This window comes from Rattus norvegicus, chromosome 1 (assembly GCF_021556685.1).
Source record: "Rattus norvegicus strain SHRSP/BbbUtx chromosome 1, alternate assembly SHRSP_T2T, whole genome shotgun sequence".
In the NCBI taxonomy this organism is placed as follows: domain Eukaryota; kingdom Metazoa; phylum Chordata; class Mammalia; order Rodentia; family Muridae; genus Rattus; species Rattus norvegicus.
Window position 1 is genome coordinate 72864904 of NC_141534.1, and position 72089 is coordinate 72936992.

General features: G+C 38.5%; 1 protein-coding gene across 2 annotated transcripts; it reads left to right on the forward strand.

The window, feature by feature from the left end:
- The first annotated feature begins 3610 nt into the window (after positions 1-3610).
- On the forward strand, positions 3611-54013 carry Vom2r13 (vomeronasal 2 receptor, 13). Of its 2 annotated transcripts, none has more exon segments than NM_001099489.3 (6): positions 3611-3807; positions 5667-5958; positions 6274-7074; positions 35227-35454; positions 50866-50989; positions 53094-54013. In NM_001099489.3, coding segments are annotated over 6 exon segments (2562 nt in total).
- Positions 54014-72089: the final 18076 nt, after the last annotated feature.

The window sequence follows — 72089 nt, forward strand, 5'->3', positions numbered from 1 at the left end:
AGCAACCAACAGATTGGGAAAAGATCTTCACCAATCCTATATCTGATAGGGGGTAATATCCAAAATATACAAAGAACTCAAGAAATTAGACTTCAGAGGGCCAAATAACCCTATTAAAAATGAAGTACAGAGCTAAAAACACACATTCTCAGATGAGCATTATTGAATGGCCTAGAAGCACCTAAAGAAATGTGTAACATCCTTAGTCATCAGGGAAATGCAAATCAAAACAACCCTGAGATTCCACCTCATACCAGTCAGAATGGCAAAGATAAAAAACTCAAGTGACAACAGATTCTGTCGACGATGTGGAGAAAGAGCAACACTCCTCTACTGTTGGTGGGATTACAAACTGGTACAACCACTCTGGATATCAGTCTGGAGGTTCTTCAGAAAATTGGACATTCCACTAACTTAGGACCCAGCTATACCTCTCTTGGGCATATACCCAAAAGATGCTCCAACATACAACAAAGATACATGCTCCACTATGTTCATAGCAGCCTTATTTATATTAGCCAGAAGCTAGAAAGAACCCAGATGCCTTTTGACAGAGGAATGGATAAAAAATGTTGTACATCTACACAATGGAGTACTACTCAGCTATCAAAAACAACGACTACATGAAATTCATAGGCACATGGAATGAACTAGAAAAGATAATCCTGAGTGAAGTAACTCAATCTCAGAGAAACGCACTTGGAATGCGCTCATTGATAAGTGGATATTAGCTAAAATGTTGGAACGAACCAAGATGCAATCCATAGCCCACAGGAAGCTCAAGAAGGTTGACCAAAATGTGGATGCTCCCACTCCTTCTTAAACGGGGAAAAAACATCCACAGGAGGGGATATGGAATCAAAGTCTACTGCAGCAACTCAAGGATGACTATTCAGAGCCTGCCCCACACGTGGCCCATATATCTACAGCCACCAAAACTAGATAAAATTGATGAAGCTGAAATATGCATGCTGAAAGAGACCGGATATAGATCTCTCCTGAGAGACACCTCCAGAGCATGTCAAATCAGAGGTCAATGCTAGCAGCAAATCACCGAACTGAGAACATGAACCCCTTGATGTGAAGTAGAGGAAGTATTGAAAGAGTTGAAGGAGCTTGCAAACCCATTAAAACAAGAATGCCAACCAACCAGACTTTCCAGGGACTAAACCACTACCGAAAGACAATTAATGGACTGACCCAGGGCTCCAACTGCATATGTAGCAGAGAATAAACTTGTTGGGGCACCAGTGGAAGGGGAAGCCCTTGGTACTGCCAAGGTTGGACCCCCAGTATAGGGGAATATGGGGCCAATAAGGGGGATATATAGGGGAAAGAGCCACATGGGGGGGAGGGGAGGAGAGGGATTGGGGACTTATGGACAGGAAACCTGGAAGGGGAATAACATTTAAAAGGTAGGTAAAGAAATATATCTAATAAAATAAAAATAAATAAAAATGGAAAAAATTTAGATTTGTTACATATTGCTGTGACTTAACATTCTATGTAATAAAGAAAGCAAAACACAAAAAGATACTTATTTAATAGCATACCACAAGTCTGAAATCTGAAGTATATTGATATTGCCCTCAATAATACTTACTGCAATCAAAGAATGTCAGCATACCAATTTACACAGAACTCTAACCAATAGTGAAATAGAACTCAATAAATTCTCCTAACTGCTGACCCTCCCCAGAAATCTGAAACAAATAAATTTATGAAAGAATTATTTGAGACTATCAAAAATGTAATACCATTATTCCTATATTATCCCAAACAATAGAAATAGAAGAAACATTGCCCAGTTCAGATTATGAGGCTACAGTCAACATGATATTTATGCTACATAAAAAACTAACCAAGGTGGAGATTTATATAGATTGATTTCACTTATCAGCCTTGGTACAAATATACTCAATAATATATTTGCAAAGTGAATCCAAGAACAAATAAAAATATCAACTATCTATGTCACATAGGCTTTAACCCAGAGAGGCAAGGAAGATTCCATATAAAATGTTCAATAACTGTATATATGTATGTATATGTGTGTATATACACACATTTTTACATGAAGTAAGTGGGTAACACATTTAGGGATGGGGTGCTATGTGAAGCCAGTTTGGAAAAATACACAAGAAAAAATGACACTTGTCTCATAAACTTAACACAAAGGTAATAAATTAAGAGGAAGTCTGTTTGAACTGAGGAATGGAATGAGTACTAAGATGAGCAAGAGATGTGGGTTTCAAATGGGGAAAAACTGGCAAAGTACATTAAACATACATGTGAATGTGTCATAATAAAATGTATTAATATAAAAAAATAACCATTTCACACACATGAAACTGAATAAAATGCTGAATCTGGACTCACAGCAATTTTATTTGTACTCGTCAAAGGTGAATGTGCTTTTCCTTCCTACGATAAACTCTCCATCATCTCATTTTTCTCTGTCTGTACATTTGCTAGCTAGGACACAGGTTCAGGTTCATGCACACATAAAATGGTGTTATTTAAATGTACAATAAAATCTAGAAGAGAAAACAAACTCTTTTTGACTCATCATAAATGCTAAATACTACATATCACAACACACAAGAAAGAGTTGCCCACATTTGTGATGCTTTCTCTGCAGTCCATGCCTACATTCACGCATCTGACCACAATTAGAAGTAAACTCTCCCACATGGCTATGAAAATTGCATAAGAGTTTATTCATTAAACAAAAGTTCACTTCCCATAAACCACTTGCTTCTAAAATACTAATTATAAGAATAATAATGAGTTATTGATCTGTGAGAATTGAGCGTCAAATTTTGAAATCATGGTTTAGAACTCAAATATTCAGCTTAGCTTCTCATTAGAAATAATGGGGAACAAGAGTGCTAGGCCTTAGTTAGCATTTGAAATGAGGCATAAAGGTTTAACATTCTCTTTTTATTTTCTTAAATATTTTAAAAGCAACATTTACTATTATTCAGGATATTTCTGGATTTGCTATGATTTTTAATTCTCAAGGCAATGTAAGCACATTTTTATGTTTAGATATTCTGTTTGTGTCACTGCTGTACGTTGCCCATACGCTATTCTCAATGGATATCAAATGCTCTAAACATGAGGATACATTTCCCTGACATGGGATTTGTGAGACAATGGTCAGTGACTAACCATGACTTCAGATTCTAAGAGTCTTTCCTGAAGGTGGATCAACTAAAAAAATCCACTGATATTATTTCAAGTATTCACATAAACAGATTTTGAGGCAGTTCTGAGACCAAATTTCACAAAGTGGAATCTTTCCAGGGAGCTTCATTTCCACAAACATGTGTGATGTCATTCATGTAGCTACAACTCCCTCATCTATATATATCAACTAAGTTTATCACATGAACAGTGGACATATGATGAACATTCCCAGGAGATAGTATCAAAGACTGCTCCAGGGTTGAGGAAACAGCTGTAAAAAAGGAAACAGAAATGCAGATGTAGCATCTCCCTTGGCCACAGTGATAATAGTACATGGGGATATATGGGTGTCTGTTTGATTTGCTGATCTGTGTGGCACTTCACAAACCATTCTGCCGAGCCTCAGAGAAGGAAAACTATGTTCACTCTGATTTTGTCTTTCTTGTTCCTCAACATTCCATTTCAGGTGACTGGTTTTATTTATCCCACCTGCTCTTGGAGAATAAAAGAGAATAAAGACAAGAGTGGAAATGAGAGAATTGGCTGTTTCTTCTTGATTCAAGCAGTACAAAAGCCTGTGGAGAAAGAGTATTTCAGTCATTTTTTCAATACACAGTAAGCGCTTTTATATTTTCCATGTAGATGTGATCATGAATATTTCCTGAGCCTCTTGAGTTGTGGAGTAAAGCAATTCTAAGGGTCTTTTATACTGTATTCTTAATCTAGAAAACAAGAAAGAACTCCAAATTATACTAGAGACAATGCTATATTACCACATTAAATTGACAATTATTTTTTCAGCCTGCCTCCCACTTGCTGGGATGGACCTAGGTAATAAAACAACTTCCAGGCTTTGTCAGTCACATGTATCCCTCTCCTAGACAGTTTCCATAGCACAGTAGCACAATGATATATTGTTGAAAGATATAATTTTTATGACTTTATTCTGTGTGTGTTCATGCAAATGCACAGAGTCAGCTGATTATCGTTCCATGAGTGCACAACTTCTAGTGCTTATGCTGGGGCCAGCAATGTTGGAGACACCTCTAGCTGTGCAGAACTTTCATGTAAATAGATACTCAGTTACTTTCTTAAATTTGCTCCATGTGGTCCCCATTTATGTACTGAAGCTGCATCAAGATTTGATGTAAGAGAGCTGTCCTCTGTGAACTTCATATTTTGATCTATATAAATTCACCGGCATTTAGGTCTTATAAAGTCCAGTACTTTCCTCTCTCTTTAGAATAAAGAAGGAATGTAGTGACTATAAAAATATGTTTGGGTTCTTTGAAAAGTGATATTATTACTAATAGTGGTGGCTAGATACTTCCCTTGTTACTATCCTGGGTAATAACTGTGGTATATGATAGTTGGCAATATTAGAGAATAAGGATAGAGGAGTTACGTACTAGCTCATCTTTACCATTATTTAAGGTGCACATGTCTTCCCTTTTTACCTCTCTGTTGTTTAACCTGACACTTTCAATATTTAGCTCTTTATTTCTCTTTTTCAGTAATCTTAGAAAATATAGTTGTATATTTTCCCATGTGGGCACTGGGAACATTTTTTTTTTCCTGTGGGATAATGTTTTTCAGACATAGTACTTTAGATCACAAAGCCACTATAATCATTCAAGTACAGTATGTCTCTTAAGTTTAAATGTTCAGGATTTGTTTGATTTGTACAAGTACTAGTCTCAAAATCTGTCATTTGTTATTGAAATTTTTAAAGACACCTTTTTTGTGTATTCATAAAGAATATTCTAAAGGGGATTGTTTTTAATAAAATGACATGACAGATGTACAATTTCTGGTTGGAATGTAGATTTTACTCTTAGTAAAAATTAATAATATTTGATGTTTATCCATCAGATGTTGATTCTGAAGGTTTATGACACATTATTTTTTTTCTAAACATAAACACAAAGGATAATTATTCCATTGGAATTGAATTTTGGAAAGAACATTTAAGGTTATGTAGGAGTATGATAAACACATTGCCCCCTAATGAAAATGAATTTTAATGACATGAACCAAGAATTGTCATACAAGACTTTTCTGCCTTAGGCAATACAGTCACTTTTGTACAAACATACCATAAATTCAATGGCACAAATACATTCAATGTATTTCACATATTTCTCACTAATTTCAAATGAATATGTGACCATTTTTACTGTTTGATCAAAGCATTTCATGATTTGTTTACATTCTTAGCAAACATTTAAAAGCATGAGAAGGGAAACTCTCTCAGTGAGAACATAATAGTACATCTCATTTACGGGACATGACCTCTCATGAACTTGTCAAGGTTTTATGAACTTCTGGCCTTTTTGTCTTCTCTACCTCATTACACAAGTCATTTCCGCTTTCAGAGGTGTGGGGGGATACAATCCAGTACAGGATTGTCCTTCTATGAACTGAATATGATATTTGTAAATTGCTCTCTTTAAAAACACTGTAACATTTTACAGAAAACACACTGAAATCCACAAGTATTCTCTTGTCTTGGCTTTTTCCATGATTGAAGTCAACAGGAACCCTGATCTTTTGCCAAATATGTCTCTAGTATTTTCATTTCGAGAAATAATTTGTGGTTGGCAACCCGAATTATCAATTTTCATTGAAGTGAATTTAGATGATTATGGAGTTCTCCCTAATTATACCTGTAAAGATGAAAGTCTGTGTGGAGTGGCACTTACAGGAGTAAACTGGGCACCAACTCTGTTACTTTATACAATCCTAAACAACTTCAAATCTCAGCAGGTAAGTGTGTGTGTGTGTGTGTGTGTGTGTGTGTGTGTGTGTGTGTGTGTACTTGTGTGTGTGTGTGTACTTGTGTATTAGGTGCCGGTTGGTAATTCATGAAATCAGGTATCACTTGGAGCCCCCATAATCTTACGAGGCCTGAGCCAATCTATGTTGTTCAAGGGTCCTATTCAGAATCGTGATGGAGCTTTCCAATGTCCTTGTGTGATACAGAGATGAGGGAAGAAATAATAGCTATCTGAGATTTCTAGAAATCTCCAGGAAAAGGTGTTTATAAATTCTCAGGTATACATGCTGCTTTCTGTGTTCTAGTTCCCTCATCTTACTTACGGACACTTTCATCCTGTTCTGAGTGATCATGAAAATTTTCCCTATCTATATCAGATGGCCTCTGATGATACATCTCTAGCCCTTGCCCTGGTCTCCTTCATAATTCATTTTCGTTGGAACTGGATAGGGTTGGCCATCTCAGACGATGATCAAGGGACCCAGTTTCTCTCTTATTTGAAAAGAGGGATGGAAAAAAATGCAATCTGTCTTGCTTTTGTGAGCATGATCCCAGTCAATATGCATTTATACATGTCAAGAGCTGAAGTGTATTACAGTCAAATCATGACATCATCCGCAAATGTTGTTATCATTTATGGCGACACAGGCAGTACTTTAGCTGTGAGTTTTAGAATGTGGGAATCTCTAGGTTTACAGAGATTATGGATCACCACCACACAGTTGGATGTCACTCCTAGCATGAAAGACAATGTATATGGTTTATTTGCTTTTGGACACCACCATGGTGTGATTTCTGGTTTTAAAAATTTTGTCCAGACATTGAATCCTGTCACATACTCAAATGAAAATCTGGCAAAGCTGGAATGGATGCACTTTAACTGTGAAGTCTCAGCATCTAAATGGAAGACACTGAAGAACTTTTCATCTAATCACTCACTGGAATGGCTAATGGAACATACTTTTGAAATGACCTTTAGTGAAGGAAGTTATAACATATACAATGCTGTGTATACTGTTGCGCATGTACTTCATGAGATGACTTTTCAAAAGTTTCATAATCTGCCCAATGCCAAAGGGAAAGTAGAAAATTATGTCTGCAATAAGGTAGTGCTTCTTACATTATTTAACGTTTCCTGTTATCATTGTCTTTTAGAGTCTCTTTGATGCCCAAACCAAGTGTACTAGGAAATATTTAACATAGAGTGATTTATCAATAATTTTCCTGCCGACAGTATAAATCTTTTTTTCAATCTTTATTAACTTGAGTATTTCTTATTTACATTTGGATAGTTATTCTACTGCCCAGTTTCACGGCCAACATCCCCTAAACCCTCCCCTTCCACTTCTGTATAGATGTTCCCCTCCCCATCCTCCCCCCATTACCACCTTCCCCCACAAGAATCACGTTCACTGGGCGTTCAGTCTTGTAAGGACCAAGGGCTTCCCCTTCCACTGGTGCTATTACTAGGCTATTCATTGCTACCTATGAAGTTGGAGTGCAGGGTCAGTCCATGTATAGTCTTTGGGTAGTGGCTTAGTCCCTGGAAGCTCTGGTTGGTTGGCATTGTTGTCCATATGGGGGACTCGAGCCCCATCAAGCTCTTTCAGTCCTTTCTAAGATTCCTTCAACGGGGGTCCCGTTCTCAGTTTAGTGGTTTGCTGATGGCATTCGCCTAGGTATTTGCTGTATTCTGGCTGTGTTTCTCAGGAGAGATCTACATCTGGTTCCTGTTGGCCTGCACTTCTTTGCTTCATCCATCTTATCTAATTAAATGGCTGTATATGTATGGGCCACATGTGGGGCAGGCTCTGAATGGGTGTACCTTCTGCCTATGTTCTAAACTTTGCCTCCCTGTTCCGTACCAAGGGTATTCTTGCTCCCCTTTTAAAGAAGGACTGAAGCGTTCGCAATTTGGTCATCCTTCTTGAGTTTCCTGTGTTCTGTGCATCTAGAGTAATTCAAGAATTTGGCCTAATAGCCACTTATCAATGAGTGCATACCATGTGTGTTTTTCTGTGGTTGGGTTACCTCATTCAGAAAGGTAATTTCCAGTTCCATCTATTTGACTGTGAATTTCATAAAGTCATTGTTTTTAATAGCTGAGTAATATTCCATTGTGTAGATATACCACATTTTCTGTATCCATTCATCTGTTGAAGGGCATCTGGGTTCTTTCCAGCTCTGGCTATTATAAATAAGGCTGCTATGAACATAGTGAAGCATGAGTCTTTGTTTTATATTGGGGCATCTTTTGTGTTTATGAACAAGAGAGGTATACCTCGGTCCGCAGGTAGTTCAATATCCAATTTTCTGAGGAACCTCCAGACTGATTTCCAGAATGGTTGTACCAGTCTGCAATCCCACCAACAATGGAGGAGTGTTCCTCTTTCTCCACATCCTCACCAGCATTTGCTGTCACCTGAGTTTTTGATCTTAGCCATTGTCACTGGTGTGAGGTGAAATCTCAGGGTTGTTTTGATTCTCATTTCCCTTATGATTGAAGATGTTGAACATTTCTTTAGGTGTTTCTCAGGTGTGAATTCTTTGTTTAGCTCTGAACCCCATTTTTAATAAGGTTATTTATCTGCTTGCAGTCTAACTTCTTGAGTTATTTGTATATTTTGGATATAAGGCCTGTATCTGTTGTAGGATTGGTAAAGATCTTTTCCCAATCTGTTGGTTGCCATTTTGTCCTAACAACAGTGTCCTTTCCCTTACCGAAGCTTTGGAGTTTTATGAGATCCCATTTGTCGATTCTTGATCTTAGAGCATAAGCCATTGGTGTTTTGTTCAGGAAATTTTCTCCAATGCCCATGTGTTTGAGAGGCTTCCCCACTTTTTCTTCTATTAGTTTGAGTGTATCTGGTTTGATGTGGAGGTCCTTGATCCACTTGGATTTAAGCTTTGTACAGGGTGATAAGCATGGAACGATCTTTATTCTTTTACATGATGACCTGCAGTTGAACCAGCACCATTGGATGAAAATGCTATCTTTTTTCCATTTGATGGTTTTGGCTCCTTTGTCAAAAATCAAGTGACCATAGGTGTGTGGATTCTTTTCTGGGTCTTCAGTTCTATTCCACTGGTCTATCTCTCTGTCTGTGGACCAATACTATGCAGATTTTATCAGTATTACTCTGTAATACTGCTTGAGTTCACGGATAGTGATCCCCCCAGAAGACCTTTATTGTTGAGGATAGTTTTACCTATCCTGTTTTTTTTTGTTATTCCAAATGAATTTGCAAATTGTTCTGTCTAATCTCTGAAGAATTGGATTGGTATTTTGATGGGGATTGCCTTGAATCTGTAGATCACTTTTGGTAAAATGGCCATTTTTACTATATTAATCCTGTCAATTCATTAGCATGGGAGATCTTTCCATATTCTGAGGTCTTCTTCAAATTCTTTCTTCAGAGGCTTTAAGTTCTTATCATACAGATCTTTCACTTGCTTGGTTAAAGTCACAGCAACGTGTTTTATATTATTTGGGACTATTATGAAGGGTGTCGTTTCCCTAATTTCTTTCTCGGCTTCTTTCTCTTTTGTGTAGAGGAAGGCTACTGATTTATTTGAGTTAATTTTATACCCAGCCACTTTGGTGAAGGTGTTTATCAGGTTTATTAGTTCTCTGTTGAAATTTTTTGGGATCACTTCAATATACTATAATATCATCTGCAAATAGTGCTACTCTGAATTCTTCTTTTCCAATCTGTATCACCTTGATCTCCTTTACTTGTCTGATTGTTCTGACTAGAACTTCAAGAACTATATTGAATAAGTAGGGAGAGAGCGGGCAGCCTTGTCTAGTCCCTGATTTTAGTGGGATTGCTTCAAATTTCTCTCCATTTTTTTTAATGTTAGGTACTTGTTTGCTGTATATGGCTTTTACTATGTTTAGTTATGGGCCTTGAATTCCTATACTTTCCAGGACTTTTATCATGAAGGGTTGTTGAATTTTGTGAAATGCTTTCTCAGCATCTAATGAAATGATCATGTGGTTTTGTTCTTTATGTTTGTTTATATAATGGATTACATTGATGGTTTTCCATATATTAAACCATCCCTGCATGCCTGGGATGAAGCCTATTTGATCAATGATTGTTTTGATGTGCTCTTGGATTTGGTTTGCCAGAATTTTGTTGAGTATTTTTGCGTCGATATTCAAAAGGGAAATTGGTTTGAAGTTTTCTTTCTTTGTTGAGTCTTTGTGTGGTTTAGGTATAAGAGTAATTGTGGCTTCATAGAAGGAATTCGGTAGCACTCCATCTGCTTCAGTTTTGTGGAATAGTTTGGATAGTATTGATATGAGGTCTTCTATGAAGGTCTGATAGAATTATGCACTGAACCCATCGGGACCTGGCCTCTTTTTGGTTGGGAGACCGTTAATGATTGCTTCGATTGCTTTAGGTGTTATGGGATTGTTTAAATGGTTTATCCGTGACTGATTTAACTTCAGTACCTGGTATCTGTCTAGGAAATTGTCCATTTCCTGCAGATTTTCAAGTTTTGTTGAATATAGGCTTTTGTAGTAGGATCTGATGATTTTTTGAATAACCTCTGATTCTGTAGTTATGTCTCCCTTTTCATTTCTGATTTCGTTAATTTGAACACACTGTGTCCTCTCGTTAATCGGGCTAAGTGTTTTTCTATCTTGTTGATTTTCTCAAAGAACCAACTTTTGGTTCTGTTGATTCTTTGTATAGTCCTTTTTCTTTCTAGTTGGGTGATTTCAGCTCTGAGTTTGATTATTTCCTGCCTTTTACTTCTCCTGGGTGTATTTGCTTCTTTTTGTTCTAGAGCTTTTAGGTGTGCTGTCAAGCTGCTGACATATGCTCTCTCCTTTTTCTTTCTGAAGTCACTCCGAGTTATGGATTTTCTGCTTAGCATAGCTTTCATTTTGTCCCATAAGTTTGGGTATGTTGTACCTTCATTTTCATTAAATTCTAAGAAGTCTTTAATTTCTTTCTTTATTTCATCCTTGACAAGGTTGTCATTGAGTAGATCCTTGTTCAACTTCCATGTATATGAGGGCGTTCTTCCCTTATTGTTATTGAAGACCACCTTTAGCCCCTGGTGGTCTGATAGGACACATGGGATTATTTCTATCTTTCTGTATCTGTTGAGGCCTGTTGTATGAGCAATTATATGGTCAATTTTAGAGAACGTACCATAAGGTGGTGAGCAGAAAGAATATCCTTTTGTTTTAGGATAGAATGTTCTATTAAATATCTGTTAAGTCCATTCGGTTCATGACTTCTCTTAGTCTGTCTATGTCTCTGATTAATTTCTGTTTCCATGATCTGTCCATTGATGAGGGTGGGGTGTTTAAATCTCCTACTATTATTGTGTGAGGTGTAATGTGTGCTTTGAGTTTTAGTAAGGTTTTTTTATGTATGTAGGTGCCCTTGTATTTGGAGCATAGATATTTAGGATTGAGAGTTCATCTTGGTGGATTTTTCCTTTGATGAATATGAAGTATCCTTCCTTATCTTGTGTGATGACTTATAGTTGAAAATTGATTTTATTCGATATTAGAATGGCTACTCGAGCTTGCTTCTCCTGACCATTTGCTTGGAAAATTGTTTTCCAGCCTTTCACTCTGAGGTAGTGTCTGTGTTTGTCTCTGAGGTGTGTTTCCTGTAGGCAGCAGGATGCACGGTCCTCATTGCATATCCAGTTTGTTAATTTATGTCTTTTTATTGGGGAGTTGAGATCATTGATGTTGAGAGATATTAAGGAATAGTGATTATTGCTTCCTGTTACATTCATATTTGTATGTGAAGTTATGTTTGTGTGCTTTTCTTCTCTTTCTTTTGTTTTCAAGAAAATTAGTTTCTTGCTTTTTCTAGGGTGTAGCTTGCCTCCTTATGTTGGGCTTTACCATTTATTATCCTTTGTAGTGCTGGATTTGTAGAAACATATTGTTTAAATTTGGTTTCGTCATGGAATATCTTGGTTTCTCCATCTGTTTTAATTGAGAGTTTTGCTGGATATAGTAACCTGGGCTGGCATTTGTGTTCTCTTAGGGTTTGTATGACATCTGTCCAGGATCTTCTGGTTTTCATAGTCTCTGGTAAGAAATCTGGTGTGATTCTGATAGGTCTGCCTTCATATGTTACTTGACCTTTTTCCCTTACTGCTTTTAATATTCTTTGTTTTGTGCATTTGGTGTTTTGCCTATTATTTGACAGGAGGAGTTTCTTTTCTGGTCCAATCTATTTGGAGTTTTGTAGGCTTCTTTTATGTTTATGGGCATCTCTTTCTTTAGCTTAGGGAAGTTTTCTTCTATGATTTTGTTGAAGATATTTACCGGTGTTTTGAACTGGGAGTTTTTCACTCTCTTCTATACCTATTATCCTTAGGTTTGATCTTCTCATTGAGTCCTGGATTTCCTGTATATTTTGAACCAGTAGCTTTTTCTGTTTTACATTATCTTTAACCGTTGTGTTGATGATTTCTATGGAATCTTCTGCTCCTGTGATTCTCTCTTCTATTTCTTGTATTCTGTTGGTGATGCTTGTATCTGCGGCTCCTTGACTCTTCCTTTGGTTTTCTATATCCAGAGTTATTTCTATTTCTGCTTTCTTTATTGCTTCTATTTCCATTTTTAATTCCTTCAACTATTTGATTGTGTTTTCCTGGAATTCTTTCAGGGATTTTTGTGATTCCTCTCTATAGGCTTCTTCTTGTTTATTTATGTTTTCCTGTCTTTCTCTAATGGAGTTCTTCATGGCTTTCTTGAAGTCCTCCAGCATCATGACCAAATGTGATGTTAAATCTAGATCTTGCTTTTCTTGTGTTTTGGATATCCAGTGTTTGCATTGGTGGGAGAATTGTGCTCCCATGATGCCATGTAGTCTTGGTTTCTGTTGCTTGGGACCTGCACTTGCCTCTCGCCATTGGGTTGTCTCTGGTGTTACCTTGTTCTGCTATTTCTGACAGTGGCTAGACCGTCCTATTGGCCTGTGTGTCAGGAGTGCTGTATACTTGTTTTCCTGTCTTCTTTCAGCCAGTTTTGGGAGCTGAGTATTCTGCTTTCAGATGTGTAGTTTTTCCTGTCTACTGGTCTTCAGCTCTTACTATGGGCCTGTGCCCTGAGTCCACCAGGCAGGTTGCTTGGAGCAGAAAAGTTTGTCTTACCTGTGGTCCTGTGGCTCAAGTTGCTTGTAGGGGTCTGCTGTTGACCTCTCCATGAGGGCAGCATCCAGGAGGGACTGTACTGCCTTTTCCCAGGGCCCCCAGTGCACTGAGGTCCCAGATGGCATTAGGTGTTTTCCTCTGTAGTCAGAAATGTGGGCAGAGTGTAGCTCTTCTGGCTTCCAAGGCGTGTCTGCCCCTCTGAAGGTTTAGCTCTTCTTCCCAGGGGATTTGGGTGCAGAGAACTGTTGATCCGGTCCCTTCAGGTCCGGGTGGTGTCTGATTGTATAAATCTTGATGCTGGTATATACCTCTAATATAAAGAGAATGGAGTACAAAGCATAATTTGTCAATGTAGTATTGTGATTTGTTACAGATTACCTGATTATCATCATGCATGTTCTAATATTGATAACAAATCCAGTCCTTCCTAAAGAACCCACTGAATGATGAATCCTTGTTCATTAATTGTTAAGTATGTAGTAACCACTGTAGGGTATTGTTTTAAGTAGAGATCCCAATATATGCTGTTTCCACTGTAGGTCAGGGATATCACTTGGTGCTCTGAGAGTACTTACATAGAGAATAATGCAATGATTAAATACTACATTCGTGTGTGTTCATTTGTGTGGATGTATATTTCTCACTGTATATTTGTATGTTTTTGTTTTTCTGTATATCTGTGTGTTTGTCTGTATATCAATTTCTCTATATTCTGTCTACATCAATATCTATCTATCTATCTATCTATCTATCTATCATCTATGCTTTTTATATGTATCTATATATGTTGATTTAGGGTAATTAACATGAAGTTGACTGTTTTTCAATTGCTTTCTGTATTGTTGATTTTGTATAAATGTATACTCCTATGAATATTTATCAATGCATGTTTCTGCATGTGTCTATATGTTTTGTGTGGTTTTGTGAATGTTCTCTTATTTATGTATAATTCTTTTGCTTTACCTGTGTGTCTTTGTATGGGAGCATGAATTTGTCTGTGTGACAATGTCACTCTGTGTATGTGTCAGTATATATGTATGTCTATTTATGTATATTCTTCTGAGCATGTGTTTCCATGTAGTTCTATGTGTGTGCATCTGAGTAATTCTTTTGTGTGTTTTGGCATCTGTTTGACTATTTTGATGAATATTCTGTCAGTGTGTATCTGTATATTCATGTGTATTTGGGCCTGTATGTGTATGTTTCTGTAAATAACTATGTGCTCCAGATATATGTGCCTCTCTATACAGATGCAAGTCTCTCCCTTTTCATGTATCTATATTTTCATATTGCAAATATATGTTGGTGTCACATGCATGTTTGTGCTCATGTGGTAATTTCCTCTTAGAGAACAAAATAACAGAAACATTATAATTTTGTTTATCTCTTTGCTTTCACTGAGTTTTTCACCACCATACGGTCAATAAAGTTGCCTTTAATATGGAATAAGAATGCATTTTCTAACCTTAAGCAAGAAAATATACTCAATAGTATGCTGCTTGTCTTTCAGCTGGGTGCCCCTCTGAGAAAGATCCACTTCACTAATCCAGTTGGGGACAGAATAAATATGAATCGAGAAGACAAACTGCAGGAAGAATATGACATTTTCTACATTTGGAATTTTCCACAGGGACTTGCATTTAAAGTGAAAATAGGACTATTTAGTCCCTATTTTATAAATGGTCAACAGTTACATTTATCTGGAGATATGATAGAGTGGGCAAGAGGAAGTACACAGGTGGGTTTGGCCTTACTGTACTCATTTAAATTACACTGTCAAGTGTGTACATCCAACCTTCCTTGAAAGTTGTGAAATGAAGTTAATTGCCATGTGAGAGACTACTAAACTATGTTTCTTATTTTCATTTTCTTTCAAATGAGGTTTTACCAGTTCACTGAGGATTTCTAACATGAATGTAATGTATATTTATCAGATCAGAACTTGTTTCTTATTTTTCACATTAATGTAAACTATTTTAGAAAACAGTTTGAAGTTATTTCCAGTAAAGTTAGCAATATTCTATTGGTCCTATTCTTACTACTATAGAGTGATTTCCACTCATATGATGAACCTCTTCAAAAGATGTTTAAAGATCCTTGTTCACTGTAAGGATAGAGTAAATTCAACATAATCAAGTCATTGATTTTTATTGTGTGATATTAAGTCTGTTGACCAACTTTTCCTAAATTTCCAACATCTCTAGCTAATCAAAGCATAACATTTTAATGACAATTTTAGATATTTTGTGAACTACATCTTGTTTTTTTTCAGTTAAAAAACTATAGAAATTATAAAAATATGGGTATGGGTATTTTTCTGCATGTATATCAATGTAGCAGGTGCATGTATGGATATATGGATGAGTGAAGAGTTATTTGAATCTAAGATACTTGCAAAAGCTCCATGCTACTCTGTGGGTACTGGAAATCAATTTGGGTCCTCTTTACTGGTAGCAATTGTGCTTGAGAGCTGAGCTATGTCTGCACCACTGACTCATACCTTGGAAAAGATAATGTTGAATAAGGAAGATTTTGGACCCACTAATTCTTGCATAAATTATTCAACAAAACAAGGATATGCATAGTTCCCTTCTCAAAATGAGGTGAAATTGGTAGTAATAAAAATTTGACTTGAGGAACTTTGAGAATGAAATATTTCACATGCATACTAGATTTTCTATAGCTATGACATCTGATATCTTGGTTTTAATGTGTAATATTCAAACTGCCCCCAAAAAACACTGGGTAAATGTCTTCAGGTTTGATATGAAGTGATTCCCAGGTTACTCAGACAGTGTGAGATTTATAGTTGCTATTTGTCCTCAATAAGTTTAAGAATGTAATTCATACTGAAAAGTATGTAAGAACTAAAAGTGTAATTTTAGAGCTACATATCCATGTTAAAGATAGAATTGCAATCTTATGTGTTTTCTAATCAGGTCCTACTTCAAGCACATCTACTAGAAGTCTATAGATTTTTTTAAAATGCAACCAGAGTTCTATTCACATATATCATAAGCCCAGTAGGGAGACTCATAAATAAAAACATAAAGACCTCAGGGAAATATGATGCCAAACTTTAGAGTCATACAGTTTAGCGAGACTATATTCAATGTTATACTAAACAAAAAAGTAAAGAGGGAATATAAGAACCTTAAAAATATAAAAGAGTGCTGTCAAACCATCTGGGAGAATACAATGAAAGTATGAACACTTTTTACAATATGACATTGATTGGGTATATGACAGAGAACTTCTGGAGGTATAAAATAATGAAATAATTTCAAACTAAAATGTATAACAGAAAAACAAAATAAACCAAAATAATATCTTATTGACAAGACTCACAAAATGAATACTCCAAGTTGTGGAAAGGATGGCAAGGGTTGAAGACAAGGCACCAGAAATAGAAACTTCAAACCAAAACAGATATTAAACAACAAGGAAAAGTGAAAATCAGTGACCAAGTAAGTGTGATTAAGAGATCACTTTTAAAAACCTTGGGGGTTAATATAAGGATGGACATACTCTTTGTGTAAACAGTGAATCAATTATATGGACTAGTAGAGAAATGTAAATAGCAAATAATCAACTTTCAATATGAAAATTCCTTGTCGCATTTGACTAAAAATTTGTTTTGGAAAAAAATGAAAGCTGCAGGAGAGAACCTGGTGTCATAGAAAGTCCCTCTCTGGAAAATAGCAGGTTCCATCAGCATCACTCTTTTTAAAATGAAAGCAGTTAATTCATTTATTCATTGATTAGCTTGACATTGGGACACTAGTTACACTACCTACTCTGTTCCTAGTCCTTCAATCTTTCCCCTCCTTTCCATCCAATAAATCTTCCTCTTTCAGAAAAGGGGAGGCCCCACCACTCATATATCAAAAAGTTTGGCATATCATGTTGTATAATAACTAAGAACAGTTTCATGTTCTCTTATGAGGACACAGGAGGCTACCCACTAGGAATAAATCTTCCCAAAGTCAGACAACAAAGTCAGACACAGAACCTGCTAACATATAATGACCAAGTTTCACAAAGGCTTTATTTATTTAGAAGACCTACGTTAGTCCCATGCATCATTTGCAGTAAGTGGTTCAGTCTGTGAACCCTTAGGACACCAGGTAAGTTGATTATGTATGTTTTCTTGTGTCCTTACTCCCTCTGGTTCCTACAATCCTTCTTTTCCCTCTTATCTAGGATTCCTCAACATTGCCTATAGATTCTCTGAATCTGTTTCCATCAGCTGTTGGATAAATTCTCTCTGAACATGGTTTTGCTAGGTACTTGCCCGCAAATGTAAGAAAATATTATTACCAGCATCAGTTGTGGCCTTTCTCTCATGGCAAGGTTCTCAAGCTGCTCCAGTCACTGGTTAACTATCCTCTGATCTTCTGCTACAGTTTTACTCCCCCCCAACTTTATACAGGGTAAATTGTAGGTTGAAAGTTTTGTGGATGTGGTGGTGTCTCAATCCCAACACTGGAAATCTTGCCTAGTTATCGGACATGGCTATTCCAGGCTCTATCTCCCTCTTTTCGCAGAGACTTAGTCAGGGTATTCCTCATAGATTTGGGAGTTTCCATTGCCGTATAAATCTAGCTTGACTCAGAGATACCACCCTATCTTAGTGCTCTCTCTAAACAATCTGTTTCTTTGTCTTCCCCTTCTGTTCTCATCCCACTGCACTCCCATTTAGTCTCCAAACCAACGATTCACCAACGATGTCTATTCTATCTCCCCGTCTCAGGGTGATACCTGTCTCCCATCTTGTGCTATCCTTGTTACTTAGCTTCTTTAGTTATGTGCATTGTAACTCACCATGGATATTCTTAAGGGAGAATTAATAACAAGAATACCCTTGGGAGGGAAGAGGGAGGAAAAGTTTAGAACATAGGCAGAAGGAACACCCATTTACAACCTGCCCCACATGTGGCCCATACATATACAGCCACCAAACTAGACAAGACAGATGAAGCAAAGAAATGGAGGTTGACAGGAACCGGATGTAGATCTCTCCTGAGAGACACAGCCAGAATTCAGCAAATACATAGGCAAATGCCATCGTTAAACCACTGAACTGAGAACGGGACCCCCATTGAAGGAATCTTAGAAAGGACTGAAAGAGCTTGAAGGGGCTTGAGACCCCATATGAACAACATTGCCAACCAACCAGAGCTTCTAGGGACTAAGCCACTAACCAAAGACTATACATGGACTGACCCTGGACTCCAACCTCATAGGTAGCAATGGATAGCTTAGTAAGAGCACCAGTGGAAGGCGAAGCCCTTGGTCCTGCCAAGACTGAAACCCCAGTGAACTTGATTGTAATGGGGGGAGGATGGGGAGGGGAACACCCATAGGAAGGGGAATAACAATCGAAATGTAAATAAGAAATACCCAAGTTAATGAAGATGAGAAAAAACCATTTAGAGACATACCTGCTAATACAATGTCTCTATTCTTTATGGAAAGAGACAGAAGAAATTTCAAGATGAACACAATTGCAATAAATCATAACTAATAAAGGAGCACTATGAAAGACATTGAAGGAACTCCACCATATTTAAATGTAAGGTGAACACAAGAGGTCAAAAATAACATGTAAATACCACTTGAACTTGTGATAAGAAAAACAAATATTAAAAAATATCAAATATTTAACCAAAAACTAAATCATAATTTATGCATAACTTTTAGGAATAAGTGAGGGTTTGTGGATAAAATTAACCTAGTCCATTGGGATCTGTATTATCCTGCTCCTTCACATTTTTTTTCTTGATTTTCTCCCATTTTTCCTCTTCCTGTCTCATATATAGACTCCCCCCATACCAGTTCCCCTCCCAAGCCTTTCTTGTCATCCAATGAATGGTTTCATGTTATCCTGACCTGCCTTGCTGTAAAATGACAACATTCTACACTCTAAGACCTTACCAGAAAAAAAAACTAGTAGGAAAACATCAAATATTGAAATAACAACTAAAACACAATTTACAAATATGTTTTAGTAATAATTGAATTTCGTGGTCACCTTCTCTAATTAAAAGTCACAGATAATGTGTTTGGTTTATTTTTAACATAATATTTTTATTTACTCTTCAAATTTCCATTTATGCACTTTGATCATATTCAATTCCCAGTCCTTTCATGTTTGTCTCACTATGACAGCACCCCACCAAAATAAAAATTAACGTTAAAAAGTCCAAATTTTCTTATTCATGTACTCACTGGATGAGATGGCTTGTATATGGTTGACCCAGGGAGTGGCACTATTTCAAGGTGTGACCTTGTTGGGTATGTGTGTCACTCTGAGTGTGGGCTTTAAAATCCTCATCCTAGCTGCCTAGAACTCAGTATTCTGCTAGCAGCTTTAAGATGAAGATGTAGATTTCTCAGCTTTGCCTGGATGTTGCTATGTTCCTGCCTTAACATTAATGGACTGAACCTCTGAACCTGTAAGCCAGGCCAAATTAAATGTTGTCCTTAGAAGATTTGTCTTGGTTATGGTGTTTGCTCACAGGAGTAAATTCCTAAATAAGACACTGGAGCACAGTCAAATTCTGCCCCATAAGTAGAACTTAACTGTTCCATCCCAAACTCAAGAAGTCCTCAATTTTGCACAGCTAACTTTATATTTTTTACCATATATTTAAAGAGTTCTTTTTATGGCTTCCTGTTTAAACTAATATTCTTTCTTGGATTGTGGGGGAAGCATAGGGATTGGGATGATAAGACGAGTTGTCACAGAAAACTTTCATGTACCTCCTTCACATCTATGAATCTACAACCATTCATATCACTGCTAAAGTCGTCTCTTAGTATTAATAAAAAAGCAGGGAGCAAAGATAATGGCATTCTACATGGTTTCTGGTAGTTACAGAGAAAAGCACATGGGGCCTAGCTGCAACAGAGCTACAGACCCAGACAAGGCCCTCAAACTGAGCACAGAGCATGAACATCCACATGGTTTCAGGCTGCAGTCAAGAGCATAAAAATTCCATAAATTCCTCAGTCGAAATATGTGCTGTGGAAATCAACATTTTCTCTAAATGCAATAGGACCATGGATCCAGACACAGCCACCAGTAGCAGCAGAGATCTGGATATCTCCGTTACCTCAAGTGGCATTGTGGTTCTCTCAGATTAGTAAGGCTTGCTAAAACAGAACTCATGGACCTCAGCTTGACTTCAGTTATCAACGCAGTCTAAGGGCACACACATTGCATTTGGTGGTAACACTGATCATGGACATCAATACGTATCCCATTGACAGCAGGACCTCTGGCCTAGACATCCACCATTATGGCAGCAGCCACCATATATATTTGCACACATTTTGGTAGGAACACATACCACAGACATCAAAAAAGATTCTGGGTGCTGTAGGATAACAGGTCCAGATATGGCTTTTGTTAGCAATGTGCAGCTGGATATCACCATGGTCAGCCATAACAGAACAGGCCACTCACATAAATATGAAATATGGCCAGTGTAGGTAGACTGGTTATAAAACTAGACATTCTTTTGTAGCCTCCATGGGCAGGAAGGGTCAGGGGAAGCAACAAAATGAAGTAGAACCAAAGAATCATATTTAGAGTACAACGTCATTTATCATTTGTGGACATGCCTGAAATAATCTTGACTAAACATCTTCTGACAGATGGTAATATCACAAATGAAAGATCAGTCACTGTGTGTTTTATTATGTATTAATTAATCCCATGTAGTTGGTTTGCTAACATCCTCAATTGTTTATGTTACCAAATGAAAGAAATACACACATAGTCTTTTTATTTTAATGTGCTTTAAACAGCACAGTAACTGAGCAACTGCCCAATCTCCACGCTGTTAATCCTGAGTGATTATTTACTAATTCTATATTCCATTTCAGTTGTTCTTGACTCTACTTAGAGAGCTGTCTTGGTCACATTTTTTGGCCCAGAACATGGAGCACTCTTCTTGCTTTTCTACCTCATTTGGATATAGTCTCTCCTCTCTTTGCACTCTTGTTCAGCATGACAGACCTCTTTCTTCCTCCTTCTCCTCTGCCGAAGTTCAAGGAACCAAGGAATTCTGTCTCTATCTGTCATACCCAGCTATTGTCTCTTGGTATCTTTAAATGGCAGAACCAACTGGGGGCAGATTCCCCGAAGCTACTTGAAGATACTCTAGTGCAAACAGGTTTTTTTGGAAACACAATTAGCTTCCATAACATTAGCAGCTTCAGCTGTGCAAAAATTACTTTATGCCAAGGTTCAACATATGTGTATCATTTAAGTGTAAAACATCTCAAGATAAACTTAATCATAGCATTATATTATCCAAAAGCATGTAGAAAAGGCTCTTAACAAAGTCTAGGATCCATTCAGAATTTAAAAAGGAGAACAAACAAAAACTGACAAACTAAGAGAACATATATTGCCATAATAAAGTTTTCCACAGGAAACTTATTGATGGCATTGAAGTTTATGGATAGGAGAATCAAAGAAATTCCATTTAACCTAGAAATTAGGTCAAGTTTTTGTAGTAACACATGTCTTTAATCTACATTCTGTGAATCAAAAGTCAGGATAATTTCTCTCCACTCATGGCTAGTCTGCCTTTTCTACTTAATCTACCCAAAACAGGATTGAAATGGATACTCTGCCTTAAATAAAATGAGCAGGATATGGGTAAGGAATGTACTTTCTCAACTCATCATCAAAATAGTCTTTAAAACCTTACTAAGTCTGAAAATAAATAATAAAAACATAAATACAGAAAAAGAAGTAAAACACTCTGCCCTGATCTATAGGAGGTTGAGATCTACTAATACTACACAGTGAGACCCCGTTTGAACAATATCAAAAATAACAACAACAATAACAACAACAATAAAGCAAAAAGGAAAAGTTGTGCTTAATCATATTTCTGGAGAACATGATGTGAGTCTGTGAAGAATAGACGCTGCGATGGAAACATCAAACTCACCTGAAACAAAAGATGCAAGTTCAGCATGCAAAAATCAGCAAAATTCCAGTGCAGCATACGGACATCCATCACAAGATTTAATGCCAAGATTTCCTTAATTTAATAAATGCCTCAATTAATTTTAAGCAACCTCAATTTTCACGCTATTTTCAGGCTCCCCATAGCCTGTTCACTTCAGTAAACACTCAGTTCATTGTACAGAAAGTGAGCAACTCCTCATTGTAAAAACAATGGCCCTCTTCCTATGTAGATCTTATTCTATTTCCATTTAGTTTGTTTTAGTTTTCAGTCCTAATGTAGTTGAGGTTATTTTGGTTATCTGGTATTTGAAGTATTTTTTCCCATTTTTGTATGTTCTTTACTTGTAATTTGCTTCTATGTTGCTGTTATTTAACATTAAGTATAAGAAAAGTGAGGAGGAAAAGGTTGAATTGGCTCGTGGGTTACACTCAAGAAAAGACAAGGCATGGATCTGTATAGTGCAACTGAAACATAGTCACTCAAGGAACTCAGCTTACTGGCTTGTTCTGCATGATTTCTAAGATACCACTGCCTACATGGAACACTGTTCCCAATAACCTGCGTACTCCTACATCAATTACCAATTTAAAATAAGCTTCACAGGTATGATGACAGGCTAGTCTGATGGAGATAATTTCTTTATTAGGTTCTCTTTGCCTTTATCCTATACTGTGTGTTAAGGAGACAAGGATTAAGTAAAATAACCACCTTGCAATCCCGGCACTCTTTGCAAACAGGACACTATCAACTCTTCTTTCTGAATTCCAAGTTGATGGGAAACAATTCAACATTTCCTTAATTTTTTCATACATTGATGTCTGTCATCAGACAATATAGTAAATGAAACTGGTAACTTTGTTGGTGTATATGAATTAAGTGTTTTAATATCACATGCTAATACAATATGATTTTTGAAGGTGTAAGTAAAACTTCTGATAGCAGGATATGTCTGTTTTTTTAGATGCCGACCTCTGTGTGCAGTGCTGATTGTGGTCCAGGATTTAGAAAATTCAGAAAGAAGGAAATGTCAGCCTGTTGTTTTGATTGCAGTCCCTGCCCAGAAAATGAAATTTCTAATGAGACAAGTGTGTATTTCCTGCAGGGCTAGGTTCTTCAATTTGATTATCATCTTACACACATATTGGAATAGTGAATTGATCTAAAAAGAAACGTTAAAAAAAGAATATATATATATATGACTTTCCTAGGTTAATAGTTATATGAATACAATAATTTAAAATGTCATTATTGAAATATAACTTATCATATATATTTCACTCATTGAAAATTTTTAGTAGATAAAATATTCTCAAACAGTTTTGCTTAGAAACCTTCAGTGTTACTGGGTTCTAGGAAAAATCATTCCTAGTGATTTATCCTCTATAAAAACATATGTAGATCATGAATCTCTAAAGGATTTATTTACATTTTCTTGATATACATACCTTTACATAAGTTTATGCACACCTATCAAGTACAGAAGCACATGGAGGACAGAATCAGGAATGTGGCTAGAGGGAACCAAATCCAATTCCACTTTAAGACTCCTGAAAAGGGCAAATAATAATTTGTAATACTATCAAAAACTGTTACGAAGGAGATAGGAGATTTTGCATAATAAAAGATATACGTTTGTCTAATGCTTGGTGATATTTGAAATGTAGAAAATTGAGAATCACTGTTGGCACATGATGTGTAAATATTAGAAGTCCTCCTTTAAATGCTAGTATGAATACTACCTAGTAAATATTTGCATGACAGCATACATTAGAATTGTTCCAACAAGAGCTTCCAGGGACTAAGTCATTACCCAAAGACTATATATGGACTGATCCTGGGCTCCAACCGCATAGACAGCAATGAATAGTCTAGTAAGAGCACCAGTGGAAGGGGAAGCCCTTGGTCCTGCCAAGACTGAATCCCCAGTGAACATGATTGTTGGGGGAAGGGTGTTAATGGGGGTTGGATGGGGAGGGGAACACCTGTAGAGAAGGGGAAGGGGAGGGTAGGGGGATGTTGGCCCAGAGACTGGGAAAAGGAATAACAGTCAAAGTGTAAATAAGAAATAGCCAAGTTAATAAAGATGTAGAAAAAAAAAGACTTGTTTTGTCCGGAAAGGAATTACCACAATTTTCAAATGGTATTGGTCCTTACACAGCCAATATTTGTCAAAAAGCAATCTAGTCAGGAAGAACTGAATATAATTGGCTGTCATGCATTTATTCCCTTTTTTGATGTGTTATCCTATACAATTAAAGTATTTAAAGGTTTTCATGGCCTGTAAGATGACTTAGCAGTTAAATCCTCTCCCATTAAGTATAATGGTCTTAGTTTTTCTCCAGAACACCTATAATGGGAGGTAACCAACTCCTACTTGTTATTTTCTGGAATTTTCTGATAAGTATGAAGCAAAATGTACACATAAGTAGTTCAGAAAGGCTGTTTGGATACACATGGCATTGGTGCTGGGAATCAAAGTTAAGTCCTCTCTAAGACCAACACATTCTCTTCACAACCAAGTTGAATTCCTATTTCCTGAAACAAATTTAATTTAATGATAACAAATGTCAGTAAAAGAATTGCTTCATATAAAAGACTTCAGACTTGGGAAGCATATCCCTTATGGCAATTATGCAATGATTCAGTGTTATGGCAACCAGACTTCATGGTTTTCAGACACAATGGTGGAAATTACAGAGCTTTTTACCTTTAGTGATACGGTTACTGCTTTTTATGAAAAAGCCTTAGGAATGTGGTGTTGCTACGGTCAAAACAGGTCAAATCTACAAACGATCTTTGTTTATTTTTGCAGTTACAAACATTGATATTATACTCATAGAAACTCCTCATTCTCAGAATCATAACTCACCTATATAAACCCAACTACTCTCATATTCATGAAAATATGTATTACTTTTACGAGTAAACACACTTATAAATATACAGACCCATGATAAATGATCACAGCAATATGGTAAAATAGACAAAAATATTTGTGGTTTTTATATACCATAACAACAAGAAGCATTAAAAATGGAAACAGTTATTTGATATTGCTAAGACATTCAATGTATTCTCAGCAACCAGATTCACATGTTAAAATATTTCTTCCAGATTCTTAAACGAAATATCCTGACAATAAAATTGCTGAAGCTACACTAATAATGCCTTAATTTTTCCATTAGACATGGAGATGTGTGTCCTGTGCCCAGAGGACAAATATGCCAACACAGGACAGAATGACTGCATTCCAAAAGCTCTTATCTTTCTCAGTTATGAAGACCACCTGGGGATGGCACTTTCTTTAATGGCCCTGGGCTTCTCTGCATTCACAGCTGTGGTTCTTGGCATCTTTGTGAAGCACCACAGTACTCCCATTGTTAAGGCCAATAACAGAACTCTCACTTACATCTTGCTCCTCTCCCTCATTTTTTGTTTCCTTTGCCCCTTGCTCTTCATTGGGCATCCAGACTCGGTCACATGCATCCTACAGCAAATCACATTTGGAGTTCTATTCACCGTGGCTATTTCCACAGTGTTAGCCAAAACAATTACTGTTATTCTGGCATTCAAAGTCACAGCCCCTCAAAGAATGATGAAGTACTTTCTTCTTTCAGGAGTATCTATGTACATCATTCCCATCTGCACTCTCATCCAAGTTATTGTCTGTGCAGTCTGTTTAGGAGTTTCTCCTCCTTCTGTTGACATTGATGCTCAATCTGAGCATGGTCACATTATCGTTGTTTGCAACAATGGTTCAGTTACTTGTTTTTACAGTGTTCTGGGATACCTGGCCTGCCTGACCTTTGTGAGCTTCACTCTGGCTTTCCTTTCCAGAAACCTGCCTGGTGCCTTCAATGAAGCCAAGTCAATAACATTCAGCATGCTGGTGGTCTGCAGTGTCTGGGTTACTTTCCTCCCCGTTTACCATAGCACAAAAGGCAAGATCATGGTGGCTGTTGAGATCATTTCCATTTTGGCTTCCAGTTCAGGGATGCTGGTATGCATTTTCATTCCCAAATGTTACATAATACTTTTTAGACCAGAAAAAAATTCTCTTAAAATGATCAGGGAGAAATCACCTTCCCATACTCACATTTCATAAATTCTGACCGGCACATATCTAGTTGGTTTATAATCACCAGATATTGGATTACATTACCATACCTATTTATTTTTGGAATGACATACCTGTTTCCTTTATGATTTTATTTAGCAATATCATGTTTACTGAGGTCTAATTGTCTCCTATAATCATCCAGAATGTTTGACAATTGTCCTTTTTGTCAGAAAGAGCTAAGAGAATCCTGATCCATTTTAGGAGTTAGAAGAGTTCTTCTATGAACATAGTGGAGAGAGGAATATTTTTAAAAACATGGTGATAGAATATTTCAGAAGATGAATTGATGTCTCAGCAATTAAAACGATGTCCTGTACTTATGGAGCAACTGATTCAATACTCAACCCCACAAACTTTTATTAACAACCTCCTGTAACAGTAGCTACAAAGGATCAGATGGTCTCTTCTGGGCTCCAAATTTACCTGAATGTTTTTATGCACATAATAACACAACACACACAAAATAAAATTACATAAATTTTTAAAAATATAGAAGAGTATTACAAACTCTTTTCACTGGCATTTTACTCTTCAATGTTCTACTGTGGTGTTACAATTACAGGAACCTACAGAGAAAAGGTGGAATATGAGTAGAGATGACTGGGTTTTTCTTTAGGCATTTTCCATAAGAACCATCAACTTAAGTATATCATAAAAGACACACTTGTTAAATTGACAGGGAAAATAAGGCTTATTGGAGTAACCTTCTCTATGTGTGAAATTTAGATGACTGTGCAAAAATCTACCTTGACACCACAGAGTAATCTGAGGTAGCCAGGTAGTGGGAGTCAGTGCTGAGAGCAGCTGATTAGGATTAGTCCAGAAATCACCTGGGGTTGATGGTTCTGGCAGCCAGCATTTAGTGAAGAGAAAGTGCAGAAAGTAACCATTAACTCACTCACAGAGAGAGAGGGCAGTGTGGGGAATAGAGAGGGGGAGGGAGGTAGAAAGGGAGGGAGGGGTAGAGCAACAGACATACTCACAGACAGACAGATAGGAAGACACATACATATTCACATATTTAGAAGACTGGAGCAGTGCTCTGAAAGTCAGGTTCTAAGCTTTACACATATACACACACATACATATAAACATTTACTGGTGCGTGAATGAAACAAAATTCCAACAAACAGGCTTCAAGCATTTCACACATAATATACATATATATATATATATATATATATATATATATACATAATGTATGTACATATATGCACACAATTGGTGGAACATGCAAGCTTCAACACACACCCAAACAAGCTTTACATATATACATATGTATAGATATATGGGGGGATTGAAGTTCCATCACACTCTCATACACTTTACACATGTACATACATACACATAGTTGGTAAGTGAAAAGAACAATGTTTTGACTACTTCTTTCTTTCTCCGATGGATTATATAGCCATAAAAACTCTTTCAGGCAGTACAAGATAAAGTTTCAGTTTTCTCCTACTCAATGACTATGAAAAAAAAAACAATTTTCTCAGTATGTTTACAGAAATAGTATAAGCCATATTATAGGTAAAAAAACCCAAGAAACTTGTTATAGATTAACAAAGTATAATGAATCAAGGTTTTTATTCTCAGTCAATTCTCTTACTAGTAGACAGCATTCTGCAAAGTTACAAAGAAAGGAGTGATTATTTTATTATTTATCTTTAAAAGTAACCTCGTAAGAATCTTAAATGTATCACAAATCTTAACTTTTCTTTAAAAGTCCGATATACTTATATTAAATCCTGTGAATGCAAATATACTAGTTAACAATTCTTATAAAATCATAATCACAAAGCTAAGGGCAAAATGGGTATAAGAAATCAATCATCAGCTGATCCCAGCCCACAGCTCACTGATACCAAACGCTTTGGGAGAGAGGGCTCACTGCCCGGAGAGGTGGGCACTCCTGAGACTGCAGAGAAGAAGGGACCACCAATACTGCCCACCCTTGGCCACATCCATGGCCCAAGAGGAAACTGTAAAGGGCATTTAGGAACAGGAAGATAGCGGCACTCAAGCAGCAAGTCCCCTGTGTTCCAGACACTGCCAGGACTTGAAGGGACCCAGCCAACAGTTCTCAGCACCCAAATCCCGTGGGGGGGGGAGAGCTAAACCATCAGAGGGGCAGGCACGCCTGGGAAGCCAGAAGAGACTACACTCTGCCCACATTTCTGACTCCAGAAGAAAACACCTAATGCCATATGGGACCCTGGTGCACAGGGGCCCCAGGAAAATGCGGCGCAGGTCCTCCTGGTTGCCGCCCTCACGGAGAGCTCACAAGCAGCCTTGCAAAAGCCACCTGAGCCACTGGACCACAGGTAAGACCAACCTTTCTGGTCAAAGCGACTTGCCTGGTGGATTCAGTACACAGGACCACAGGAACAGCTGAAGACCAGTAGACAGGAAAGATTACACGCTTGAAAGCAGAACACTCTGTTCCCATAACTGGCTGAAAGAAAACAGGAAAACAGGTCTACAGAACTGATGATACACAGGCTTATAGAAAGGTCTGGCCACTGTCAGAAATAGCAGAACAAGTTAACACCAGAGACAACCTGATGGGGAGAGGCAAGCACAGGAACCCAAGCAACAGAAACCAAGACTACATGGCATCATCAGAGCACAATTCTCCCACCAAAGCAAACAGTGAATATCCAAAGACACCAGAAAAGCAAGACCTTGATTTAAAATCACATTTGATCAAGATGGTGGAGGACTTCAAGAAAGACATGAACTTCCTTAGAGAAATGCAGGAAAACATAAATAAACAAGAAGAAACATATAGAGAGGAATCAAAAAGATACTGAAAGAATTCCAGGAAAACACAATCAAATTGGTAAAGGAATTAAAAATGGAAATAGAAGCAATAAAGAAAGCACAAAGGGATACAACCCTGGATGTAGAAAACCAAAGGAAGTGACAAGGAGCCACTGCAAGGATACAAGCATCACCAACAGAATACAAGAGATAGAAGAGAGAATCTCAGGAGAAGAAGATTCCATAGAAATCATCGAAACAACGGTAAAAGATAATGTAAAACGGAAAAAGCTACTGGTCCAAAACATACCGGAAATCCAGGATTCAATGAGAAGATCAAAGCTAAGGATAATAGGTATAGAAGAGACTGAAGACTCCCAGCTCAAAGGACCAGTAATTATCTTCAACAAAATCATAGAAAAATACATTCCTAATCTAAAGAAAAAGATGCCCATAAACATACAAGAAGCCTACAGAACTCCAAATTGATTGCCCAGAAAGGAAACTTCTCCCATCACATAATAGTCAAAACACCAAATGCACAAAATGAAGAAAGAATATTACATGAAGAAAGGGAAAAAGGTCAAATAACACATAAAGGCAGACCTATCAGAATCATACCGGACTTCTCACAAGAGACTGTGAAAGCCAGAAGATTCTGGACAGATGTCATACAGACCCTAAGAAAAGACAAATGCCAGCCCAGGTTACTGTATCCAGCAAAACTCTCAATTAATATAGATGGAGAAACCAAGATATTCAATGACAAAACCAAGTTTATATGATATCTTTCTACAAATCTGGCCCTACAAAAATAATAAATGGTAAAGCCCAACATAAGGAGGCAAGGTACACCCTAGAAAAAGCAAGAAACTAATCATCTTGAAAACAAAACAAAGAGAAGAAAATTATACAAACATAATCCCACATCCAAATATGAATATAACAGGAAGCAACAATCACTATTCCTTAATATCTCTCAACATCAATGATCTCAACTCCCCTATAAAAAGAAATAGATTAAAAACTGGATACATAATGAGTACCTTGCATTCTGCTGCCTACAGGAAACACACCTCAGAGACCAAGACAGACACTACCTCAGAGTGAAAGGCTGGAAAACAACTATCCAAGTAAATGGTCTGAAGAAACATGCTGGAGTAGCCATTCTAATATTGAATAAAATCGATTTTCAAAAAAGACATCGAAAAATATAAGGAAGGACACTTCATATTCATCAAAGGAAAAGTCCACCAAGATGAACTCTCAATCCTAAATATCTATGCCACAAATACAGGGGTATGTACATACATAAAAGAAACCTTAATAAAGCTCATAGCACACATTGCACATCAAACAATAATAGTAGGAAATTTCAACACCCAACTCTCATCAATGGAGAGATCATGGAAACAGAAATTAAACAGAGACATAGACAGACTAAGAGAAGTCATGAACCAAATAGACTTAACAGATATTTATAGAACTATGTATCCTAAAACAAAAGAATATTCTTTCTGCTCACCACCTCATGGTACTTTGTCCAAAATTGACCCTATAATTGGTCATAAAACAGGCCTCGACAGATACAGAAAGATAGAAATAATTCCATGCGTCCTATCAGACCACCACGGGCTAAACTTGGTCTTCAATAACAATAAGGGAAGAACGACCGCATATACATGGAAGTTGAACAAAGCTCTCCTCAATGATAACCTGGTCAAGGAAGAAATAAAGAAAGAAATTAAAGACTTCTTAGAATTTAATGAAAAAGAAGATACAACATACCCAAACTATGAGACACAATGAAAGATGTGCTAAGAGGAAAACTCATAGAACTGTGTGCCTGCAGAAAGAAACAGGAGAAAGCATATATCAGCAGCTTGACAGCACACCTAAAAGCTCTAGAACAAAAAGAAGCAAATACACCCAGGAGGAGTAGAAGGCAGGAAATAATCAAACTTAGACCTGGCTTCTTTTTGGTTGGGAGACCTTAATGATTTCTTTGATTGCTTTAGGTGTTATGGGATTGTTTAAATGGTTTATCCACGCCTGATTTAACTTCAGTACCTGGCATCTGTCTAGGAAATTGACAATTTCCTGCAGATTTTGAAGTTTTGTTGAATATAGGCTTTTGTAGTAGGTTCTGATGATTTTTTGAATATCCTCTGATTTTGTAGTTATGTCTCCCTTTTCATTTCTGATTTCGTTAGTTTGAATACACTGTGTCCTCTCATTAGTCGGGCTAAGTGTTTTTCTATCTTGTTGATTTTCTCAAAGAACCAAATTTTGGTTCTGTTGATTCTTTGTATGGTCCTTTTTCTTTCTAGTTGTTTGATTTCAGCTCTGAGTTTGATTATTTCCTGCCTTTTACTCCTCCTGGGTGTACTTGCTTCTTTTTGTTCTAGAGCTTTTAGGTGTGCTATCAAGCTGCTGACATATGCTCTCTCCTGTTTCTTTCTGAAGTCACTCTGAGCTATGGATTTTCTGCTTAGCATAGCTTTCATTGTGTCCCATAAGTTTCGGTATGTTGTACCTTCATTTTCATTAAGTTTAAGAAGTCTTTATTTTCTTTCTTTATTTCATCCTTGACAAGGTTATCATTGAGTAGAGCATTGTTCAACTTCCATGTATATGAGGGCGTTCTTCCCTTATTGTTGTTGAAGACCAGCTTTAGCACCTGGTGGTCTGATAGGACACATGGGATTATTTCTATCTTTCTGTATCTGTTAAGGCCTGTTTTATGACCAATTATATGGTCAATTTTGGAGAAAGTACCATAAGGCGGTGAGCAGAAAGAATATCCTTTTGTTTTAGGATAGAATGTTCTATTAAATATCTGTTAAGTCCATTTGGTTCATGACTTCTCTTAGTCTGTCTATGTCTCTGATTAATTTCTGTTTCCATGATCTGTCCATTGATGAGAGTTGGGTGTTGAAATCTCCTACTATTATTGTGTGAGGTGCAATGTGTGCCTTGAATTTTAGTAAGGTTTCTTTTATGTATGTAGGTGCCCTTGTATTTGGAGCATAGATATTTAGGATTGAGAGTTCATCTTGGTGGATTTTTCCTTTGATGAATATGAAGTGTCTTTCCTTATCTTTTTTGATGACTTTTAGTTGAAAATTGATTTTATTCGATATTAGAATGGCTACTCTAGCTTGCCTCTTCTGACCATTTGCTTGGAAAGTTGTTTTCCAGCCTTTCACTCTGAGGTAGTGTCTGTCTTTGTCTCTGAGGTGTGTTTCCTATAGGCAGCAGGAAGCAGGGTCCTCATTGCGTATATAGTTTGTTAATTTATGTCTTTTTATTGGGGAGCTGAGATCATTGATGTTGAGAGATATTAAGGAATAGTGATTATTGCTTCTGGTTATATTCATATTTGTATGTGAAGTTATGTTTGTGTGCTTTTCTTCTCTTTGTTTTGTTTTCAAGACAATTAGTTTCTTGCTTTTTCTAGGGTGTAGCTTGCCTCCTTATGTTGGGCTTTACCATTTATTATCCTTTGTAGTGCTGGATTTGTAGAAAGATATTGTGTAACTTTGGTTTCGTCATGGAATATCTTGGTTTCTCCATCTGTGTTAATCGAGAGTTTTGCTGGATATAGTAACCTGGGCTGGCATTTGTCTTCTCTTAGGGTTTGTATTACATCTGTCCAGGATCTTCTGGCTTTCATAGTCTCTGGTAAGAAATCTGGTGTGATTCTGATTGGTCTACCTTCATATGTTACTTGACCTTTTTACCTTACTGCTTTTAATATTCTTTCTTTTGTGCATATGGTGTTTTGACTATTATTTGACAGGAGGAGTTTCTTTTCTGGTCCAAACTATTTGGAGTTTTGTAGGCTTCTTGTATGTTTATGGGCATCTCTTTCTTTAGCTTAGGGAAGTTTTCTTCGATGATTTTGTTGAAGATATTTACTGGTGTTTTGAACTGGGTGTTTTTCACTCTCTTCTATACCTATTATCCTTAGGTTTGATCTTCTCATTGAGTCCTGGATTTCCTGTATATTTTGAACCAGTAGCTTTTTACGTTTTACATTATCTTTAACCGTACTGTTGATGATTTCTATGGAATCTTGTGCTCCTGTGATTCTCTCTTCTATTTCTTGTAATCTGTGGTGTTGCTTGTATCTGCGGCTCCATGACTCTTCCTTTGGTTTTCTATATCCAGGTTTATTTCTATTTCTGCTTTCTTTATTGCTTCTGTTTCCATTTTTAATTCCTTCAACGGTTTGATTTTGTTTTCCTGGAATTCTTTCAGGGATTTTTGTGATTCCTCTCTATAGGCTTCTTCTTGTTTATTTATGTTTGCCTGTGTTTCTCTAAGGGAGTTCTTCATGGCTTTCTTGAAGTCCTCCAGCATCATGATCAAATGTGATTTTAAATCTAGGTCTTGCTTTTCTGGTGTGTTTGGATATTCAGTATTTGCTTTGGTGGGAGAATTGTGCTTCCATGATGCCATGTAGTCTTGGTTTCTGTTGCTTGGGACCTGCACTTGCCTCTCGTCATCGGGTTGTCTCTAGTGTTACCTTGTTCTGGTATTTTTGACAGTGTCTAGACCGTCCTATTGGCCTGTGTGTCAGGAGTGCTGTAGACCTGTTTTCCTATTTTTTTTTCAGCCAATTTTGGGAGTAGAGTATTCTGCTTTCAGATGTGTAGTTTCCTGTCTACTGGTCTTCAGCTCTTCCTGTGGGCCTGTGTCCTGAGTCCACCAGGCAGGTTACTTGGAGCAGAAAAGTTGGTCTTACCTGTGGTCCTGTGGGTCAAGTTGCTCGTGGGGGTCTGCTGTTGACCTCTCCATGAGGGCGGCATCCAGGAGGGACTCTATTGCCTTTTCCCAGGGCCCCTGGTGCACCAGGCCCCAGATGGTATTAGGTGTTTTCCTCTGGAGTCAGAAATGTGGGCAGAGTGTAGCTCTTCTGGCTTCCAAGGCATGTCTGCCCCTCTGAAGGTTTAGCTCTCCCTCCCAGGGGATTTGGGTGCAGAGAACTGTTGATCCGGTTCCTTCAGGTCCGGGCGGTGTCTGATTGTATAAATCTTGATGCTTGTATATACCTCTAATGAAAAGAGAATGGAGTACAAAGCATAATTTGTCAATGTAGTATTGTGATTTGTTACAGATTACCTGATTATCGTCACACATGTTCTAATATTGATAACAAATCCAGTCCTACCTAAAGAACCCACTGAATGATGAATCCTTGTTCATTAATTGTTAAGTATGTAGTAACCACTGTCGGGTATTGTTTTAAGTAGAGATCCCAATATATGATGTTTCCACTGTAGGTCAGGGATATCACTTGGTGCTCTGAGAGTACTTACATAGAGAATAATGCAAGGATTAAATTTACTACATTCCTATGTGCTCATTTGTGTGGATATATATTTCTCACTGTATATTTGTATGTTTTTGTTTTTCTGTATATCTGTGTGTTTGTCTGTATATCAATTTCTCTGTATTCTGTGTACATCAATATCTATCTATCTATACTTTTTATATGTGTCTATATATGTTAGTTTAGGGTAATAAACATAAATTTGACTGTTTTTCAATTGCTTCCTGTATTGTTGATTTTGTATAAATGTATACTCCTGTGAATATTTATCAATGCATGTTTCTGCATGTGTCTATATGTTTTGTGTGGTTTTGTGAATGTTCTCTTATTTATGTATAATTCTTTTGCTTTGCCTGTGTGTCTTTGTATGAGAGCATGAATTTGTCTGTGTGACAATGTCACTCTGTGTGTGTGTCAGTATACGTGTATGTCTATTTATGTATATTCTTCTGAGCATGTGTTTCCATGTAGTTCTATGTGTGTGCATCTGAGTAATTCTTTTGTGTGTTTTGGCATCTGTTTGACTATTTTGATGAATATTCTGTCAGTGTGTATCTGTATATTCATGTGTATTTGGGCCTGTATGTGTATGTTTCTGTAAATAACTATGTGCTCCAGATATATGTGCCTCTCTATACAGATGCAAGTCTCTCCCTTTTCATGTATCTATATTTTCATATTGCAAATATATGTTTGGTGTCACATGAATGTTTGTGCTCATGTGGTAATTTCCTCTTAGAGAACAAAATAACAGAAACATTATAATTTTGCTTATCTCTTTGCTTTCACTGAGGTTTTCACCAGCATACAGTCAATAAAGTTGCCTTTAATATGGAATAAGAATGCATTTTCTAACCTTAAGCAAGAAAATATACTCAATAGTATGCTGCTTGTCTTTCAGCTGGGTGCCCCTCTGAGAAAGATCCACTTCACTAATCCAGTTGGGGACAGAGTAAGTATGAATCAAGAAGACAAACTGCAGGAAGAATATGACATTTTCTACATTTGGAATTTTCCACAGGGACTTGAATTTAAAGTGAAAATAGGACTATTTAGTCCCTATTTTATAAATGGTCAACAGTTACATTTATCTGGAGATATGAAAGAGTGGGCAAGAGGAAGTACACAGGTGGGTTTGGCCTTACTGTACTCATTTACATTACACTGTCAAGTGTGAACATCCAACCTTCCTTGAAAGTTGTGAAATGAAGTTAATTGTCATGTGAGAGACTACTAAACTATGTTTCTTATTTTCATTTTCTTTCAAATGAGGTTTTACCAGTTCACTGAGGATTTCTAACATGAATGTAATGTATATTTATCAGATCAGTTCTTATTTTTCACATTAATGTAAACTATTTTAGAAAATAGTTTGAAGCTATTTCCAGTAAAGTTAGCAATATTCTATTGGTCCTATTCTTACTACTATAGAGTGATTTCCACTCATATGATTAACCTCTTCAAAAGATGTTTAAAGATCCTTGTTCACTGTAAGGATAGAGTAAATTCAACATAATCAAGTCATTGATTTTTGTTGTGTAATTTTATGTCTGTTGACCAACCAGTACTAAATTTCCAACATCTCTAGCTAATAAAAGCGTAACATTTTAATGACAATTTTAGATAGTTTATGAACTACATCTTGTTTTCTTCAGTTAAAAAGCTATAGAAATTATAAAAATATGGGTATGGGTATTTTTCTGCATGTATATCAATGTAGCAGCTGCATGTATGGATATATGGATGAGTGAAGAGTTACTTGAATCTAAGATACTTGCAAAAGCTCCATGCTACTCTGTGGGTACTGGAAATCAATTTGGGCCCTCTTTACTGGTAGCAATTGTGCTTGAGAGCTTAGCTATGTCTGCAGCACTGTCTCATACCTTGGAAGAGATAATGTTGAATAAGGAAGATTTTGGCCCCACTAATTCTTGCATAAATTATTCAACAAAACAAGAATATGCATAGTTTCCTTTTTAAAATGAGGAGAAATTGGTAGTAATAAAAATTTGACTTGAGGAACTTTGAGAATGAAATATTTCACACGCATACTCGGTTTTTTATAGCTATGACATCTGATATCTTGGTTTTAATATGTAATATTCAAACTGCCCCCCAAAAAACATTGGGTAAATGTCTTCAGGTTTGATATGAAGTGATTCCCAGGTTACTCAGACAGTGTGAAATTTATAGTTGCTATTTGTCCTCAATAAGTTTAAGAATGTAATTCATACTGAAAAGTATGTAAGAACTAAAAGTGTAATTGTAGAGCTACATATCCATGTTAAAGATAGAATTGCAATGTTATGTGTATTCTAATCAGGCCCTTCTTCAAGCATATCTACTAGAAGTCTATAGATTTTTTTAAAATGCAACCAGAGTTCTATTCACATATTTCATAAGCCCAGTATGGAGACTCATAAATAAAGACATGAAGACCTCAGGGAAATATGATGCCAAACTTTAGAGTCATACAGTTAAGCGAGAATATATTCAATGTTATACTAAACAAAAAATTAAAGAGTGAATATAAGAACCTTAAAAATATCAAAGAGTGCTGTCAAACCATCTGGGAGAATACAATGAAAGTATGAACACTTTTTACAATATGACATTGATTGGGTATGTGTCAGAGAACTTCCGGAGGTATAAAATAATGAAATAATTTCAAACTAAAATGTATAACAGAAAAACAAAATAAACCAAAATAATATCTTATTGACAAGACTCACAAAATGAATACTCCAAGTTGAGGAAAGGATGGCAAGGGTTGAATACAAGGCACCAAAATTAGAAACTTCAAACCGAAACAGATATTAAACAACAAGGAAAAGTGAAAATCATAGTGACCAAGGAAGTGTGATTAAGAGATCACTTTTAAAAACCTTTGGGGTTAATATAAGGATGGACATACTCTTTGTGTAAACAGTGAATCAATTATAGGGACTAGTAGAGAAATGTAAATAGCAAATAATCAACTTTCAATATGAAAATTCCTTGTTGCATTTGACTAAAAATTTGTTTTGGAAAAAAGGAAGAATATGAAAGCTGCAGAAGAGAACCTGGTGTCATAGAAAGTCCCTCTCTGGATAACAGCAGGTTCCATCAGCATCACTCATTTTAAAATGAAAGCAGTTAATTCATTTATTCATTGATTAACTTGACATTGGGATACTAGTTTACACTCTTTACTCTGTTCCTAGTCCTTCAATCTTTCCCCTCCTTTCCATCCAATACTTCTTCCTCCTTCAGAAAAGGGGAGCCCCCACCACTCATATATCAAAAAGTTTGGCATATCATGTTGTATAATAACTAAGCACAGTTTCATGTTCTCCTATGAGGACACAGGAGGCTACCCACTAGGAATAAAGCTTCCCAAAGTCAGACAACAAAGTCAGACACAGAACCTGCTAACATATAATGACCAAGTTTCACAAAGACTTTATATATTTAGAAGACCTATGTTAGTCCCATGCACCATTTGGAGTAAGTGGTTCAGTCTGTGAACCCTTAGGACACCAGGTAAGTTGATTATGTATGTTTTCTTGTGTCCTTACTCCCTCTGGTTTCTACAATCCTTCTTTTCCCTCTTATCTAGGATTCCTCAACATTGCCTGTAGTTTGGGTGTTGCTCTCTGAATCTGTTTCCATCAGCTGTTGGATAAATTCTCTCTGAACATGGTTATGCTAGGTACTTGCCTGCAAATGTAAGAAAATATTATTACCAGCATCAGTTGTGGCCTTTCTCTCATGGCAAGGTTCTCAAGCTGCTCCAGTCACTGATTAACTATCCTCTGATCTTCTGCTCCAGTTTTACTTCCCCCCAACTTTAAGAAGGGGAAATTGTAGGTTGAAAGTTTTGTGGATGTGGTGTTGTCTCAATCTCAACACTGGAAATCTTGCCTAGTTTTCGGAGATGACCATTCCAGGCTCTATCGCCCTCTTTGCATAGAGACTTAGTCAGGGTATTCCTCATAGATTTTTGGGAGTTTCCATTGCTGTATAAATGTAGCTTGACTCAGAAATACCACCCTATCTTAGTGCTCTCTCTAAACAATCTGTTTCTTTGTCTTCCCCTTCTGTTCTCATCCCACTGCACTCCCATTTAGTCTCCAAACCCATTCACCAATGATGCCTATTCTATCTCCCCGTCTCAGGGTGATACCTGTCTCCCATTTGTGCCATCCTTGTTACTTAGCTTCTTCAGTTATGTGCATTGTAACTCACCATGGATATTCTTAAAGGAGAATTAATAACAACAATACCCTTGGGAGGGAATAGAGAGAAAAAGTTTAGAACATAGGCAGAAGGAACACCGATTCACAACCTGCCCCCCATATGGGCCATACATATACAGTCACCAAACTAGACAAGACAGATGAAGCAAAGAAATGGAGGCTGACAGGAACCGGATGTAGATCTCTCCTGAGAGACACAGCCAGAATACAGCAAATACATAGGCAAATGCCATCGCTAAATCACTGAACTGAGAACGGTACCACCGTTGAAGGAACCTTTGAAAGGACTGAAAAGCTTGAAAGGGCTTGAAACCCTATATGAACAACATTGCCAACCAACCAGAGCTTCTAGGGACTAAGCCACTAACCAAAGACTATACATGGACTGACCCTGGACTCCAACCTCATAGGTAGCAATGAATAGCTTAGTAAGAGCACCAGTGGAAGGGGAAGCCCTTGGCCCTGCCAAGACTGAAACCCCAGTGAACTTTATTGTAATGGGGGGAGGATGGGGAGGGGAACACCCATAGAGAAGGGGAGGAGGAGGGTTTGGGGGATGTTGGCCGGGAAACAAGGAAGGGGAATAACAATCGAAATGTAAATAAGAAATACCCAAGTTAATAAAGATGAAAAAAAAAACTATTTAGAGACATAACTGCTAATACAATGTCTTTATTCTTTATGCAAAGAGACAGAAGAAATTTCAAGATGAACACAACTGCAATAAATCATAACTAATAAAGGAGCACTATGAAAGACATTGAAGGAACTCCACCATATTTAAATGTAAGGTGAACACAAGAGGTAAAAAATAACATTTAAATACCACTTGAACATGTGATAAGAAAAACAAATATTAAAAATATCAAATATTTAAATAAAAACTAAATCATAATTTATGCATAACTTTTAGGAATAAGTGAGGGTTAGTGGATGAAATTAACCTAGTCCATTGGGATCTGTATTATCCTGCTCCTTCACATTTTTTTTCTTGATTTTCTCCCATTTTTCCTCTTCCTGTCTCATATATAGACTCCCCCCATACCAGTCCCCCTCCCAAACCTTTCTTCTCATCCAGTGAATGGTTTCATGTTATCCTGACCTGTCTTGCTGTAAAATGACAACATTCTACACTCTAAGACTTTACCAGAAAAAGAAACTAGTAGGAAAACATCAAATATTGAAATAACAACTAAAACACAATTTACAAATATGTTTTAGTAATAATTGAATTTCGTGGTCACCTTCTCTAATTAAAAATCACAGATAATGTATTTGGTTTATTTTTAACATAATATTTTTTTTATTTTTTTTTTTTTATTAACTTGAGTATTTCTTATATACATTTCGAGTGTTATTCCCTTTCCCGGTTTCCGGGCAAACATCCCCCTCCCCCCTCCCCTTCCTTATGGGTGTTCCCCTCCCAACCCTACCCCCATTGCCGCCCTCCCCCCATAGACTAGTTCACTGTGGGTTCAGTCTTAGCAGGACCCAGGGCTTCCCCTTCCACTGGTGCTCTTACTAGGATATTCATTGCTACCTATGGGGTCAGAGTCCAGGGTCAGTCCATGTATAGTCTTTAGGTAGTGGCTTAGTCCCTGGAAGCTCTGGTTGCTTGGCATTGTTGTACTTTTGGGGTCTCGAGCCCCTTCAAGCTCTTCCAGTTCTTTCTCTGATTCCTTCAATAGGGGACCTATTCTCAGTTCAGTGGTTTGCTGCTGGCATTCGCCTCTATATTTGCTGTATTCTGGCTGTGTCTCTCAGGAGCGATCTACATCCGGCTCCTGTCGGTCTGCACTTCTTTGCTTCATCCATCTTGTCTAATTGGGTGGCTGTATATGTATGGGCCACATGTGGGGCAGGCTCTGAATGGGTGTTCCTTCAGTCTCTGTTTTAATCTTTGCCTCTCCCTTCCCTGCCAAGGGTATTCTTTTTCCTCATTTAAAGAAGGAGTGAAGCATTCACATTTTGATCATCCGTCTTGAGTTTCGTTTGTTCTAGGGATCTAGGGTAATTCAAGCATTTGGGCTAATAGCCACTTATCAATGAGTGCATACCATGTATGTCTTTCTGTGATTGGGTTAGCTCACTCAGGATGATATTTTCCAGTTCCAACCATTTGCCTACGAATTTCATAAACTCGTTGTTTTTGATAGCTGAGTAATATTCCATTGTGTAGATGTACCACATTTTCTGTATCCATTCCTCTGTTGAAGGGCATCTGGGTTCTTTCCAGCTTCTGGCTATTATAAATAAGGCTGCGATGAACATAGTGGAGCACGTGTCTCTTTTATATGTTGAGGCATCTTTTGGGTATATGCCCAAGAGAGGTATAGCTGGATCATCAGGCAGTTCAATGTCCAATTTTCTGAGGAACCTCCAGACTGATTTCCAGAATGGTTGTACCAGTCTGCAATCCCACCAACAATGGAGGAGTGTTCCTCTTTCTCCACATCCTCGCCAGCATCTGCTGTCACCTGAGTTTTTGATCTTAGCCAATCGCACTGGTGTGAGGTGAAATCTCAGGGTTGTTTTGATTTGCATTTCCCTTATGACTAAAGATGTTGAACATTTCTTTAGGTGTTTCTCAGCCATTCGGCATTCCTCAGCTGTGAATTCTTTGTTTAGCTCTGAACCCCATTTTTTAATAGGGTTATTTGTTTCCCTGCGGTCTAACTTCTTGAGTTCTTTGTATATTTTGGAAATAAGGCCTCTATCTGTTGTAGGATTGGTAAAGATCTTTTCCCAATCTGTTGGTTGCCGTTTTGTCCTAACCACAGTGTCCTTTGCCTTACAGAAGTTTGCAGTTTTATGAGATCCCATTTGTCGATTCTTGATCTTAGAGCATAAGCCATTGGTGTTTTGTTCAGGAAATTTTTTCCAGTGCCCATGTGTTCCAGATGCTTCCCTAGTTTTTCTTCTATTAGTTTGAGTGTGTCTGGTTTGATGTGGAGGTCCTTGATCCACTTGGACTTAAGCTTTGTACAGGGTGATAAGGATGGATCGATCTGCATTCTTCTATATGTTGCCCTCCAGTTGAACCAGCACCATTTGCTGAAAATACTATCTTTTTTCCATTGGATGGTTTTGGCTCCTTTGTCAAAAATCAAGTGACCATAGGTGTGTGGGTTCATTTCTGGGTCTTCAATTCTATTCCATTGGTCTATCTGTCTGTCTCTGTACCAATACCATGCAGTTTTTATCTCTATTGCTCTGTAATACTGCTTGAGTTCAGGGATAGTGATTCCCCCTGAAGTCCTTTTATTGTTGAGGATAGCTTTAGCTATCCTGGGTTTTTTGTTATTCCAGATGAATTTGCAAATTGTTCTGTCTAACTCTTTGAAGAATTGGATTGGTATTTTGATGGGGATTGCATTGAATCTGTAGATTGCTTTTGGTAAAATGGCCATTTTTACCATATTAATCCTGCCAATCCATGAGCATGGGAGATCTTTCCATCTTCTGAGGTCTTCTTCAATTTCTTTCCTCAGTGTCTTGAAGTTCTTATTGTACAGATCTTTTACTTGCTTGGTTAAAGTCACACCGAGGTACTTTATATTATTTGGGTCTATTATGAAGGGTGTCGTTTCCCTAATTTCTTTCTCGGCTTGTTTCTCTTTTGTATAGAGGAAGGCAACTGATTTATTTGAGTTAATTTTATACCCAGCCACTTTGCTGAAGTTGTTTATCAGCTTTAGTAGTTCTCTGGTGGAACTTTTGGGATCACTTAAATATACTATCATGTCATCTGCAAATAGTGATATTTTGACCTCTTCTTTTCCGATCTGTATCCCTTTGATCTCCTTTTGTTGCCTGATTGCTCTGGCTAGAACTTCAAGAACTATATTGAATAAGTAGGGAGAGAGTGGGCAGCCTTGTCTAGTCCCTGATTTTAGTGGGATTGCTTCAAGTTTCTCTCCATTTAGTTTAATGTTAGCAACTGGTTTGCTGTATATGGCTTTTACTATGTTTAGGTATGGGCCTTGAATTCCTATTCTTTCCAGGACTTTTATCATGAAGGGGTGTTGAATTTTGTCAAATGCTTTCTCAGCATCTAATGAGATGATCATGTGGTTCTGTTCTTTCAGTTTGTTTATATAATGGATCACGTTGATGGTTTTCCGTATATTAAACCATCCCTGCATGCCTGGGATGAAGCCTACTTGATCATGGTGGATGATTGTTTTGATGTGCTCTTGAATTCGGTTTGCCAGAATTTTATTGAGTATTTTTGCGTCGATATTCATAAGGGAAATTGGTCTGAAGTTCTCTTTCTTTGTTGTGTCTTTGTGTGGTTTAGGTATAAGAGTAATTGTGGCTTCATAGAAGGAATTCGGTAGGGCTCCATCTGTTTCAATTTTGTGGAATAGTTTGGATAATATTGGTATGAGGTCTTCTATGAAGGTTTGATAGAATTCTGCACTAAACCCGTCTGGACCTGGGCTCTTTTTGGTTGGGAGACCTTTAATGACTGCTTCTATTTCCTTAGGAGTTATGGGGTTGTTTAACTGGTTTATCTGTTCCTGATTTAACTTCGATACCTGGTATCTGTCTAGGAAATTGTCCATTTCCTGAAGATTTTCAAATTTTGTTGAATATAGGTTTTTATAGTAAGATCTGATGATTTTTTGAATTTCCTCCGAATCTGTAGTTATGTCTCCCTTTTCATTTCTGATTTTGTTAATTTGGACACACTCTCTGTGTCCTCTCGTTAGTCTGGCTAAGGGTTTATCTATCTTGTTGATTTTCTCAAAGAACCAACTTTTGGTTCTGTTGATTCTTTCTATGGTCCTTTTTGTTTCTACTTGGTTGATTTCAGCTCTGAGTTTGATTATTTCCTGCCTTCTACTCCTCCTGGGTGTATTTGCTTCTTTTTGTTCTAGAGCTTTTAGGTGTGCTGTCAAGCTGCTGACATATGCTCTTTCCTGTTTCTTTCTGCAGGCACTCAGCGCTATAGTTTTCCTCTTAGCACAGCTTTCAGTGTGTCCCATAAGTTTGAGTATGTTGTATCTTCATTTTCATTAAATTCTAAAAAGTTTTTAATTTCTTTCTTTATTTCTTCCTTGACCAGGTTATCATTGAGTAGAGCATTGTTCAATTTCCACGTATATGTGGGCATTCTTCCCTTATTGTTATTGAAGACCAGTTTTAGGCCGTGGTGGTCCGATAGCACGCATGGGATTATTTCTATCTTTCTGTACCTGTTGAGGCCCGTTTTTTGACCAATTATATGGTCAATTTTGGAGAAAGTACCATGAGGAGCTGAGAAGAAGGTATATCCTTTTGCTTTAGGATAGAATGTTCTATAAATATCCGTTAAGTCCATTTGGCTCATGACTTCTCTTAGTCTGTCTACATCACTGTTTAATTTCTGTTTCCATGATCTGTCCATTGATGAGAGTGGGGTGTTGAAATCTCCCACTATCATTGTGTGAGGTGCAATGTGTGTTTTGAGCTTTAGTAAGGTTTCTTTTACGTATGTAGGTGCCCTTGTATTTGGGGCATAGATATTTAGGATTGAGAGTTAATCTTGGTTGATTTTTCCTTTGATGAATATGAAGTGTCCTTCCTTATCTTTTTTGATGACTTTTACTTGGAAATTGATTTTATTTGATATTAGAATGGCTACTCCAGCTTGCTTCTTCTGACCATTTGCTTGGAAAGTTGTTTTCCAGCCTTTCACTCTGAGGTAGTGTCTGTCTTTGTCTCTGAGGTGTGTTTCCTGTAGGCAGCAGAATGCAGGGTCCTCGTTGCGTATCCAGTTTGTTAATCTATGTCTTTTTATTGGGGAGTTGAGGCCATTGATATTGAGAGATATTAAGGAATAGTGATTATTGCTTCCCGTTATATTCATATTTGATGTGAGGTTATGTTTGTGTGCTTTCATTCTCTTTGTTTTGTTGCCAAGACGATTAGTTTCTTGCTTCTTCTAGGGTATAGCTTGCCTCCTTATGTTGGGCTTTACCATTTATTATCCTTTGTAGTGCTGGATTTGTAGAAAGATATTGTGTAAATTTGGTTTTGTCATGGAATATCTTGGTTTCTCCATCAATGTTAATTGAGAGTTTTGCTGGATACAGTAATCTGGGCTGGCATTTGTGTTCTCTTAGGGTCTGTATAACATCAGTCCAGGATCTTCTGGCCTTCATAGTTTCTGGCGAGAAGTCTGGTGTGATTCTGATAGGTCTCCCTTTATATTTTACTTGACCTTTTTCCCTTACTGCTTTTAATATTCTTTCTTTATTTTGTGCGTTTGGTGTTTTGACAATTATGTGACGGGAGGTGTTTCTTTTCTGGTCCAATCTATTTGGAGTTCTGTAGGCTTCCTGTATGTCTATGGGTATCTCTTTTTTTAGGTTAGGGAAGTTTTCTTCTATGATTTTGTTGAAGATATTTACTGGTCCTTTGAGCTGGGAGTCTTCACTCTCTTCTATACCTATTATCCTTAGGTTTGATCTTCTCATTGAGTCCTGGATTTCCTGTATGTTTTGGACCAGTAGCTTTTTCCGCTTTACATTATCTTTGACAGTTGAGTCAATGATTTCTATGGAATCTTCTGCTCCTGAGATTCTCTCTTCCATCTCTTGTATTCTGTTGGTGAAGCTTGTATCTACAGCTCCTTGTCTCTTCTTTTGGTTTTCTATATCCAGGGTTGTTTCCATGTGTTCTTTCTTGATTGCTTCTATTTCCATTTTTAATTCCTTCAACTGTTTGATTGTGTTTTCCTGGAATTCATTCAGGGATTTTTGCGATTCCTCTCTGTAGGCTTTTACTTGTTTATTAATGTTTTCCTGTGCTTCCCTAAGTGTGTTCAGGTCTTTCCTGAAGTCCTCCAGCATCATGATCAAATATGATTTTGAAACTAGATCTTGCTTTTCTGGTGTGTTTGGATATTCCATGTTTGTTTTGGTGGGAGAATTGGGCTCCGATGAAGGCATGTAGTCTTGGTTTCTGTTGCTTGGGTTCCTGCGCTTGCCTCTCGCCATCAGATTATCTCTAGTGTTACTTTGTTCTGCTATTTCTGACAGTGGCTAGACTGTCCTATAAGCCTGTGTGTCAGGAGTGCTGTAGACCTGTTTTCCTCTCTTTCCGTCAGTTATGGGGACAGAGTGTTCTCCTTTCGGGCGTGTAGTTTTTCCTCTCTACAGGTCTTCAGCTGTTCCTGTGGGCCTGTGTCTTGAGTTCACCAGGCAGCTTTCTTGCAGCAGAAAATTTGGTCTTACCTGTGGTCCCGAGGCTCAGGTTTGCTCGTGGGGTGCTGTCCAGGGGCTCTCTGCAGCGGCAGCAACCAGGAAGACCTGTGCCGCCCCTTCTGGGAGCTTCAGTGCACCAGGGTTCCAGATGGTCTTTGGCTTTTTCCTCTGGCGTCCGAGATGTGTGTGCAGGGAGCAGTCTCTTCTGGTTTCCCAGGCCTGTCTGCCTCTCTGAAGGTTTAGCTCTCCCTCCCACGGGATTTGGGTGCAGAGAACTGTTTATCCGGTCTGTTTCCTTCAGGGTCCGGCGGTGTCTGTGGCAGGGGTCCTGCCGCTCCTGGGCCCTCCCCCACGGGAGCCCAGAGGCCTTATACAGTTTCCTCTTGGGCCAGGGATGTGGGCAGGGGTGAGCAGAGTTGGTGGTCTCTTCCGCTCTGCAGCCTCAGGAGTGCCCACCTGACCAGGCGGTTGGGTCTCTCTCTCACCGGGTCTGGGAGCAGAGAGCTGCTGCGGGCCGGGATCCGAGGGTGTGGGACTTCTGGTAAACACAGAACGTGCCCGGTTCTAGAGAAATTCTGCTTCCGTGTGTCCCAAGCTCACCAGGCAGCTTTCCTGCAGCAGAAAATTTGGTCTTACCTGTGGTCCCGAGGCTCAAGTTCGCTCGTGGGGTGCTGCCCAGGGGCTCTCTGCAGCGGCAGCAACCAGGAAGACCTGTGCCGCCCCTTCCGGGAGCTTCAGTGCACCAGGGTTCCAGATGGTCTTTGGCTTTTTCCTCTGGCGTCCGAGATGTGTGTGCAGGGAGCAGTCTCTTCTGGTTTCCCAGGCCTGTCTGCCTCTCTGAAGGTTTAGCTCTCCCTCCCACGGGATTTGGGTGCAGAGAACTGTTTATCTGGTCTGTTTCCTTCAGGGTCCGGCGGTGTCTGTGGCAGGGGTCCTGCCGCTCCTGGGCCCTCCCCCACGGGAGCCCAGAGGCCTTACACAGTTTCCTCTTGGGCCAGGGATGTGGGCAGGGGTGAGCAGTGTTGGTGGTCTCTTCCGCTCTGCAGCCTCAGGAGTGCCCACCTGACCAGGCGGTTGGGTCTCTCTCTCACCGGGTCTGGGAGCAGAGAGCTGCTGCGGGCCGGGATCCGCCTTAACATAATATTTTTATTTACTCTTCAAATTTCCAATTATGCACTTTGATTATATTCAATTCCCAGTCCTTTCACATTTGTCTCTCTATGACAGCACCCCACCAAAATAAAAATTAAAGTTAAAAAGTCCAAATTTTCTTATTCATGTACTCACTGGATGAGATGGCTTGTATATGCTTGACCCAGGGAGTGGCACTATTTCAAGGTGTGACCTTGTTGGATATATGTGTCATTCTGAGTGTGGGGTTTAAATCATCCTAGCTGCCTAGAACTCAGTATTCTGCTAGCAGCTTTAAGATGAAGATGTAGATTTCCCAGCTTTGCCTGGATGCTGCTATGTTCCTGCCTTAACATTAATGGAGTGAACCTCTGCACCTGTAAGCCAGGCCAAATTAAATGTTGTCCTTAGAAGATTTGTCTTGGTTATGGTGTTTGCTCACAGGAGTAAATTCCTAAATAAGATACTGGAGCACAGTCAAATTCTGCCCCATAAGTAGAACTTAACTGTTCCATCCCAAACTCCTTCAAGAAGCCCTCAATTTTGCAAGGCTAACTTTATATTTTTTTACCATATATTTAAAGAGTTCTTTTTATGGCTTCCTGTTTAAACTAATATTCTTTCTTGGATTGTGGGGGAAGCATAGGGATTGGGATGATAAGACGAGTTGTCACAGAAAACTTTCATGTACCTCCTTCACATCTATGAATCTACAACCATTCATATCACTGCTAAAGTAGTCTCTTAGCATTAATATAAAAGCAGGGAGCAAAGATAATGGCATTCTACATGGTTTCTGGTAGTTACAGAGAAAAGCACATGAGGCCTAGCTGCAACAGAGCTACAGACCCAGACAAGGCCCTCAAACTGAGCACAGAGCATGAACATCAACATGGTTTCAGGCTGCAGTCAAGAGCATAAAAATTCCATAAATTCCTCAGTCAAAATATGTGCTGTGGAAATCAACATTTTCTCTAAATGCAATAGGACCATGGATCCAGACACAGCCACCACTAGCAGCAGAGATCTGGACAACTCTGTTACCTCACATGGCATTGTAGTTCTCTCAGATTAGTAAGGCTCCTGCTAAAACAGAACTCATGGACCTCAGCTTGACCTCAGTTATCAACGCAGTCTAAGGGCACACACATTGCATTTGGTGGTAACATTGATCATGGACATCAATACATATCCCACTGACAGCAGGACCTCTGGCCTAGACATCCACCATTATGGCAGCAGCCACCATATATATTTGCACACATTTTGGTAGGAACACATACCACAGACATCAAAAAAGATTCTGGGTGCTGTAGGATAACAGGTCCAGATATGGCTTTTGTTAGGAATGTGAAGCTGGATATCACCATGGTTAGCCATAACAGAACAGGCCACTCACATAAATATGAAATATGGCCAGTGTAGGTAGACTGGCTATAAAACTAGACATTCTTTTGTAGCCTCCATGGGCCGGGTGGGTAAAAAAATCCTTTCCCATATATATATATATATATATATATATATATATATATATATATATATATATATATATAAACATATATATATAAACTTCTGGAAAAAAGGGTCAGGGGAAGCAACAAAATGAAGTAGAACCGAAGAATCATACTTAGAGTACAACGTCATTTATCATTTGTGGACATGCCTGAAATAATCTTGACTAAACATCTTCTGACAGATGGCAGTATCACAAATGAAAGGTCAGTCCCTGTGTGTTTTATTATGTATTAATTAATCCCATGTAGTTGGTTTGCTAACATCCTCGATTCTTTATGTTACCATATGAAAAAAATACACACATAGTCTTTTTATTTTAATATGCTTTAAATAGCACAATAGCTGAGCAACTGCCCAATCTCCACGCTGTTAATCCTGAGTGATTATTTACTAATTCTATATTCCATTTCAGTTGTTCTTGACTCTACTTAGAGAGCTGTCTTGGTCACATTTTTTGGCCCAGAACATGGAGCACTCTCCTTGTTTTTCTAACTCATTTGGATATAGTGTCTCCTCTCTTTGCACTCTTGTTCAGCATGACAGACCTCTTTCTTCCTCCTTCTCCTCTGCCCAAGTCCAGGGAACCAAGGAATTCTGTCTCTATCTGTTATACCCAGCTATTGTCTGTTGGTATCTTTAGATGGCAGAACCAACTGGGGGCAGATTCCCCGAAGCTACTTGAAGATACTCTAGTGCAAACAGGTTTTTTTGGAAACACAATTAGCTTTTATAACATTAGCAGCTTCAGCTGTGCAAAAATTACTTTATGCCAAGGTTCAACATATGTGTATCATTTAAGTGTAAAACATCTCAAGATAAACTTAATCATAGCATTATATTTTCCAAAAGCATGTAGAAAAGGCTCTTAACAAAGTCTAGGATCCATTCAGAATTTAAAAAGGAGAACAAACAAAAACTGACAAACTAAGAGAACATATATTGCCATATAAAGTTTTCCACAGGAAACTTATTGATGGCATTGCAGTTTATGGATAGGAGAATCAAAGAAATTCCATTTAACCTAGAAATTAGGTCAAGTTTTTGTAGTAACACATGTCTTTAATCTACATTCTGTGAATCAAAAGTCAGGATAATTTCTCTCCACTCATGGCTAGTCTGCCTTTTCTACTTAATCTACCCAAAACAGGGTTGAAATGGATACTCTCCTTTAAATAAAATGAGCAGGATAAGGTAAGGTATGTACTTTCTCAACTCATCATCAAAATAGTCTTTAAAACCTTACTAAGTGTGAAAATAAATAATAAAAACATAAATACAGAAACAGAAGTAAAGCACTCTGCCAGGATCTATAGGAGGTTGAGATCTACTAATACTACACAGTAAAACCCTGTTTGAACAACATCAAAAATAACAACAACAATAAAGCAAAAAGGAAAAGTTGTGCTTAATCATATTTCTGGAGAACATGATGTGAGTCTGTGAAGAATAGACGCTGCGATGGAAACATCAAACTCACCTGAAACAAAAGATGTAAATTCAGCATGCAAAAATCAGCAAAATTCCAGTGCAGCATATGGACATCCATCACAAGATTCATTGTAATGCCAAGATTTCCTTAATTTAAGAAATGCCTCAATTAATTTTAAGCAACCTCAATTTTCATGCTATTTTCAGGCTCCCCATAGCCTGTTCACTTCAGTAAACACTCAGTTCATTGTACAGAAAGTGAGCAACTCCTCATTGTAAAAACAATGGCCCTCTTCCTATGTAGATCTTATTCTATTTCCATTAATTTGTTTTAGTTTTCAGTCATAATGTAGTTGAGGTCATTTTGGTTATCTGGTATTTGAAGTATTTTTTCCCATTTTTGTATGTTCTTTACTTGTAATTTGCTTCTATGTTGCTGTTATTTAACATTAAGTATAAGCAAAGTGAGGAGGAAAAGGTTGAATTGGCTCGTGGGTTACACTCAAGGAAAGACAAGGCATGGATCTGTATAGTGCAACTGAAACATAGTCCCTCAAGGAACTCAGCTTACTGGCTTGTTCTGCATGATTTCTAAGATACCACTGCCTACATGGAACACTGTTCCCAATAACCTGCGTACTCCTACATCAATTATCAATTTAAAATAAGCTTCACAGGTATGATGACAGGCTAGTCTGATGGAGATAATTTCTTTATTAGGTTCTCTGTGCCTTTATCCTATACTGTGTGTTAAGGAGACAAGGATGAAGTAAAATAACCACCTTGCAATCCCGGCACTCTTTGCAAACAGGACACTATCAACTCTTCTTTCTGAATTCCAAGTTGATGGGAAACAATTCAACATTTCCTTAATTTTTTCATACACTGATGTCTGTCATCAGACAATACAGTAAATGAAACTGGTAACTTTGTTGGTGTATATGAATTAAGTGTGTTAATATCACATGCTAATACAATATGATTTTTGAAGGTGTAAGTAAAACTTCTGATAGCAGGATATGTCTGTTTTTTTAGATGCCGACCTCTGTGTGCAGTGCTGATTGTGGTCCAGGATTTAGAAAATTCAGAAAGAAGGAAATGTCAGCCTGTTGTTTTGATTGCAGTCCCTGCCCAGAAAATGAAATTTCTAATGAGACAAGTGTGTATTTCCTGCAGGGCTAAGTTCTTCAATTTGATTATCATCTTACACACATATTGGTATCGTGAATTGGTCTAAAAAGAAACGTTAAAAAAATATATATATATGTATATGACTTTCCTAGGTTAATAATTATAGGAATACGATAGTTTAAAATGTCATTATTGAAATATAACTTATCATATATATTTCACTCATTGAAAAATTTTAGTAGATAAAATATTCTCAAACAGTTTTGCTTAGAAACCTTCAGCGTTACTGGGTTCTAGGAAAAATCATTCCTAGTGATTTATCCTCTATAAAAACATATGTAGATCATGAATCTCTAAAGGATTTACTTACATTTTCTTGATGTACGTACTCTTACATAAGTTTATGCACACCTATCAAGAACAGAAGCACATGGAGGACAGAATCAGGCATGTGGCTAGAGGGAACCAAATCCAATTCCACTTTAAGACTCCTGAAAAGGGCAAATAATAATTTGTGATATTATCAAAAACTGTTAAGAAGGAGTTGGGAGATTTTGCATAATAAAAAGATATACATTTGTCTAATGCTTGGTGATATTTGAAATGTAGAAAATTGAGAATCATTGTTGGCACATGATGTGTAAATATTAGGAGTCCTCCTTTAAATGCTAGTAAAAATACTACCTAGTAAATATTTGCATGATAGGATACATTAGAATTGTTCCAACAAGAGCTTCCAGGGACTAAGCCACTACCTAAAGACTATATATGGACTGATCCTGGGCTCCAACCGCATAGACAGCAATGAATAGCCTAGTAAGAGCACCTGTGGAAGGGGAAGCCCTTGGTCCTGCTAAGACTGAATCCCCAGTGAACATGATTGTTTGGGGAAGGGTGTTAATGGGGGGAGGATGGGGAGGGGAACACCTGTAGAGAAGGGAAAGGGGAGGGGTTAGGGGGATGTTGGCCCAGAAACTGGGAAAAGGAATAACAATCAAAGTGTAAATAAGAAATAGACAAGATAATAAAGATGGAGAAAAAAAAAGAATTGCTTTGTCCGGAAAGCAATTACCACAATGTTCAAATGGTATTGGTCCTTACACAGCCAATATTTGTCAAATAACAATCTAGTCAGGAAGAACTGAATATAATTGGCTGTCATGCATTTATTCCCTTCTTTTATGTGTTATCCCATACAATTAAATTTAAGTATTTAAAGGCTTTCGTGGCCTGAGAGATGACTTAGCAGTTAAATCCTCTCCCACTAAGTATAATGGTCTTAGTTTTTCTCCAGAACACATATAATAGGAGGTAACCAACTCCTACTTGTTATTTTCTGGAATTTTCTGATAAGTATGAAGTAAAATGTACACATAAGTAGTTCAGAATGGCTGTTTGGATACACATGGCATTGGTGCTGGGAATCAAAGTTAAGTCCTCTCTAAGACCAACACATTCTCTTCACAACCAAGTTGAATTCCTATTTCCTGAAACAAATTTAATTTAATGATAACAACTGTCAGTAAAAGAATTGCTTCATATAAAAGACTTCAGACTTGGGAAGCATATCCCTTATAGCAATTATGCAATGATTCAGTGTTATGGCAACCAGACTTCATACACACATAATGGTGGAAATTACAGAGCTTGTTACCTTTAGTGATACGGTTACTGCTTTTTATGAAAAAGCCTTAGGAATAAGGTGTTGCTACGGTCAAAAGAGGTCAAATCTACAAATGATCTTTGTTTATTTTTGCAGTTACAAACATTGATATTATATTCATAGAAACTCCTCATTCTCAGAATCATACCTCACCTACATAAACCCAACTACTCTCATATTCATGAAAATATGTATTACTTTTATGAGTAAACACACTTATAAATATACAGACCCATGATAAATGATCACAGCAATATGGTAAAATAGACAAAAATATTTGTGGTTTTTATTTACCATAACAACAAGAAGCATTAAAAATGGAAACAGTTATTTGATATAGCTAAGACATTCAATGTATTCTCAGCAACCAGATTTACATGTTAAAATATTTCTTCGAGATTCTTAAACGAAATATCCTGACAATAAAATTGCTGAAGCTACACTAATAATGTCTTAATTTTTCCATTAGACTTGGAGATGTGTGTCCTGTGCCCAGAGGACAAATATGCCAACACAGGACAGAATGACTGCATTCCAAAAGCTCTTATCTTTCTCAGTTATGAAGACCACCTGGGGATGGCACTTTCTTTAATGGCCTTGGGCTTCTCTGCATTCACAGCTGTGATTCTTGGCATCTTTGTGAAGCACCACAGTACTCCCATTGTTAAGGCCAATAACAGCACTCTCACCTACATCTTGCTCCTCTCCCTCATTTTTTGTTTCCTTTGCCCCTTGCTCTTCATTGGCCATCCAGACTCGGTCACATGCATCCTACAGCAAATCACATTTGGAGTTCTATTCACCATGGCTATTTCCACAGTGTTAGCCAAAACAATTACTGTTATTCTGGCATTCAAAGTCACAGCACCTCAAAGAATGATGAAGTACTTTCTTCTTTCAGGAGTATCTACGTACATCATTCCCATCTGCACTCTCATCCAAGTTATTGTCTGTGCAGTCTGTTTAGGAGTTTCTCCTCCTTCTGTTGAAATTGATGCTCAATCTGAGCATGGTCACATTATCATTGTTTGCAACAAGGGTTCAGTCACTTGTTTTTACAGTATTCTGGGATACCTGGCCTGCCTGACCTTTGTGAGCTTCACTCTGGCTTTCCTTTCCAGAAACCTGCCTGGTGTCTTCAATGAAGCCAAGTTAATAACATTCAGCATGCTGGTGGTCTGCAGTGTCTGGGTTACTTTCCTCCCCGTTTACCATAGCACAAAAGGCAAGATCATGGTGGCTGGTGAGATCATTTCCATTTTGGCTTCCAGTTCAGGGATGCTGGTATGCATTTTCATTCCCAAATGTTACATAATACTCTTTAGACCAGAAAAAAATTCTCTTAAAATGATCAGGGAGAAATCACCTTCCCATACTCACATTTCTTAATTCTGACCGGCACATATCTAGTTGGTTCATAATCACCAAGTATTGGATTACATTACCATACCTATTTATTTTTGGAATGACGTACCTGTTTCCTTTATGATTTTATTTAGCAATATCATGTGTACTGAGGTCTACATTGTCTCCTATAGTCATCCAGAATGTTTGACAATTGTCCTCTTTGTCAGAAAGAGCTAAGAGAATTCTGATCCATTCTAGGAGTTAGAAGAGTTCTTCTATGAACACAGTGGAGAGAGGAATATTTTTAAAAACATGGTGATAGAATATTTCAGAAGATGAATTGATGCCTCAGCAATTAAAATGATGTCCTGTACTTATGGAGCAACTGATTCAATACTCAACACCACAAACTTTTATTAACAACCTCCTGTAACAGTAGCTACAAAGGATCAGATGGTCTGTTCTGGGGTCCAAATTTACCTGAATGTTTTTATGCACATAATAACACAACACACACAAAATAAAATTACATAAATTTTTAAAAATATAGAAGAGTATTACAAACACTTTTCACTGGCATTTTACTTTTCAATGTTCTACTGTGGTGTTACAATTACAGGAATCTACAGAGAAAAGGTGGAATATGGGTAGAGATGACTGGGTTTTTCTTTAGGCATTTTCCATAAGAACTCTCAACTTAAGTATATCATAAAAGACACACTTGATAAATTGACAGGGAAAATAAAGCTTATTGAAGTAACCTTCTCTATGTGTGAAATTTAGATGACTGTGCAAAAATCTACCTTGACACCACAGAGTAATCTGAGGTAGCCAGGTAGTGGTAGTCAGTGCTGAGAGCAGCTGATTAGGATTAGTCCACAAATCACCTGGGGTTGATGGTTCTGGCAGCCAGCATTTAGTGAAGAGAAAGTGCAGAAAGTAACCATTAACTCACTCACAGAGAGAGAGGGCAGTGTGGGGAATAGAGAGGGGGAGGGAAGTAGAGAGAGAGTGAGGGAGGGAGGGAGGGGTAGAGCAACAGACATACAGACAGACAGATAGGAAGACACATACATGTTCACATGTTTAGAAGACTGGAGCAGTGCTCTGAAAGTCAGGTTCTAAGCTTTACACATATACACACACATACATATAAACATTTACTGGTGCGTGAATGAAACAAAATTCCAACAAACAGGCTTCAAGCATTTCACACATAATATACATATAGATATATATATATAGATATATATATATATACATAATGTATGTACATATATGCATGCAATTGGTGGAAGATGCAAACTTCAACACACAACCAAACAAGCTTTAAATATATACATACGTATAGATATATGGGTGGATTGAAGTTCCATCACACTCTCACACACTTAACGCATGTACATACATACACATAGTTGGTAAGTGAAAAGAACAATGTTTTGACCACTTCATTCTTTCTCACATGGATTATATAGCCATAAAAACTCTTTCAGGCAGTATAAGATAACGTTTCAGTTTTCTCCTACTGAATGACTATGAAAAAAAAAACCTATTTTCTCAGTATGTTTACAGAAATTGTATAAGCCATAGTATAGGTAAAAAAAAAAACAAGCAACTTTTTATAGATTAACAAAGTATAACGAATAAAGGTTTTTTTTTTTTTTAATTAACTTGAGTATTTCTTATATACATTTCAAGTGTTATTCCCTTTCCCGGTTTCCGGGCAAAATCCCCCTCCCCCCTCCCCTTCCTTACGGGTGTCCCCTCCCAACCCTCCCGCCATTGCCGCCCTCCCCCCATAGTCTAGTTCACTGGGGGTTCAGTCTTAGCAGGACCCAGGGCTTCCCCTTCCACTGGTGCTCTTACTAGGATATTCATTGCTACCTATGGGGTCAGAGTCCAGGGTCAGTCCATGTATAGTCTTTAGGTAGTGGCTTAGTCCCTGGAAGCTCTGGTTGCTTGACATTGTTGTACTTTTGGGGTCTCGAGCCCCTTCAAGCTCTTCCAGTTCTTTCTCTGATTCCTTCAACGGGGGACCTATTCTCAGTTCAGTGGTTTGCTGCTGGCATTCGCCTCTGTATTTGCTGTATTCTGGCTGTGTCTCTCAGGAGCGATCTACATCCGGCTCCTGTCGGTCTGCATTTCTTTGCTTCATCCATCTTGTCTAATTGGGTGGCTGTATATGTATGGGCCACATGTGGGGCAGGCTCTGAATGGGTGTTCCTTCAGTCTCTGTTTTAATCTTTGCCTCTCCCTTCCCTGCCAAGGGTATTCTTTTTCCTCATTTAAAGAAGGAGTGAAGCATTCACATTTTGATCATCCGTCTTGAGTTTCGTTTGTTCTAGGGATCTAGGGTAATTCAAGCATTTGGGCTAATAGCCACTTATCAATGAGTGCATACCATGTATGTCTTTCTGTGATTGGGTTAGCTCACTCAGGATGATATTTTCCAGTTCCAACCATTTGCCTACGAATTTCATAAACTCGTTGTTTTTGATAGCTGAGTAATATTCCATTGTGTAGATGTACCACATTTTCTGTATCCATTCCTCTGTTGAAGGGCATCTGGGTTCTTTCCATTTTCTGGCTATTATAAATAAGGCTGCGATGAACATAGTGGAGCACGTGTCTCTTTTATATGTTGAGGCATCTTTTGGGTATATGCCCAAGAGAGGTATAGCTGGATCCTCAGGCAGTTCAATGTCCAATTTTCTGAGGAACCTCCAGACTGATTTCCAGAATGGTTTTACCAGTCTGCAATCCCACCAACAATGGAGGAGTGTTCCTCTTTCTCCACATCCTCGCCAGCATCTGCTGTCCCCTGAGTTTTTGATCTTAGCCATTCTCACTGGTGTGAGGTGAAATCTCAGGGTTGTTTTGATTTGCATTTCCCTTATGACTAAAGATGTTGAACATTTCTTTAGGTGTTTCTCAGCCATTCGGCATTCCTCAGCTGTGAATTCTTTGTTTAGCTCTGAACCCCATTTTTTAATAGGGTTATTTGTTTCCCTGCGGTCTAACTTCTTGAGTTCTTTTTATATTTTGGATATAAGGCCTCTATCTGTTGTAGGATTGGTAAAGATCTTTTCCCAATCTGTTGGTTGCCGTTTTGTCCTAACCACAGTGTCCTTTGCCTTACAGAAGCTTTGCAGTTTTATGAGATCCCATTTGTCGATTCTTGATCTTAGAGCATAAGCCATTGGTGTTTTGTTCAGGAAATTTTTTCCAGTGCCTATGTGTTCCAGATGCTTCCCTAGTTTTTCTTCTATTAGTTTGAGTGTGTCTGGTTTGATGTGGAGGTCCTTGATCCACTTGGACTTAAGCTTTGTACAGGGTGATAAGCATGGATCAATCTGCATTCTTCTACATGTTGCCCTCCAGTTGAACCAGCACCACTTGCTGAAAATCTTTTTTCCATTGGATGGTTTTGGCTCCTTTGTCAAAAATCAAGTGACCATAGGTGTGTGGGTTCATTTCTGGGTCTTCAATTCTATTCCATTGGTCTATCTGTCTGTCTCTGTACCAATACCATGCAGTTTTTATCACTATTGCTCTGTAATACTGCTTGAGTTCAGGGATAGTGATTCCCCCTGAAGTCCTTTTATTGTTGAGGATAGCGTTAGCTATCCTGGGTTTTTTGCTATTCCAGATGAATTTGCAAATTGTTCTCTCTAACTCTTTGAAGAATTGGATTGGTATTTTGATGGGGATTGCATTGAATCTGTAGATTGCTTTTGGTAAAATGGCCATTTTTACTATATTAATCCTGCCAATCCATGAGCATGGGAGATCTTTCCATCTTCTGAGGCCTTTTCAATTTCTTTCCTCAGTGTCTTGAAGTTCTTATTGTACAGATCTTTTACTTGCTTGGTTAAAGTCACACCGAGGTACTTTATATTATTTGGGTCTATTATGAAGGGTGTCGTTTCCCTAATTTCTTTCTCGGCTTGTTTCTCTTTTGTATAGAGGAAGGCAACTGATTTATTTGAGTTAATTTTATACCCAGCCACTTTGCTGAAGTTGTTTATCAGCTTTAGTAGTTCTCTGGTGGAACTTTTGGGATCACTTAAATATACTATCATGTCATCTGCAAATAGTGATATTTTGACCTCTTCTCTTCTGATCTGTATCCCCTTGATCTCCTTTTGTTGTCTGATTGCTCTGGCTAGAACTTCAAGAACTATATTGAATAAGTAGGGAGAGAGTGGGAAGCCTTGTCTAGTCCCTGATTTTAGTGGGATTGCTTCAAGTTTCTCTCCATTTAGTTTAATGTTAGCAACTGGTTTGCTGTATATGGCTTTTACTATGTTTAGGTATGGGCCTTGAATTCCTATTCTTTCCAGGACTTTTATCATGAAGGGGTGTTGAATTTTGTCAAATGCTTTCTCAGCATCTAATGAAATGATCATGTGGTTTTGTTCTTTCAGTTTGTTTATATGATGGATCACGTTGATGGTTTTCCGTATATTAAACCATCCCTGCATCCCTGGGATGAAGCCTACATAATCATGGTGGATGATTGATTTGATGTGCTCTTGGATTCGGTTTGCCAGAATTTTATTGAGTATTTTTGCGTCGATATTCATAAGGGAAATTGGTCTGAAGTTCTCTTTCTTTGTTGTGTCTTTGTGTGATTTAGGTATAAGAGTAATTGTGGCTTCGTAGAAGGAATTCGGTAGTGCTCCATCTGTTTCAATTTTGTGGAATAGTTTGGATAATATTGGTATGAGGTCTTCTATGAAGGTTTGATAGAATTCTGCACTAAACCCGTCTGGACCTGGGCTCTTTTTGGTTGGGAGACCTTTAATGACTGCTTCTATTTCCTTAGGAGTTATGGGGTTGTTTAACTGGTTTATCTGTTCCTGATTTAACTTCGATACCTGGTATCTGTCTAGGAAATTGTCCATTTCCTGAAGATTTTCAAATTTTGTTGAATATAGGTTTTTATAGTAAGATCTGATGATTTTTTGAATTTCCTCTGAATCTGTAGTTATGTCTCCCTTTTCATTTCTAATTTTGTTAATTTGGACGCACTCTCTGTGTCCTCTCGTTAGTCTGGCTAAGGGTTTATCTATCTTGTTGATTTTCTCAAAGAACCAACTTTTGGTTCTTTCTATGGTCCTTTTTGTTTCTACTTGGTTGATTTCAGCTCTGAGTTTGATTATTTCCTGCCTTCTACTCCTCCTGGGTGTATTTGCTTCTTTTTCCTCTAGAGCTTTTAGGTGTGCTGTCAAGCTGCTGACATATGCTCTTTCCTGTTTCTTTCTGCAGGCACTCAGCGCTATGAGTTTTCCTCTTAGCACAGCTTTCATTGTGTCCCATAAGTTTGGGTATGTTGTATCTTCATTTTCATTAAATTCTAAAAAGTCTTTAATTTCTTTCCTTATTTCTTCCTTGACCAGGTTATCATTGAGTAGAGCATTGTTCAATTTCCACGTGTATGTGGGCATTCTTCCCTTATTGTTATTGAAGACCAGTTTTAGGCCCTGGTGGTCCGATAGCACGCATGGGATTATCTCTATCTTTCTGTACCTGTTGAGGCCCGTTTTTTGACCAATTATATGGTCAATTTTGGAGAAAGTACCATGAGGAGCTGAGAAGAAGGTATATCCTTTTGCTTTAGGATAGAATGTTCTATAAATATCCGTTAAGTCCATTTGGCTCATGACTTCTCTTAGTCTGTCGACATCACTGTTTAATTTCTGTTTCCATGATCTGTCCATTGATGAGAGTGGTGTGTTGAAATCTCCCACTATTATTGTGTGAGGTGCAATGTGTGTTTTGAGCTTTAGTAAGGTTTCTTTTACGTATGTAGGTGCCCTTGTATTTGGGGCATAGATATTTAGGATTGAGAGTTCATCTTGGTGGATTTTTCCTTTGATGAATATGAAGTGTCCTTCCTTATCTTTTTTGATGACTTTTAGTTGGAAATTGATTTTATTTGATATTAGAATGGCTACTCCAGCTTGCTTCTTCTGACCATTTGCTTGGAAAGTTGTTTTCCAGCCTTTCAATCTGAGGTAGTGTCTGTATTTGTCTCTGAGGTGTGTTTCCTGTAGGCAGCAGAATGCAGGGTCCTCATTGCGTAAACAGTTTGTTAATCTATGTCTTTTTATTGGGGAGTTGAGGCCATTGATATTGAGAGATATTAAGGAATAGTGATTATTGCTTCCCTTTATATTCATATTTGGATGTGAGGTTATGTTTGTGTGCTTTCATTCTCTTTGTTTTGTTGCCAAGACGATTAGTTTCTTGCTTCTTCTAGGGTATAGCTTGCCTCCTTATGTTGGGCTTTACCATTTATTATCCTTTGTAGTGCTGGATTTGTAGAAAGATATTGTGTAAATTTGGTTTTGTCATGGAATATCTTGGTTTCTCCATCAATGTTAATTGAGAGTTTTGCTGGATACAGTAACCTGGGCTGGCATTTGTGTTCTCTTAGGGTCTGTATGACATCAGTCCAGGATCTTCTGGCCTTCATAGTTTCTGGCGAGAAGTCTGGTGTGATTCTGATAGGTCTCCCTTTATATGTTACTTGACCTTTTTCCCTTACTGCTTTTAATATTCTTTCTTTATTTTGTGCGTTTGGTGTTTTGACAATTATGTGACGGGAGGTGTTTCTTTTCTGGTCCAATCTATTTGGAGTTCTGTAGGCTTCTTGTATGTCTATGGGTATCTCATTTTTTAGGTTAGGGAAGTTTTCTTCTATGATTTTGTTGAAGATATTTACTGGTCCTTTGAGCTGGGAGTCTTCACTCTCTTCTATACCTATTATCCTAAGGTTTGATCTTCTCATTGAGTCCTGGATTTCCTGTATGTTTTGGACCAGTAGCTTTTTCCACTTTACATTATCTTTGACAGTTGAGTCAATGATTTCTATGGAATCTTCTGCTCCTGAGATTCTCTCTTCCATCTCTTGAATTCTGTTGGTGAGGCTTGTATCTACAGCTCCTTGTCTCTTCTTTTGGTTTTCTATATCCAGGGTTGTTTCCATGTGTTCTTTCTTGATTGCTTCTATTTCCATTTTTAATTCCTTCAACTGTTTGATTGTGTTTTCCTGGAATTCTTTCAGGGATTTTTGCGATTCCTCTCTGTAGGCTTCTACTTGTTCTCTAAGGGAGTTCTTCATGTCTTTCTTGAAGTCCTCCAGCATCATGATCAAATATGATTTTGAAAATAGATCTTGCTTTTCTGGTGTGTTTGGATATTCCATGTTTGTTTTGATGGGAGAATTGGGCTCCGATGGTGCCATGTAGTCTTGGTTTCTGTTGCTTGGGTTCCTGCGCTTGCCTCTCGCCATCAGATTATCTCTAGTGTTACTTTGTTCTGCTATTTCTGACAGTGGCTAGACTGTCCTATAAGCCTGTGTGACAGGAGTGCTGTAGACCTGTTTTCCTCTCTTTCAGTCAGTTATGGGGAGAGAGTGTTCTGCTTTCTGGCGTGTAGTTTTTCCTCTCTACAGGTCTTCAGCTGTTCCTGTGGGCCTGTGTCTTGAGTTCACCAGGCAGCTTTCTTGCAGCAGAAAATTTGGTCTTACCTGTGGTCCCGAGGCTCAGGTTCACTCGTTGGGTGCTGCCCACGGGCTCTCTGCAGCGGCAGCAACCAGGAAGACCTGTGCCGCCCCTTCTGGGAGCTTCAGTGCACTGGGGTTCCAGATGTTCTTTGGCTTTTTTCCTCTGGCGTCCGAGATGTGTGTGCAGGGAGCAGTCACTTCTGGTTTCCCAGGCTTGTCTGCCTCTCTGAAGGTTTAGCTCTCCCTCCCACGGGATTTGGGTGCAGAGAACTGTTTATCCGGTCTGTTTCTTTCAGGTTCCAGCGGTGTCTCAGGCACAGGGGTCCTGCCACTCCTGGACCCTCCCCCACAGGAGCCCAGAGGCCTTATACAGTTTCCTCTTGGGCCAGGGATGTGGGCAGGGGTGAGCAGAGTTGGTGGTCTCTTCCGCTCTGCAGCCTCAGGAGTGCCCACCTGACCAGGCGGTTGGGTCTCTCTCTCACCGGGTCTGGGAGCAGAGAGCTGCTGCGGGCCGGGATTCGAGGGTGTGGGACATCCGGTAAACACAGAACGTGCCCGGTCCTAGAGAAATTCTGCTTTCCTGTGTCCCAAGCTCACCAGGCAGCTTTCTTGCAGCAGAAAATTTGGTCTTACCTGTGGTCCCGAGGCTCAGGTTCGCTCGTACGAATAAAGGTTTTTATTCTCAGTCAATTCTCTTTCTAGCAGACAGCATTCTGCAAAGTTACAAAGAAAGGAGTGATTATTTTATTATTTATCTTTAAAAGTAACCTCGTAAGACTCTTAAAAGAATCACAAATCTTAAGTTTTCTTTAAAAGTCCGATATATTTATATTAAATACTGTGAATGCAAATGTACTAATTAGCAATTCTTATAAAATCATAATCACAAAGCTGAGGGCAAAATGGGTATAAGAAATCAATCATCAGCTGTTCCTAGCCCACAGCGCACTGCTCCCAAACGCCTTGGGAGAGAGAGCTCACCGCCCGGAGAGGTGGGCACTCCTGAAACTGCAGAGAGGAAGGGACCACCAATACTGCCCACCCCTGGCCACATCCCTGGCCCAAGAGGAAACTGTATAGGGCATCTAGGAACAGGAAGATAGGGGCACTCAAGCAGCAAGTCCCCTGTGTTCCAGACACTGCCAGGACTTGAAGGCACCCAGCCAACAGTTCTCAGCACCCAAATCCCATGGGGGGGAGAGCTAAACCATCAGAGGGGTAGACACACCTGGGAAGCCAGAAGAGACTACACTCTGCCCACATTTCTGACTCCAGAAGAAAACACCTAATGCCATATGGGACCCTGGTGCACAGGGGCAGCAGGAAAATGCGGTGCAGGTCTTCCTAGTTGCCGCCCTCATGGAGAGCTAACAAGCAGCCTTGCAAAAGCCACTTGAGCCGCAGGACCACAGGTAAGACCAACTTTTCTGCTCAAAGCGACTTGCCTGGTGGATTCAGTACACAGGACCACAGGAACAGCTGAAGACCAGTAGACAGGAAAGATTACACGCCTGAAAGCAGAACACTCTGTTCCCATAACTGACTGACAGAAAACAGGAAAACAGGTCTACAGTACTGCTGATACACAGGCCTATAGAAAGGTCTGGCCACTGTCAGAAATAGCAGAACAAGTTAACACCAGAGACAACCTGATGGGGAGAGGCAAGCACAGGAACCCAAGCAACAGAAACCAAGACTACACGGCATCATCGGAGCAAAATTCTCCCACCAAAGCAAACACTGAATATCCAAACACACCAGAAAAGGAAGACATTGATTTAAAATCATATTTGATCAATATGGTGGAGGACTTCAAGAAAGACATGAACTCCCTTAGAGAAATTCAGGAAAACATAAATAAACAAGAAGAAGTGTCGCGCGCCCAATGTCCCGCCAGCAAGAACGACGTGCGGCAACAGGATTCTTCTGCGAACAAGCCTTTACTGTGTTACAGCTCTTCTTAGTGTGACAGCTCTCTTGAACAGGGACCCCAAGCAGCAAAATCGCTTGACTTATATAGACAACAGTATGCTAATTATCTCTCAGGGATTGGTGGGGCTTGGATCACCCCACTACTTGTCCTCCAGGGATTGGCGGAGAATGAATCACCTCATTAGCATATTAACGGTCAACTAACACCTGGTGCATAAACCACACATGTGCAGTACCGCTGTTCACCACTAGAGGGAGTCTTAGCAAGGGGACAAGCCTGCACATGTGCAGTAAGTCGTTTATATCCAGACAAGGCTGGATGTCGGCGCCATCTTTGTTTCGCCGCGCCGCTCTCTACAAAGAAGCATATAGAGAGGAATCAAAAAGATTCCTGGAAGAATTCCAGGAAAACACAATCAAACAGGTAAAGGAATTAAAAATGGAAATAGAAGCAATGAAGAAAGCACAAAGGGATACAACACTGGATGTAGAAAACCAAAGGATGTGACAAGGAGCCATAGATACAAGAATCACCAACAGAATACAAGAGATAGAAGAGAGCTTCTCAGGAGAAGAAGATTCCATAGGAATCATTGACACAACAGTCAAGATAATGTAAAATGGAAAAAGGTACTGGTCCAAAACATACAGGAAATTCAGGACTCAATGAGAAGATCAAACCTAAGGATAATAGGTAAAGAAGAGAGTCAAGACTCCCAGCTCAAAGGACCAGTAATTATCTTCAACAAAATCGTAGAAAAATACTTTCCTAACCTAAAGAAAAAGATGCCCATAAACATACAAGAAGTCTACAGAATGCCAAATTGATTGTACCAGAAAGGAAACTTCTCCCATCACATAATAGTCAAAACACCAAATGCACAAAATGAAGAAAGAATATTACACAAAGAAAGGGAAAAAGGTCAAGTAACACATAAAGGCAGACCTATCAGAATCATACCGGACTTCTCACAAGAGACTGTGAAAGCCAGAAGATCCTGGATAGATGTCATACAGACCCTAAAAGAACACAAATGCCAGCCCAGGTTACTGTATCCAGCAAAAACTCTCAATTTATATAGATGGAGAAACCAAGATATTCAATGACAAAACCAGGTTTATACAATATCTTTCTACATATCTGGCCCTACAAAAATAATAAATGGTAAAGCCCAACATAAGGAGGCAAGCTACACCCTAGAAAAAGCAAGAAACTAATAGTCTTGAAAACAAAACAAAGAGAAGAAAAGCACACAAATATAATTTCACATCCAAATATGAATATAACAGGAAGCAACAATCACTATTCCTTAATATCTCTCAACATCAATGGTCTCAATTTCCCTATAAAAAGAAATAGATTAGGGGCTGGGGATTTAGCTCAGTGGTAGAGCGCTTACCTAGGAAGCACAAGGCCCTGGGTTCGGTCCCCAGCTCCGAAAAAAAAGAACCAAAAAAAAAAAAAAAGAAATAGATTAAAAACTGGATACATAATGAGGACCCTGCATTCTGCTGCCTACAGGAAACACACCTCAGAGACAAAGACAGACACTACCTCAGAGTGAAAGGCTGGAAAACAACTATCCAAGTAAATGGTCTGAAGAAACAAGCTGGAGTAGCCATTCTAATATTGAATAAAATCGATTTTCAACTAAAAGACATCGAAAAATATAAGGAAGGACACTTCATATTCATCAAAAGAAAAGTCGACCAAGATGAACTCTCAGTCCTAAATATCTATGCTCCAAATATAGGGGTATGTACATACATAAAAGAAACCTTAATAAAGCTCATAGCACACATTGCATATCAAACAATAATAGTAGGAAATTTCAACACGCAACTCTCATCAATGGACAGATCATGGAAACAGACATTATCAGAGACATAGACAGACTAAGAGAAGTCATGAACCGAATGGACTTAACAGATGTTTAATAGAACATTCTATCCTAAAACAAAAGGATATTCTTTCTGCTCACCACCTTATGGTACTTTCTCCAAAATTGACCATATAATTGGTCATAAAACAGGCCTTAACAGATACAGAAAGATAGAAATAATCCCATGTGTCCTATCAGACCCCCAGGGGCTAAAGCTGGTCTTCAATAACAATAAGGGAAGAACCCCCTCATATACATGGAAGTTGAACAAAGCTCTACTCAATGATAACCTGGTCAAGGAAGAAATAAAGAAAGAAATTAAAGACTTCTTAGAATTTAATGAAAATGAAGGTACAACAACATACCCAAACTTATGAGACACAATGAAAGCTGTGCTAAGAGGAAAACTCAAAGCTCTGAGTGCCTGCAGAAAGAAACAGGAGAGCATATGTCAGCAGCTTGACAGCACACCTAAAAGCTCTAGAAAAAAAAGAAGCAAATACACCCAGGAGGAGTAGAAGGCAGGAAATAATCAAACTCAGAGCTGAAATCAACCAAGTAGAAACAAAAAGTACCATACAAGAATCAAAGAACAAAAAGTTGGTTCTTTGAGAAAATCAACAAGATAAATAAACACTTAGCCAGAGTAATGATAGGACACAGAGAGTGCTTGCAAATTAACAAAACCGGAAATGGACAGGAGACATAACTACAGAATCAGAGGAAATTTAAAAAATCACCAGATCCTATTACAAAAGCCTATATTTAACAAAACTTGAAAATCTGAAGTAAATGGACAATTTCCTAGACAGATACCAGCTACTGAAGTTAAATCAGGTACAGATAAACCATTTAAACAACCCCATAACTCCTAGCTAAATAGAAGTAGTCATTAAAGGTCTCCCAACCAAAAAGAGCCCAGGTCCAGATGGGTTCAGTTTAGAATTCTATCAGAACTTCATAGAAGTCCTAATACCAATACTATCCAAACTATTCCACAAAATTGAAACAGATGGAGCACTACTGAATTCGTTCTGTGAAGCCACAACTACTCTTATACCTAAACCACACAAAGACCCAAAAGAAAGAGAACTTCAGACCAATTTCCCTTATAAATATCAACGCAAAAATACTCAATAAAATTTTGGCAAACCGAATCCAAGAGCACATCAAATCAATCATCCACCATGATTATGTAGGCTTCATCCCAGGCATGCAGGAATGGTTCAATATAAGGAAAACCGTCACCATGATCCATTATATAAACAAACTGAAAGAACAAAACCACATGATCATTTCATTAGATGCTGAGAAAGCATTTGACAAAATTCAACACCCATTCATGATTAAAGTGTTGGAAAGAATAGGAATTCAAGGCCCATACCTAATCATAGTAAAAGCCATATACACCAAACCAGTTGCTAACATTAAACTAAATTGAGAGGAACTTGAACCAATCCCACTAAAATCAGGGACTAGACAAGGCTACCCACTCTATCCCTACTTATTCAATATAGTTCTTGAAATTCTAGCAGGAGCAATTAGACAACAAATGGAGATCAAGGGGATACAGATTGGAAAAGAAGAAGTCAAAATATCACTATTTGTAGTAATTATGATATTATATTTAAGTGATTCCAGAAGTTCCACCAGAGAACTACTAAAGCTGAAAAACAACTTCAGCAAAGTGGCTGGGTATAAAATTAACTCAAATAAATCAGTAGCCCTCCTCTACACAAAAGAGAAAAAAACTGAGAAAGAAATTAGGGAAACGACACCCTTCATGAGAGTCCCAAATAATATAAAGTACCTTGGTGTGACTTTAACCAAGCAAGTAAAAGATATGTACAATAAGAACTTCAAGCCTCTGAAGAAAGAAAGAAGACCTCAGAAGATGGAAAGATCTCCCATGCTCATGGATTGGCAGGATTAATATAGTAAAAATGGCCATTTACCAAAAGCGATCTACCGATTCAATGCAATCCCCATCAAAATACCAATCCAATTCTTCGAAGAGTTAGACAGAACAATTTTCAAATTCATCTGGAGTAACAAAAAAACCCAGGACAGCTGAAACTATCCTCAACAATAAAAGGACTTCTGGGGTAATCACTATCCCCGAACTCAAGCAGTATTTCAGAGCAATAGTGATAAAAACTGAATGGTATTGGTATACAGACAGACACATAGACCAATGGAATAGAATTGAAGATCCAGAAATGAACCCACACACCTATAGTCCCTTAATTTTTGACAAAGGAGCCAAAACCATCCAATGGAAAAAAGATAGCATTTTCAGCAAATGGTGCTGGTTCAACTGCAGGTCAACATGTAAAAGAATGCAGATCGATCCATGATTAACACCCTGTACAAAGCTTAAGTCCAAGTGGATCAAGGACCTCCACATCAAACCAGATACACTCAAACTAATAGAAGAAAAAGTGGGGAAGCCTCTCAAACACATGGGCATTGGAGAAAATTTCCTGAACAAAACACCAATGGCTTATGCTCTAAGATCCAGAATCGACAAATGGCATCTCATAAAACAGCAAAGCTTCTGTAAGGAAAAGGACACTGTTGTTAGGACAAAATGGCAACCAACAGATTGGTAAAAGATCTTTGCCAATCCTACAACAGATAGAGGCCTTATATCCAAAATATACAAAAAACTCAAGAAGTTAGACCGCAGGAGACAAATAACCCTATTAAAAATGGGGTTCAGAGCTAAACAAATAATTCACAACTGAGGAATGCTGAATGGCTTAGAAACACCTGTAGAAATGTTCAGCATCTTTAGTCATAAGGTCAATGCAAATCAGAACAACCCTGAGATTACACCTCACACCAGTCAGAATGGCTATGATAAAAAAACTTCGGTGACAGCAGATGATGGCTAGGATATGGAGAAAGAGGAACACTCCTCCATTTTTCGTGGGATTGCAGACTGGTACAACTATTCTGGAAATCAGTCTGAAGGTTCCTCAGAAAATTGGACATTGAACTACCTGAGGATCCAGCTATACCTCTCTTGGGCATATACCCAAAAGATGCCCCAACATATAAAAAAGACACGTGCTCCACTATGTTCATAGCAGCCTCATTTATAATAGCCATAAGGTGGAAAGAACCAGATGCCCTTCAGCAGAGGAATGGATACAGAAAATGTGGTCCATCTACACAATGGCATATTACTCAGCTATCAAAATCAATGACTTTATGAAATTCATAGGCAAATGGAGGCAACTGGAAAATATCATCCTGAGTGAGGTAACCCAATCACAGAAAAACACACATGGTATGCACTCATTGATAAGTGGCTATTAGCCCAAATGCTTGAATTACCCTAGATGCACAGAACACATGAAACTCAAGATGGATGATCAAAATGTGAATGCTTCACTCCTTCTTTAAAAGGGGAACAAGAATTCCTTTGTAGGGAATAGGGAGGCAAAGATTAAAACAGAGGCAGAAGGAACACCCATTCAGAGCCTGCCCCACATGTGGCCCATACATATACAGCCACCCAATTAGACAAGATGGATCAAGCAAAGAAGTGCATGCTGACAGGAACCTGATGTAGATCTCTCCTGAGAGACAAAGCCAGAATATGGCAAATACATAGGCGAATGCCAGCAGCAAACCACTGAACTGAGAATGGGACCCCCGTTGAAGGAATCTTAGAAAGGACTGGAAGAGCTTGAAGGGGCTGGAGACCCCATATGAACAACAATGCCAACCAACCAGAGCTTCCCGGGATTAAGCCACTACCCAAAGACTATACATGAACTCACCCTGACTCTAACCTCATAGGTAGCAATGTATAGCCTAGTAAGAGCACCAGTGGAAGGGGAAGCCCTTGGTCCTACTAAGACTGAACTCCCCGTGAATGTGATTGTTGAGGGGAGGGCTGTTATGTTGGGAGGATGGGGAGGGGAACACCCATGTAGAAAGGGGAGTTTGGGGTGAGGGGGATGTTGGCCTGGAAACCGGGAAAGGAAATAACATTCGAAATGTAAATAAGAAATACTCAAGTTAATAAAGAAAAAAGGAAAAAAATCATTTGTATTGAAACAGAGACAAATAGAGATATGAATTGGATGGAGATGTTACTGTCATGCACAGTAATTAACATTTTCTAGAAAACTCTAAAATGTGTTTTCTTTTCATTAGTTATTTTATTTATTTACATTTCAAATGTTATTCCCATTCCTGGTTTCTCCTCCACACACTCCCTATTCTACCCCTTCCCCTCTGCTTCTGTGAGAGTCCTCCCCCTCTCACCCTCCCATTCCTAACTTATTGTCCTAGCATTCCCTATGCTGGGGTGTCAAAACTTTATAGGACCAAAGGACCTCCCTTCTCACTGATAAGGCCATCTTCCCGTACACTTTTAGCTGGAACCATTGGTCCCTTCATGTGTACTCTTTGATTGGTGGTTTAATCCCTGGGAGCTGGGTGCTGGGGCAGGGAGATCTGATTGGTTGATATTTGTTGTTCTTCCTATGCAGTTGCAAACACCTTCAGGCCCTTCAGTCCTTTCCCTAACTGCTCCATTGGGGTCCCTGTGCTCAGTCAGATGGTTGACTGCAAGCATCTACATTTGTATCGGTAAGGCTCTGGTAGAGCCTCTCAGGGGACAGCTATATAAGGATTTTGTCAGGAAGCAATTCTTGTGATCAGGAATAGTGACCAGGTTTGGTAGACACATACAGGATGAATCCTCCTATGGGGCAGTCTCTTCGTCCCTGTATTTACTTTAGGCAGGGGCAATCCTTGGTTAAAACTGTTTTTCTTCTTTTCTTTTATTGGATTTTTCTTTATTTACATTTCAAATGTATTCCCTTTCCCAATTTCCCCTCCAGAAGCCCTTCATCCCACCCTCTAACCCTTGCCTCCACGAGGGTGCTTCCCCACATATTCACTCACTCCAGCCTTCCGGCCTTGACATTCTGCTATATATGGAGCTGAACCCATGGGAAGTTCCATGTGTACTCTTTGGATGGTGGTTTAGTCCCTGGTATTTGATTGGTTGATACTGTTGTTTTTCCTATGGAGTTGCAAACCCTTTCAACTACTTCAGTCCTTTCTCCAACTCCTCCTTTGGGGACTCTGTTCTCAATCCAATGGTTCGATGTGAGCAGCCACCTCTCATTTGTCAGGATCTGGCAGAGTCTTTCAGAAGGCAGCTATAGCAGACTCCTGTCACTATGAACCTCTTGGCATCCCCAATAATGTCTGGGTTGGGTGACTGCATGTGGAATGGACCACCACATGTGACATTGTGTGGCTGGCCTTTCCTTCAGTCTCTGCTCCACACTATGTCTCTGTATTTCCTTATGTATTTTGCTTCCCCTTCTAAGAAGGACTGAAGCATCCACACTTTGGATTTTCTTCTTCTTGAGTTTCATGTGGTCTGTAAATTGTTCTTGGGTATTCTGAGCTTTTGGGCTAATATCCCCTTATCAGTGAGTACATATACATGTGACTGGGGTACCTCACTTAGAATGACATTTTCTAGTTCCATCCACTTGTCTAATAATTTCATGAAATCATGGTTTTTAATAGCTGAGTAGTTCTCTATTGTGTAAATGTACCACATTTTCAGTATCCATTCCTCTGTTGAAGGGCTTCTGGGTTGTTTCCAGCTTCCAGCTATTATAAGTAGGGCAGTTATGAACAGGTACTTCTCAGCCATTCGATATTCCTCAGCTGAGAATACTTTGTTTAACTCTGTACCCCATTTTTTAAATCACGTTATTTGATTCTCTGGAGTCTGACTTCTAGGTTCTTTGTATATGTTGACTATTAGTCCTCTATCAGATTTAGGATTGGTAAAGATCTTTTCCCAATCTGTTGGTTGCCATTTTCTCTTAATGACAGTGTCCTTTGCCTTACAGAACTTTGCAGTTTTAGGAGGTCCCATGTGTCAATCTTAGAGCATAAGGCATTAGTGTTTTGCTCAGGAAATTTTCCCCAGTGCCCATGTGTTTGAGGCTCTTCCACAGTTTTATTCTTTCAGTTTGAGTGTATCTGGTTTTATGTGGAGGTTCTTGATCCACTTGGAATTGTCCTTGTGAGGGCTAATATTTTTCCACCAGCTTCAGACAGCCTTTCCCATCCAGGAGGGAGTGCATCAATCTTGTCTCGGGCAGTTCCTGAGGCCACAAGGAGCCCTGTCCTCACAGCAGGACTGTCGTAACATTATCTAAAAGAATGCATTTCAAAGACTCTGATACTGTCCTGGTATGTAGTGACCTAAGGGGCAATTGAGCTCAACAATGCCCCTGTAGGCACAATCTCTATTGGTATAACATGCCCTTTATGAAATGTATAAAACTGTATTTTACGCATTCTTTGAGGTCCCCATTCCTCATGAGGTAGACAGACCTCAGCTTGCTGGAATATTAAAAATATCTTCATGCCATTGCAGCAGCCTCTGGTCTCATGTCTCATTCATGGGAGTCTCCTGGTAATTAAGACTCAGGCTGAGTCTTACAACATTTGTTTGGGGAAATAAGAATGCATCAATTTGCATTCTTCTATATGTGGACATCCAGTTGAACCAGCACCATTTGTTGAAAATGCTGCCTTTCCCCCCTCTGGATGGCTTTAGCTCCTTTGTTCTTATTTCTGAGTCTTCAATTCTATTCCATTGATCTACCTGCCTGTCTGTGTACCAATACCATACACTTTTCATCACTATTGCTCTGTAATACAGCTTGAGGTCAGGGGTGGTGATTTCCCCAGAAATTCTTTTATTGTTGAGGATAGGTTTTGCTATCCTGGG

What these genes read in the sequence shown, in the direction of transcription:
- Vom2r13 (XM_087592059.1), top strand. Translation starts at nt 3,611, where the DNA reads ATGTTCACTCTGATTTTGTCTTTCTTGTTCCTCAACATTCCATTTCAG. An exon ending in AGTCATTTTTTCAATACACA is followed by an intron (nt 3,808 to 5,666) that starts GTAAGCGCTTTT and finishes AACATTTTACAG; the next exon opens with AAAACACACTGAAATCCACA. An exon ending in GGGCAAGAGGAAGTACACAG is followed by an intron (nt 14,850 to 23,065) that starts GTGGGTTTGGCC and finishes CTGTTTTTTTAG; the next exon opens with ATGCCGACCTCTGTGTGCAG.